Below are 71,278 nucleotides of genomic sequence, written 5' to 3'. Positions count from 1 at the left end.
TTTTTTATCATTTTATTTGCATATTATGGTGGAAAATAAGTATTTGGTCAGAAACAAAATTTCATCTCAATACTTTGTAATATATCCTTTGTTGGCAATGACAGAGGTCAAACGTTTTCTGTAAGTCTTCACAAGGTTGCCACACACTGTTGTTGGTATGTTGGCCCATTCCTCCATGCAGATCTCCTCTAGAGCAGTGATGTTTTTGGCTTTTCGCTTGGCAACACGGACTTTTAACTCCCTCCAAAGGTTTTCTATAGGGTTGAGATCTGGAGACTGGCTAGGCCACTCCAGGACCTTGAAATGCTTCTTACGAAGCCACTCCTTCGTTGCCCTGGCGGTGTGCTTTGGATCATTGTCATGTTGAAAGACCCAGCCACGTTTCATCTTCAATGCCCTTGCTGATGGAAGGAGGTTTGCACTCAAAATCTCACGATACATGGCCCCATTCATTCTTTCATGTACCCGGGGATCAGTCGTCCTGGCCCCTTTGCAGAGAAACAGCCCCAAAGCATCATGTTTCCACCACCATGCTTTACAGTAGGTATGGTGTTTGATGGATGCAACTCCGTATTCTTTTTCCTCCAAACACGACAAGTTGTGTTTCTACCAAACAGTTCCAGTTTGGTTTCATCAGACCATAGGACATTCTCCCAAAACTCCTCTGGATCATCCAAATGCTCTCTAGCAAACTTCAGACGGGCCCGGACATGTACTGGCTTAAGCAGTGGGACACGTCTGGCACTGCAGGATCTGAGTCCATGGTGGCGTAGTGTGTTACTTATGGTAGGCCTTGTTACATTGGTCCCAGCTCTCTGCAGTTCATTCACTAGGTCCCCCCGCGTGGTTCTGGGATTTTTGCTCACCGTTCTTGTGATCATTCTGACCCCACGGGGTGGGATTTTGCATGGAGCCCCAGATCGAGGAAGATTATCAGTGGTCTTGAATGTCTTCCATTTTCTAATTATTGCTCCCACTGTTGATTTCTTCACTCCAAGCTGGTTGGCTATTGCAGATTCAGCCTTCCCAGCCTGGTGCAGGGCTACAATTTTGTTTCTGGTGTCCTTTGACAGCTCTTTGGTCTTCACCATAGTGGAGTTTGGAGTCAGACTGTTTGAGGGTGTGCACAGGTGTCTTTTTATACTGATAACAAGTTTAAACAGGTGCCATTACTACAGGTAATGAGGGGAGGAAAGAGGAGACTCTTAAAGAAGAAGTTACAGGTCTGTGAGAGCCAGAAATCTTGATTTTGTTTCTGACCAAATACTTATTTTCCACCATAATATGCAAATAAAATGATAAAAAAACAGACAATGTGATTTTCTGGATTTTTTTTTCTCAGTTTGTCTCCCATAGTTGAGGTCTACCTATGATGTAAATTACAGACGCCTCTCATCTTTTTAAGTGGTGGAACTTGCACTATTGCTGACTGACTAAATACTTTTTTGCCCCACTGTATATAAATAAATAATAATAATACCAAGGTGATGCACTGTCCCCATGTAAGGATTCTGGACAATCCTGGTGCCTGTTCGCCCTGATCCAAGATGGAGTCTTGGAGCTCGCCCTGTCTTGGAACTTCCTGCCTGTCCTGATTATTTAAGTCCAGGTCATGTGTTCTCCTGTGCCTGAGTATTTTGTGCTGCTGGCTCCTGAGATTCTGCCTGTTTTCTGATAAACTCCCTGCTTCTGCTCACTACTCAGTGGTCTGCCTTTCTCCATTCTGCTACCTCTCGCCTCTGGAACTGCTGCGACGGGCTGCACACCAGTGGAAGGATCTTCTTTGTTTGCAAAACTTTTCCCAGTGTTGTGCCTCTTTGCACAACGACACCAGGTGAGCAAGATTCAAGTTGTGCTTTTCTCTCCAAGAAAGACTTACTTATCTGCTACGCTTAGATAGCGCTCTCCCTCTTTTCCCTCATCCTCTCTTTCCCATGACTGCATTCACACAACGCACCATCTGTGAATTATTGGACTCCCACTAACAAGTACTGTGCACACGTGTGATCAAGTTTTGCTGGACTTCCTCATTTAAAGTACTGTGTGCATTCGCACTATAACCTTATTGGACTTCCTTGTTTAAATATCTGTTCGCCTCTCAGTTTGCTGTGATTTACTTTATTGTTGAGGACCTTGTTACTACTGCAGGAATATCTGTATTATGCTCTGTTTGCTATTTACTATATAGAGCTGAAGACCTCGTTGCAATTGCAGAAATATCTGTGTCAATTCTGTTTACATTTCTGTTTCGAGTAAAAACATTCTTTGGTGCAACTTTGTTCTCGGACTGGCTTTATCCCATGCTATTAGATTCCGTAGTACCCATATAATTATTACACCCCATTGCTGTTCTGCATAGTGTAGGGGTTGTACTCGCTCAGGTGCGGCGGGTGACACTCAGAAGACACGTTCCATTAAAAGTTCACAGGTTTATTGCTCCATAAACCACATAGTAAAAACAGAAAACAAATAGCCTTTAGCTCAGGAAAGGAAAATACAAATGTCCAGTCCTTCAGGCTCAGTCCTGGAGCCTTAACACACTGTGGAGGCTTTCTCCTCCACACACACACCTCTTGTGTTAAGCATTAGCCTGTCTTTTATGGATCTAACCACACCCACGAGCCCATCACATGATTAGTAGACATGTGGTTATGACATCTGTTATGATCTGGTGGCCTAAGAGCAGCATGAGACGTACTCTGGAGAAGGTGGTACCTGTACTGACCGCAGACCCTGAACTTAACACAACTAGAAGTAGCCGAGGAATGTACCTATCACTCCCTAGACACCTCGACACAGCCGGAAGACTAATTACCCCTAGAGATAGAAAAGGGAAAACTATCTTGCCTCAGAGAAAATCCCAAAAGATATGCAGCTCCCCACAAATATTGACTGTGAGAGGAGAGGGAAAAAACATACACAGACGGAAATGAGAATTTAGCAAAGGAGGCCAATCTAGCTAAACAGAAAGGATAGGACAGAGTACTATGCGGTCAGTATTAAAACACTAGAAAAATATCCACCACAGAAAATACAAAATCTCCACAGCTAACTAAAGATATGGAGGGTATATCTGCATCTCCAGAGATTCCAGCTTGGCTAAACAAATCCTTATACTGACCAAGCTGGACAAAACAAAAACATGGAAAAGAACTGAATAAGTCCACAGCATGTGGGCAGCAAATAAAGGCCAGAACTTAGCTTTGTTGAAATGAACTGCAAAGCAGAAGAGACCAGGCAGGCATGTGAATCCTCCAGGAACAATGGACAACTGGCACTGACTAAAGGGTGAAGCAAGATTAAATAGCCCAGTCAAAATTGCACAAAGTGAACACACCTGATAACTGCTTTGATTCAGAGATTGAAGAAAACAACCGCACTCAATTTGTATATTTGCATCATGAATGTGAAGAGTCTTTTAATAGGAACACCACAGTGATACAGACAGTAGCTGAGGTTCAGAGACAGCAGCGCTACCACTTACAACCACCGGAGGGAACTCAAGAGCAGAATTCACAACAGACATCACCACAGGTCCTGAAACATACATAGATAGGCATGGTTATGCCCCTTACCCAGGGGTGAGGTATATGGGTAGCCAGACCCTCCCATCTCTCATAACTACCCGTAACCCGGACCCAAATATACTAAGAAATGCCTTATTGCTTTATGTGCAAAAGCACTCCGGGTTACATCGCAGGGAGCATCCATACCTGTGATACATGCCTCCCATTAACCACGTGACCACCAGTCACACCACATATTCCCCCCTCTGTTCAAACCTGTGGGGTTGAACACTTGTCCTAAACCGAGAGCCTCGAGACAGGGCACCCACATAATCTTGCTCAACCCTTCCCAATTGGTTTTGAGTGTCAGCTCCTGAGACATAGTCCGTCACTGTCACCACATCCCTGTCTGTGAACAATGTGCTATCAGACTTTGTTGCCTCACGTTTCAGCGTCAACAATCTACTAGGCCTTCCCCGCCTCCATCGGTCAGTACGTAGGCATAATCCCCTTGTACCCATACGTCCTGTCTGGTCTGACTCTTTGTCATTTCGTCCGCTACAGGGTCTCCCACTTAAGTCACTTAGCCCTGAGCTAGCTGAGGCATCACTGCTTCTACCTGTTTCATCAGGCCACCTTCTCCCATGGTCTTTATTGCCTGGAGAGCAATCCATCCATTTTTCTCTATGTCCTCTGTTAGCTTCAGCTTCAGGACTTCTGGTCTTACGCGAACTTTTTCGCCTCTCTGGCAGCTGTTTATTAACTTGCAGTCTCTCAAGTCTCAGCTGTTCTACCTCCCTTAGGTATGCCATGCGATATTCCAGGAGCATGCGGATATTCCTAAGACTCTCTCTGGATCCGACAACCAGGAACGGAACCATCCCATCTTCACCCATGACCTGGACCTCTCCATCAGCCGGTATCCTCAGTCTCTTCAGACCGGAGTTATCCACCATCTCCTGCATCACTCTCCCAAGTTTCCCAATGACTTTCGCCACCAGAACTTTGGGTACTTGGACTGTGTCTTCCACTAAGCCCAGCCGACTAAGAGCTTTCCTTTCACGCTCCAAACGTCGAACGCTTCATCATTCTTCAAAATGATCCTCTGTTTTGTACAGAGGCAGTGTAGGTGCATATCCCTCAGGACAGCCACCTGCTTCACTGTGACTTCCCTAGTCGACAGTATGACCAATTGCGGAGTCTCAGGCGCCCAGTGCACACTACACGCCTCTACTGCCTTTCTAAATGCCTCATGCACACCCTTCCTGGCGCACGCTTCTCGCATGTCTTCGGGTACTTCTATTATGCTCTTGAAAAGCGGGGTCTCATCTTCATGGACATCTGCCACGACCGGTTGACTGTCTTGTTCCGCTTTTAGCACGAACTCTTCCTCAGTCTTTTCTTCTGCTTGAGCCTTCGCCAAGATGGGCATTGGCAACTCCTCTGCCAGGCAGCGACGCTCCTCCTCTCTCTGGAGAAGCTCCTGCTGCTTTCCTTGAGCCATTCTGAGCACGTCCATATCTTTCAATATGGCCCTATTCATGGCCTGACACACCGACAGGTGACGTCTGAGTTCAAAGACCTCCTTCTCTAGGTCACCCACTTTGTGCTCAATTGCTTGCCTCAGGACTCTTTCTCGTTCGACTGTTTCTTTAAGCAGCTCTATGTTATGGTCCTGCTCTCTTTTGGCTAGCACATGTTGCACCACCAGTTCTTTAATTAAACTTTCAGACGGGGTCTCTTGCCCACCCACACTCCGCCTCTTCAGAGTTCTACCTGTTTCTGCATCCACCTCTATGGTCTCTCCTGGGCTCTCTGTCTGTTTACACTTAGGTACCTCTGGACTCTTGGTAACTTCAGAGTTCTCCATCTCTTCAGCATCAGGTACTTCATCATACTGAGCCACTTCACTCTTTCCGGGCATTGCAGATGTGGGTCTACTACAGGTCTGTTCTAACCCCAGCCCGTCACTAACTACCTCAGTGCTAGGGTTATTATTATTATTATTTATTGTTATAGCGCCATTTATTCCATGGCGCTTTACATGTGAGGAGGGGTGTACATAATAAAAACAAGTACAATATTCTTAAACAATACAAGTCATAACTGGTACAGGAGGAGAGAGGACCCTGCCTGCGAAGGCTCACAATCTACAAGGGATGGGTGAGAATACAGTAGGTGAGGATAGAGCTGGTCATGCAGCGGTTTGGTTGATCGGTGGTTACTGCAGGTTGTAGGCTTGTCGGAAGAGGTGGGTCTTCAGGCTCTTTTTGAAGGTTTCGATGGTAGGCGAGAGTCTGATATGTTGTGGTAGAGGGTTCCAGAGTAGGGGTGATACGCGAGAGAAATCTTGTATGTGATTGTGGGAAGAGGAGATAAGAGGGGAGTAGAGAAGGAGATCTTGTGAGGATCGGAGGTTGCGTGTAGTTAAGTACCGGGAGACGAGGTCACAGATGTATGGAGGAGACAGGTTGTGGATGGCTTTATATGTCATGGTTAGGGTTTTGTACTGGAGTCTCTGGGCAATGGGGAGCCAGTGAAGGGATTTACAGAGGGCAGAGGCCGGGGAATAGCGGGGGGACAGGTGGATTAGTCGGGCAGCAGAGTTTAGAATAGATTGGAGGGGTGCGAGAGTGTTAGAGGGGAGGCCACAGAGCAGGAGGTTGCAGTAGTCAAGGCGCGAGATGATGAGGGCATGGACTAGGGTTTTTGCAGATTCTTGGTTGAGGAATGTACGGATTCGTGAAATATTTTTGAGTTGAAGTCTGCAGAAAGTGGAAAGGGCTTGGATATGTGGTTTGAAGGAGAGATCAGCGTCAAGGATTACCCCGAGGCAGCGAGCTTGTGGGACTGGGGAGAGTGGGCAGCCATGCACTGTAATGGATAGGTTCTTTGGGGGGTCGCGTGAGATGGGGGTTTGTCAGAGATAAAGTGACCTCCTTATCAAGGACAATAACGTTATCTGCACCTGACCCTGTGGCCATGTGCACACGTTCAGTATTTTTCGCGTTTTTTTCGCGTTTTTTCGCTATAAAAACGTGATAAAATCGCGAAAAAAACGCTTACATATGCCTCCCATTATTTTCAGTGTATTCCGCATTTTTTGTGCAAATGTAGCCTTTTTTTCCGCGAAAAAATCGCATCGCGGAAAAAAAAGCAACATGTTCATTAAAATGCGGAATTGCAGGGGATTCCGCACACCTAGGGGTCCATTGATCTGCTTACTTCCCGCACGGGGCTGTGCCCACGATGCGGGAAGTAAGCAGATTATGTGCGGTTGGTACCCAGGGTGGAGGAGAGGAGACTCTCCTCCACGCACTGGGCACCATATAATTGGTAAAAAAATAAGAATTAAAATAAAAAATAGTCCTATACTCACCCTCGATGTCCCCCGAAGTGTTCCCGCCTCTGTGCTGCACGCTGGCTGGTTCCTGTAGCTGGTGTGCGGTGAAGGACCTTGCCGAATGACGTCACTGTCCTGTGATTGGTCGAGACCGCTCACGTGACCGTGACGTCATGGAAGGCCCTGCGCGCACACACCATCTATACGGAACGGACGCCGGTGAGGAGATCTGATGTCTGCGGGTGAGTATAAGCATTTTTTTTATTTTTTTTATTATTTTTAAACGTTCTATCTTTTACTATAGATGCTGCAAAAGCTGCATCTATAGTAACAAGTTGGTCACACTTGTCAAACGCTATGTTTGACAAGTGTGACCAACTTGTCAGTCAGTTTTCCAAGCGATGCTACAGATCGCTTGGAGCATTCTGCAAGCTAATTACGCTTGCAGAATGCTAAAAAAACGCAAAAAAAACGGGAAAAAAACGCAAAAAAAAAAATGCGGATTTCTTGCAGAGAATTTCCGGTTTTCTTCAGGAAATTTCTGCAAGAAATCCGCAACGTGTGCACATACCCTGTCTCTTCCTCATCATCTCTCTTCTCAGAGGGTGTAACTTGTCCCGCCTTTCTGCGGCACCCGCGACGAGATGAAGATCTGTGATTTTTACTTGGCTCCTCCTTACTGCACTCCTTTCCCCTTGCGCTCGAGTCACAGTCTGCATAGGAGTCACCCCCTCTCACTCTGTCATCCTGGAACAGCAATTTCCCATTTAAACACGTGTCAAACCCACACTTTCTTCCAGTCACCCGGAACTCTGGACTATCGACCTTAGGTGTCGCTATCTCCTTTTCACACATCACACGATCCGGAATCACTACAGCCGCCTGTTGTGGTGGGGCTCCCTTAGGGTCATTCTGGATCCTTTTTGAGCAATCAGACACTCCCCTTTCCTCCCACAAGTCCCAAAACCTTTCAAAGTCCTGGCCTATTACAACAGGAAATGGCAAGTCTGAGACTACAGGTACATCATGGCTGGCAATAATAGTGGGCGTCTCAATGATTACCCTGGACACCGGATAATCCCTAGCGACCCCATGAATGCAGTGGGCTTCCATCTTCCTTCTGGGAATCAGACAGGGAGTGTGGCGCTCACCAGCGTCACCAGGCTCCCTGAGTCCAGAAGTCCAGTCACGCACACTCCATTGACTTCTACAGCTCTGTGACATCTTGTCAGATGGAAAGTTAGTACAATATTCGGGACATGTGCTGTTCGAACACTGAACCCGGCAACAGTTCAACAGCGAATTCGCCGCCGCCCCTTTTTGGGCCACCACCCCTATTTGGATTGCCGCCTCCTTTTTGGACTCCACCCCCTTTGGGGTTACCGCCCCCTTGTGGAACATTTTCTCCTTTAGGGCCACCACCCCTTTTAGGGACTCCACCCCCTTTTGGGCAACTACTCCCTTTTGAGACGCAGACCCTTTTTGGCCAACCATAATTATTTGGGGTCACCGCTCCGTTTTGGGACTCCACCCCACTCTGGGTACACCCCGTGGACTCCCCCACGGCACTCACAGGCCCCAACAGTACCACAGTACACTTAGGTCTTTTCTAGGCCGTTGCTCTTTAAGAGTTTGTGTGACCTGGTTCACACTGTCCTTTTACAATACCTCACCAGCTCCTGCACAGCTCTTATTGTAGTCAAAACCCACCAGCACCTCCGGCTGCCGATCACAGGCCGCTGCTGCTGCAACTCTGGCTGCTGCAGAACCTCTTGCTGCAACTGCACTGCACGTAACCACCACAGACTTCGTGGACCCGCCGATCCACAGCAAACTTCGTAACCCCGCCGAGTTACCGCCAGATGCCTTCAGTCTTTGTGGCCCCGCCGAGCCACAGCAAGTTGATCAGAGAAGAAAAAAATAATAATTCATGGACTCGCTGGTCCACAGCAAGCACCTGCACACGTGCTTTAAAAAACACAGTCTCTCGGTCAATTGTGACATTCATCAGTTACAGGAGGTTATTAAATGAAAGCCGGTAACAGGAATTATAATCGCTGCACGATCATATATCAAAATTAGTTCAGCGTGATTGTTGTAGGCAAACCTGCTATGAGCAAATAGGAAGATTCCTGGAGCTGCAGTGCTCTCCGATGCGGCATCCAACGCTTGTCTGCAGACATGGAGAGTGGTTCAAAAATTTCTTCTGCTATCTCCTTCAGTACTCTGGGATGTAATTCATCATGACCTGGAGACTTGAATTCATTTATGTTAGCTAAGTGTTTCCTCACTATCTTTCTGTTTATAGATTTCCTGGATTCTTCTATTCCTTTAATAGGACAGCGAAGATCAGTTGATATTACTATTCCTACCTGAGGAAGGAGACAGACGTCTCCGAAACGCGTTGTTCTGTTCTTTTGGTCCATATCGCCATCCGTACTCGCACCCCTCGTCACGTGCGCGGTCACGTCACCACGGCTCACAGGTCCTGCGCAGGCGCCGTTTACACTGCTCGCACCGGAGGGGGATTCGAGTTGTCTCCACGAGATTGCTGTGCTGCATACGGGGGTTGCACGAATTGTTACCGGCCCGAGCAATCAAGCGGAATCTGGAGAACTTTCCTCAACAGCAGACTTTCATTCAGGATGACTTTTACTTCCCTTATGGCTTCACATTAAGGGTAAGAATCGATCATTCTTTTTAACCAGGCGTGCATGCTGGTTCACTGATTTTAAGTTTATTAATTCAGCCTTGGGCTTATATCATTCCCTTTTTCCTTTGTTTTACATTCTGTGGGGAAGTAGTACCGATAGGCAGCTATACCAGCGCAAGTACCGATGTGTACATTTTCATGTCCACATCTATTTAATAGCATTTGTATTATTTACAATCCTCTGTGGTGATTGTTGTACTCGCTGCAGGCAAACTGCCTTGTGACTCATAGCGCCACTCATAACCTTCTTTTTGAGTGATATTACTATTCCTCTCTGATCGAAAACATATGCAAAATAGGCATTTAAAAGTTTGGCCTTCTCAACATCCTTTCTTACCATTTCATCATTTTCATCCTGTAAAAATCCTATAGCATCTTTGATTTTTCTTTTACTTTTGATATATCCCCCAAATCCTTTTTTTATTGCTTTTGACGTCTCTTGCAAGCCTTAATTCATTGTCAGATTTAGATAATCTGATTCTTGCCCTGCAGGTTCAGCAGACAGCATTATCTTCTTCTTTAGATATGCCTCTATCTTTCAATTTGATAAACATTTCTTCTTTTTAGCATGTATTTAAGTTCTGTGTTCATCCATCCTGGTTTCCTTAAATACTTTCTATTCTTCCCTCTTTTTGGAATTGTTAACAACTGTGCTTTGAGAATCTAATTTTTCAAGATTTCCCAACCTTCCTGGACATTTTTTTCCTTAAGGATATCCAGCCATTGGATCCCTCCGATTCTCTTTCTGAGTCCCTTAAAATCTGCCTTTCTGATATCTAACCTTGAAGTCTGAGTCGTCCCAGGTCTTCCTCCTCTAGTTATCCAAAATTCTAAAATAGCATGGTCACTACCTCCTAGGGTCCCAGCCACTCTTACCTCCTCAACCATTTCCTCCCTGTTTATAAGGATTAGATCCAAGGTAGCAGATCCCCTTGTTTTCTCGCCTACCTTTTGGAAGATAAAGTTGTCAGCAAGAGAGGATAAGAATTTGCTTGACCTGTTAGTTTTGCCTGAGAGAGAGGAGTTTAGGGCCTGAGAATGACGTCACGGCTTGTGATTGGTCGCATGGCGGTCACATGAGCGGCACGCGACCAATCAGAAGCCGTGACGTCATGGAAGGCCCTAAACGCGCTCATTTTAAGCAAAGAAGGTTGCCGGTTACCAGCGGTGATGTCCAGGGGCCTCCGGAGAGGTGAGTATATCAATATTTTTTATTTTAATTCTTTATTTTACACAGTAATATGGATCCGATACCGATTCCCGATACCACAAAAGTATCGGATCTCGGTATCGGAATTCCGATACCGCAAGTATCGGCCGATACCCGATACTTGCGGTATCGGAATGCTCAACACTACCTTTTGCCTTTAATAGCTAGAATTGCTAGAATATATTCTTATGATGCTGTAGTCTGGTAGTCTCCTCTTCAAGTATTGTATACTTCTTATCTTATATGTTTTCAATAGTCAGCAAATAGCATGTTCTGGGTACGTTGGAAATAAAGGTCAGCATGACCCGGGGTAACAGGGGGGAGGGCTACATGAATTACATTGAGAATTACATTTGTTGTAAATGGTATAAAATACTGCCTCTTGCTTCATTAGATCAGATAAAGTGACTTTGCTCACAGCACGTCTGCGGTTTACTTTTTCTCCAAGCGCTCTTGTCAGTGAAGGGCGTAACCTCCTGATTTGGCCTCACTGGTGATCTGGCATGTCTGACTTTGGGTCAGAACGCAAACAGCTACAACAGTTTAGGCGCCCGAACGCAGGACCGTGGTAACCAGCCTATTCGGAATCCGTATGTGGGAGCTTCCTGGGAGATTGGACATGCAAAACTCAGCTGCAGCAGGGTGAGAAATTTTATTCTTACTCTTTGTTTTGCACTTGCAATCTTTTTGGATCTCTCCATATCTCTGGGTAAAGGCTGCAAATACGGTTCAAAGAACCTACATCACCAGTGAGTTTTGTCTGTTTATGTCTGTATGAGAGTTGAATGATAGAGTAATAAGATAATAATTGTCATCTGTAATATCTGTCAATATACTAACTGGTTGTGTACTGTGTAGTACAGTGCTGGGATAGGCTCTGTGCAGTGTTGTTATTTTGGTCATTTTGGATTGGCAGTACATCACATGAAGCTGTATTTTGTATAGGGCCGTGGTTTCTGTTGTTGGCCTTAAGTGCTCTCAGAGTGTCAGTGGACACTGCTGTAGTTACATAAGTTGTGTTAATTCCAAAGTGCAAAATAGGCAGGCTGTGTGAACCTTGTATGTATGTCTATGAGATCCTCTGAATGACATGCGAGGTAATTGAGATAAGGGATATAAATAAGTCCCTGATTGACGAGGGGTTCTGTTAGGTGTGGTCCTCTGTATGTGACAGAAGACATTATTCAACTCAATTTGAGTTGAATTAGGTGGAGTGATTGAGATAAGGGATTTTGATTCCAGTGAAACTTGTGTTATATATGGTTTGACATTGGATAGGTTTCTGTATATGTTTTGGCCGGACGCGGTCAGAATCAGATTATTCAAATTATGCAGTGATCTGTCCTTAAGGCTACACTGCTTTTGATTCCCAGAGGATGAAGGTTTTGTAGAAATTAAACCTGAGAACTGCTGCATTCTGTTTCTGTATGAAAGACACTACATTTCTAAAATTCTGATGGGAGGGGTAAATGAAGCCGCTGCGCGATTGCTTGTGAATTTCTCCTTTCTGTGTGGAGGGATGCTGTGAGTTCTTATCTCCGCTAAGTGCCTGATGGGAGGGGTAAATGTATTCTCTGTATATTCTGTCCTTGGTGTAGTATGCGCTGGGAGATTTGTGTTTAAAGCAATAGTACTGTATTGAAGTAGAAAGAAATATTGTAAGTTGGAAGCTGAAAGTAAAATATGGTGCCTATTTTTAGAGGAAATTTGTGAAAGATTGGTTATCAGTGTGATTGAAACATTGGTAAAAAGATTCACCTGCTTCAAGTTGAGTGATTGATATATAGCAAATTGAAGATCAACAAAGGAGGTAGCCAACTGCACTGCTGATTTAGCGTCTCTTAAATATTTTCCTAATGTTCAAAAGCCATTTTGCTATTCATATTTCATGTATTTCATATTAGACATGCTTTGGCACGATAGAGTGCAACCTTTTTTGTATATTTGTATATGGAGGTAGCTTCTCCTGGTATGCACCTATTCACACTAGTTTGGATGTGCCAGTCTTTTTTCTGTCACTAACTATAGACCTGTCTCAAACCTTCCCTTCACCTCTAAACTCCTGGAACGCCTGGTCCACTCCCTTCTAATCCGCTATCTCTCAGATAACTCTTCTCGACCCTCTTCAATCTGGCTTCCGCTCTTTACACTCTACTGAAACTGCTCTCACTAAAGTCTCTAATGACCTACTAACAGCTAAATCTAATGGTCACTACTCCATGCTAATTCTCCTGGATCTCTCCGCAGCATTCGACACTGTGGATCATCAGCTCCTCCTCACTATGCTCCGCTCCATCGGCATCAAGGACACCGTTCTCTCTTGGTTCTCCTCCTATCTCTCTGGCCGATCCTTCACTGTATGTTTTGCTGGTTCCTCCTCCTCTCACCTTCCCCTTACTGTTGGGGTTCCTCAAGGATCAGTCCTAGGCCCCCTCCTCTTCTCTTTGTATACTGCCCCTATTGGACAAACAATCAGTAGATTTGGGTTCCAGTACCATCTCTATGCTGACGACACCCAATTATACACCTCTTCTCCTGATATCACGCCTGCCTTTCTAGAAAACACCAGTGATTGTCTTACCGCTGTCTCCAACATCATGTCCTCCCTCTATCTGAAACTGAATCTGTCAAAAACTGAACTACTTGTGCTTCCTCCCTCTACTAACCTACCTATGGCAGACATTGCCATTTCCACATGTGGTTCCACCATTACTCCCCAGCAACACGCCCGCTGTCTTGGGGTCATACTCGAATCCGAGCTTTCATTCATCCCCCACATCCAATCACTGGCTCGCTCTTGTTATCTGCACCTCAAAAACATTTCTACAATTTGACCCTTTCTTACTTTCAACTCTGCAAAAACTGTTAGGGTGCGTGTCCACGTTCAGGATGGCCGGCGGAATCGCCGGAGCCGCTCGGCGCTAAGCCCCGCCCCCTTTCTGGGACGCGATGATGCCGGATGTGTTAACTGTACACATCCGGGATCATCGCACCCTCGCATAGCGCCCTGTGATATTACTTGCGGCGACGCAGCGTCGCCGCAGGTAGCACGGACATGCTGCGATCTGAAAAGACGCGCAGCATGTCCGGAGTCGCAGGGAAGTCGGATGCGGATTTCCACGCATAGTGGACACGGGATTTCATAAAATCCCCTCCACTATGCTGGAACATCTGGACGCTGCGTGTTTGACGCTGCAGCTCTGCGCAGCGTCAAACAAGCAGCGTTTACTGACCGTGGACACATACCCTTAGGGTATGTGTCCACGTTCAGGATTGCATCAGGATTTGGTCAGGATTTTTCATCAGTATTTGTAGCCAAAACCAGGAGTGGAACAATTAGAGGAAAAGTATAATAGAAACATATGCACCACTTCTGCATTTATCACCCACTCCTGGTTTTGGCTACAAATACTGATGAAAAATCCTGACCAAATCCTGATGCAATCCTGAATGTGGACACATACCCTAACTGTTTCTCTTACTCATTCTCGTCTAGACTATGTGTAAATCTCTACTAATCGGCCTCCCTCTTACCAAATTCTTCCCTCTCCAATCTGTCTTGAATGCTGCAGCCAGGATCAGATTCTTCACCAACCGTTACACCGATGACTCTACCTCGTGCCAGTCATTACACTGGTTACCCATCCACTCCAGAATCCAGTACAAACTTATTACCCTCATCCACAAAGCGCTCCATGGATCAGCACCACCCTACATCTCCTCCCTCGTCTCAGCCTACCCTTGCACTCTGTTCTGCTAATGACCTGAGGTTAACATCCTCAATAATCAGACCTCCCACTCCCATCTCCAAGACTTTTCACGTGCTGCGCCAATTCTTTGGAATGCACTACCCAGGTTAATACGCTTAATCCCCAAAGTTTTAAGCATGCCCGAAAAACCCATTTGTTCATACTGGCCTACCGCCTCAACGCATTAACCCAACTATCCCTGTGTGGCCCATTCATAATTTTTACCATAACCAGGTTCCTTTTATCATGTTCTCACATGCTCTATGCATTTAATAGCCCTCTGTGTCTGTACTATTACATACTTAGGCTGATAACTGGTTCATGCAGCTTTACATGAACACCCGATTCTTACACTATGGCTGGTCTGAACAACGAAAGCAATTGTTACCATCCACCTTTCGTGTCTCCCCTTTTTCCTCATTGTAAGCTTGTGAGCAGGGCCCTCATTCCTCTTGGTGTATATATTGGACTGTGATTATTGTTATGCTGTAATGTCTATTGTCTGTACAAATCCCCTCTATAATGTAAAGCGCTGCGGAATATGTTGGCGCTATAAATAAAATTATTATACACCACTACCCCCGGTTTGGTTACTGTGAACTCCACAAGAACAAAAAAGAGGAATGAATACTAGCTGCCACCACCAATTGTTTATACAGGCCAAATGGACGCCCGTTAGTAGAGTATGGCTTCAGTGTGTGGTTTACAGAGCAAAAGGAACAGAGCTATTACATTTTAGATATTTAATTCAGAAAGATAGGCAGTGTTTATGAAAGAAAATTTCAAGATGATACAAAATGGGAACAAACAATGCAATATATGCAACTAGAGAACATAAAAAGGAATAACGGAGAATGATTAAACCTGGTGTCACAGATATGGCTCAGTGCTTAGTGGAGGGAGGTACTCTGATTGGGAACTTGTGTCTTCAACTTTTAAGTTTTATTAGCTCAATGCTACGCACACACACCTCCCCTTGATAAGCTAATGCGGGGCTGGGTATTTCAGAATTTTATGAGATCTCCAACTTACAGGATATCTTTTCCCCTGAAGGTCCCAGGAGGTAGATTTTGTCATTATATTTCCTATTGTGATTTTATTTATTTTTTTTTTATGATACAGCATAACAGATATAGCACCATTCATTGGACCAATATTAAGTTGGAGAGGTAAGAATGGCCTTATGGTGATGTGAGCGAATGCGTCAGGTTCGTCCCATCACTACAATGCCAAAAGCATAAATATCGGATTGATGCAAAAAAAAAAAAAAAAAACACCCAATAATCATATCCAAACATAGGAGACAAAAAGACTCACAGTTTTTAATCAGAGGAAGCCCTATCCTTGGGACAGGTACTTCTCCTCCTCTGTAGAAACGAATCGGAGACTTCTTTTTTTTCTCAAAGCATTTCTCTGTTGTAATTAGCTTGACACTGCAGGAGGTCCCTCCTTCAATGGAAATTGAAGTGTTAGTGCTCACATCCTTGTTATAATTAGTTTCTCTCTTCCCAGGTATCCCACATGTTCAGTGTGAGGACATGTCCCCTTTATGGAGATCTCATATATTTTTAATTTTTCTCTTACACTGACCCATTTTAATCTGGTCCTGCACTTTACACTACAGAAATTGCCCTCACTGACGCCTCTGACTGCCTGCCAACAGTTCAGTCTAAGTTACGGAGTCTCCTGGATCTCGGCAGTGGCGGACACCATGGATCACCAGCTCCTCCACACTAGGCTCTGCCAGTCTTACAGAACCAGTTTTCTCCTAGTTTTAGGTCAACGCTTCCTACCGTTTGCAGAGTGGGGTCACCAGGTTTGGTTATGTCAGAGGTGCGCAGCAGCATGTTCCGGTTTTGGGTTAAGTTGTGGATAGCCAGTGGGGTCAGGAATGGACAGAGTGGTTTTCAATGTTGGTGGTGGACATTAGTAGTCAGAGTTTGATGTGCCCAAGTTGTAGCTGTATAGCCAGGTTGTCAGGTTTAGGGAGAGAGCAGCAGAACATGTACTACAGAAGAAGCTGGATGCTTCACACTACCTCACCAACCAATTGGCTGAAGACACAAGTCTTGTTTTCAAAGAATCTTTAATAATGTGGAGAAAATTACCAATTGCATAAAAAAACTTCTAAAAACACAAACATTCTGCAACCAATACTGTATGCAGAGGAACAGACAGTTCTCACGCAGAAGTAAGAAGTCCAAGGCCAGGCTGTGACGGGCGACTAGTAGTCCGAGGCCAGGCTGTGACGGGCGACTAGTAGTCCGAGGCCAGGCTGTGACGGGCGACGAGTAGTTCAAGGCCAGGCTGTGAAGGGCTCACTCTGTAGGAGAACGGAGTAGTCCATGGTCAGGCTGTGATGAGAAGACTAAAAGGTCATGACAGCCAGGACTGGCTTTGTAAAATGGCCTACATAAGGGGTAGGCTCTAACATCGCCGACCCCGATATGACCTTCTTTATCGAGTGCAGTGGCCAATCTGAATATATACAGGAAACACTCATTGCACATACAAGCCAATATCAGAAATGTTCACAGCCCAAAACTAAACAGAAGAGCAAAAAGCTGGATAGCCACAACGATACAGCACTCATCCTCTCATACGACTGTCCCAAAAGAGATTTACAAAAGACGAGTACGGATCCTCTATGTACAACAGTCAGCGTCTGCTCTCCGCGAAGAATGGGAAAGTCTTAATAGCAGAGTTCCAGGTATATAAGGAGCTATTCCATCAACGTCTCCAGGTCTCATCAGCAGCACAAGGAGAAGACCTCAGGCACCACAGGACAACACACGGAGATTGCAGTGCACAGGGGAGGATCAGACAAAGAGCACGAGATCCATAACATCCCGGGCTCACGCTGGACGGAAACCATCCACATTAGCTGCACATCATTGAAGGCCTGAAAGAAGAGAAATAGGATTAAAATGCAGAACATCCGACAGGCCGAGTGCTGGAGGACGTCACCGAAATATCTCCACAGTCTGCAGCTGCAGGACTCGCAGGAGATGGGCCCAGGTGACCCATCCAGGGCGCAAACATGATGAGGCATTACACGGCCAATCAAATCTGCAGACATTTCCCATTCCTTGCAGCCAAAGAATAAAAACATCCTGCTTGTTGACTGTTTCTAGACCACTAATGTTAGCAGAATGATAATTAGGAAAAGTCTGTGTCACGTACCGGCTTCTCAGCACGTGACTGGGGGTTGCGCCTGCAAGGGTTAATATCTCCTCTCACTAAGTCCAGCATTCAGCCTCTGTCCTATGCTGCAACGGGAGCATAAATCACACACCGACCCAGACCACACACCCGCTCATACACGCTGCCACCACTCAACGAACACACAGGCGATGAGTCCCGGAAATATTACTACTACTGACTGCCAATCAGCAGGATCACACACTCCAAGGCTGTGGATCCTTTAGAGCATACAAGGTTCAAACGTAAAGTTTTAAACTTTAATAGAAAAGGTACAATGCTTACAATAAAAGCTATAAAAAGTGACATGCAAAACAGTTATAAAAATAAAAGTGAGAAAACTTACAGAAATATCTAAACTTTGCAGTCTGGCATTTTGCTCCCTGAGGGGGGGGGATGAATATGGACTGGCTCACATCAGCTTGGCTGCCCCTCAATCTGTGAATGTGTATCTATGTGTAAAGGCCTAATTTATAGAGTCAACCTGGAGGTCAAATATCTAGACCAGCCTCTCTGGTCAATATTCTAATCCCTGGTTTGTGACTGGATCCTGGCTATTTCACCAATGAATACATTATTTTTATTTGAACCTATTTGTGAGATCTTTCTCATAGTAAATAGTGTGGGGCTGCAATTGGCCTGTCTGTTCAAAAGAGTCAAAAGGTGTGAAATGTTTCCACTTGTGTGTGTTCAGGAAATCCCCCCTGGGGTGACTGGAGACTTCCAGCTCAGGATAACATCGGTCATGACCTTTGTGAGAGCTGCAGTCTCAGGACAGATGTTAATTAAAGCTGGTCATACATCCATACACATTTCACTACAGTCTGTATTAAAATAGTCTTACCAATCACCTCCGATGTGACTGGCTTCATCTTCCATTTCCTCTTCAAGATCCATATCTAGTTCTGAGCCCACATCAGCCCGTTTATAGGTGTACCCGCTGAAAAACAAGGGGAACCGAGGTCAGATCTACTGAAGGCAATGAAGACATACAGGTGTCTAGGAGATGGGGGAGAGCCGACATGTCAACAGAATGCAGCCAGATCAACATGTACAGATGTGTACAGGTGAGGCACGCGGGGAAAACTGCCAAAGAAAGGAGGAGAGGCACACTCAGTAAAAAACAGCCAAAGAAAGGAGAGGCGTGCGGGGAAAACTGCCGGAGCAGAGGCGTGCGGGGAAAACTGCCGGAGAGGCGCTCACAGTGCAACTGCCAAAGAAAGGAGAGGCGCTTGCTGGTGAAACTGCCTAAGAAAGGGAGAGGCGCCTGGGGGAAAACTATCAAAGAAAGAGGAGAGGATTAAGCGAGAAAATTGACGAAGAAGGAGGAGAGGCCGAACGTGGAAAACTGCCGAAGAAAAAGGAGAAGCGCAGAAAACTGAAGACAGTTGAGGGTGTGTGGGGAAGCTGCCAAGAATAAGGGGGCACTCATGCATGAAAAGCTGCCAAAAGATGTGGTGGGTTGGGGGTGAAATACGGGACATGGCTCTGCCCATTACCTGATGGAGCGGCATGTGAAGAACACTATTCTTTTCAGCTTCTTATTGTAGAAAAAATAGTTGAAGGACCACAGGTTCCCATCTTCTCCAAAGGGATCGGAGTCCAGGTCGGGGTTGTAGCTATGAGGAGAGACAGACATGGTTGGCACTGACTTAATTCAGGCAGGTGTCCAGTGGAAGGATCTGGAGGAAGCCTCAGAATCAGCAGAAAAGCCGACACTTGGGTAATGTGAGACAGAGGATCCCTCACCGGGGGATCAGCAGGAACCCAGAGTCCAGTGTCATAGATGACACTTTTTGTCCATCTCTGGACCTTTGTCAAGGCCATCTGAACAAAAAAAAAACAAAAAAACCACCATATACAATACAAACCCTTACAAATAAAGATGAAGGACAAAAACCCTTCTACTCTTGCTGATATGGATATACAGTCTTGGCCAAAAGTGCTGGCACCCTTAATGTTTAAGAACATGAAGTATTTCTCCCAGAAAATTATTCCAATTCCACATGTTTATTTTCTCTGTGTGTATTGGAACAACACAAAAAAAAAACAAACAGAAGGAAAGGCAAACTACACATAATTTCACACAAAACCCCAAAAATGGGCCGGACAAAAATTGTTAGCACCTTTCCAAAATTGATAAACAACTTTGTTTTCAAACATGTGATGCTTGCTCAGACTTACCTGTGGCAAGTAACAGGTGTGAGCAATATCAAAATCACACCTGAAACCAAATAAAGTGGACTCAAGCGTGTGTGTGTGTGTGTGTGTGTGTGTGTGTGTGTGTGTGTGTGTGTGTGTGTGTGTGTGTGTCACAATAAGCATGGAGAACAGAAAGAGGATATGAGAACGGTCAGAGGACACAAAAAACAAAATTGTTGACCAATGTCAGCAATGTCAAGGTTACAAGTCCATCCCCAGAGATCTTAATGTTCCTGTGATTACAGTTTATTGGAGAAGGTAAAACTGATCATCCTGGAGCCGATCATTGGTAATGTGAGACTGTCTGTGATCATCCTGGAGCCGATCATTGGTAACGTGAGACTGTCTGTGATCATCCTGGAGCCGATCATTGGTAACGTGAGACTGTCTGTGATCATCCTGGAGCCGATCATTGGTAACATGAGACTGTGATCATCCTGGAGCCGATCATTGGTAATGTGAGACTGTCTGTGATCATCCTGGAGCCGATCATTGGTAACGTGAGACTGTCTGTGATCATCCTGGAACCGATCATTGGTAACGTGAGACTGTCTGTGATCATCCTGGAGCCGATCATTGGTAACATGAGACTGTGATCATCCTGGAGCCGATCATTGGTAATGTGAGACTGTCTGTGATCATCCTGGAGCCGATCATTGGTAACATGAGACTGTGATCATCCTGGAGCCGATCATTGGTAACGTGAGACTGTCTGTGATCATCCTGGAGCCGATCATTGGTAACGTGAGACTGTGATCATCCTGGAGCCGATCATTGGTAACGTGAGACTGTCTGTGATCATCCTGGAGCCGATCATTGGTAACGTGAGACTCTGTGATCATCCTGGAGCCGATCATTGGTAACATGAGACTGTGATCATCCTGGAGCCGATCACTGGTAATGTGAGACTGTGATCATCCTGGAGCCGATCATTGGTAACGTGAGACTCTGTGATCATCCTGGAGTTGATCATTGGTAATGTGAGACTGATCATCCTGGAGCCGATCATTGGTAACGTGAGACTGTCTGTGATCATCCTGGAGCCGATCATTGGTAACGTGAGACTGTGATCATCCTGGAGCCGATCATTGGTAACGTGAGACTGTCTGTGATCATCCTGGAGCCGATCATTGGTAACGTGAGACTGTCTGTGATCATCCTGGAGCCGATCATTGGTAACGTGAGACTGATCATCCTGGAGCCGATCATTGGTAACGTGACACTGTCTGTGATCATCCTGGAGCCGATCATTGGTAACGTGAAACTGTCTGATCATCCTGGAGCCGATCATTGGTAACGTGAGACTGTGATCATCCTGGAGCCGATCATTGGTAACTTGACACTGTCTGTGATCATCCTGGAGCCGATCATTGGTAACGTGACACTGTCTGTGATCATCCTGGAGCCGATCACTGGGAACGTGAGACTGTCTGTGATCATCCTGGAGCCGATCATTGGTAAGTGAGACTGTCTGCGATCATCCTGGAGCCGATCATTGGTAACATGAGACTGTGATCATCCTGGAGCCGATCATTGGTAACGTGAGACTGTCTGTGATCATCCTGGAGCCGATCATTGGTAACGTGAGACTGATCATCCTGGAGCCGATCATTGGTAACGTGACACTGTCTGTGATCATCCTGGAGCCGATCATTGGTAACGTGAAACTGTCTGATCATCCTGGAGCCGATCATTGGTAACGTGAGACTGTGATCATCCTGGAGCCGATCATTGGTAACTTGACACTGTCTGTGATCATCCTGGAGCCGATCATTGGTAACGTGACACTGTCTGATCATCCTGGAGCCGATCACTGGGAACGTGAGACTGTCTGATCATCCTGGAGCCGATCATTGGTAACGTGAGACTGTGATCATCCTGGAGCCGATCATTGGTAATGGCAGACTGTGATAATCCTGGAGCCGATCATTGGTAACGTGAGACTGTCTGTGATCATCCTGGAGCCGATCATTGGTAACATGAGACTGTGATCATCCTGAAGCCGATCATTGGTAACGTGAGACTGTCTGATCATCCTGGAGCCGATCATTGGTAACGTGAGACTGATCATCCTGGAGCCGATCATTGGTAACGTGAGACTGTCTGTGATCATCCTGGAGCCGATCATTGGTAACGTGAGACTGATCATCCTGGAGCCGATCATTGGTAACGTGAGACTGTCTGTGATCATCCTGGAGCCGATCATTGGTAACGTGAGACTGATCATCCTGGAGCCGATCACTGGTAATGTGAGACTGTGATCATCCTGGAGCCGATCACTGGTAATGTGAGACTGTGATCATCCTGGAGCCGATCATTGGTAACGTGAGACTCTGTGATCATCCTGGAGTTGATCATTGGTAATGTGAGACTGATACAGACGTGCAGACAATGATCGGCCGTTCGGCTACAATGATCTCCAATGCTTTATAATGGAAACCAAACCGGAGAGACGAGGAGAAAAACAGAAGACGACCATCAAATGGATGGAAGAATGGCCAGAATGGGAAACGCTCCGCCAACGATCAGCTCCAGGATGATCACAGTCTCACGTTACCAGTGATCGGCTCCAGGATGATCAAAGACAGTCTCACGTCACCAGTGATCGGCTCCAGGATGATCACAGTCTCATGTTACCAGTGATCGGCTCCAGGATGATCACAGACAGTCTCACGTTACCAATGATCGGCTCCAGGATGATCACAGACAGTCTCACGTTACCAATGATCGGCTCCAGGATGATCACAGACAGTCTCACGTTACCAATGATCGGCTCCAGGATTATCACAGTCTGCCATTACCAATGATCGGCTCCAGGATGATCACAGTCTCACGTTACCAATGATCGGCTCCAGGATGATCACAGACAGTCTCACGTTACCAATGATCGGCTCCAGGATGATCACAGTCTCATGTTACCAGTGATCGGCTCCAGGATGATCACAGACAGTCTCACGTTCCCAGTGATCGGCTCCAGGATGATCACAGAGTGTCACGTTACCAATGATCGGCTCCAGGATGATCACAGACAGTGTCATGTTACCAATGATCGGCTCCAGGATGATCACAGTCTCACGTTACCAATGATCGGCTCCAGGATGATCAGACAGTTTCACGTTACCAATGATCGGCTCCAAGATGATCACAGACAGTCTCACGTTACCAATGATCGGCTCCAGGATGATCACAGACAGTCTCACGTTACCAATGATCGGCTCCAGGATGATCACAGACAGTCTCACGTTACCAATGACAGTTCATCAGACGATCCCCCAAACTCTGCAGCCACAGTACACTCTGCACACAGTGAAGCATGGTGGTGAAGCATCATGATAGGAGCAGGCTTCTCTTACTATGGTGCCGGACCTATTTACCGCACATCAGGGAGCATGGACCAGTTTGCAGATATTACAATACTTGAAGAGGCCATGTTGCCTCACACTGAAATGGAGGTTTCACCAAGACAATGACCCTAAACACACCAGTAAATGAGCAAAATCTTGGTTCCAGCCCAACAAAATGGAGGTTATGGAGCAGCCGGCCCAATCCAGGGACCTTAGTCCAAAAGACACTTGGGGGGGGGGGGGGGGGGGGGGAAGACAACAAAAATGCCATTTCTGAGGCAAAGTCAACAAGTGCCAAAACATTGTGAGATGTCGTCCGAGCATCCTGGGCTGGAATAACAGGTGACCGGAGCAGAAGTTGGCGACTCCATGCTACATAGATGTGAAGCCATTCTAAAAAAAACTGCAGGTAACAACGAAATCTCAGGTCAGTGATTCACAGGAAGGATAAATCCTCAGAAAGAATAGAAGAGACATATGCAGACGCTGCTGATCATTAGAACAGAACACTGGTCATTAATTTATTATTTTCCGTAAAGTAGTTACGGTTAGATCAGGGGTGTCAAACTGCATTCCTCGAGGGCCTCAAACCATGCGTGTTTTCAAGATTTCCTTAGGATTGCACAAGGTGCTGGAATCATTATCTGTGCAGGTGGTTAAATTATCACCTGTGCAATACAAGGAAATCCTGAAAACATGACCAGTTTGCGGCCCTCGAGGAATGCAGTTTGACACCCCTGGGTTAGATGGTAGATACGTCTGTGGCGGGCGGGCGGGCGTGCATGCGCAGATATGTCAGTGTTGGCAGGCGTGAGAGCGTAGATACGACAGTGTTGGCAGGCGTGAGAGCGTAGTTACGACAGTGTTGGCAGGCGTGAGTGTAGATACGACAGTGTTGGCAGGCGTGAGAGCGTAGTTACGACAGTGTTGGCAGGCGTGAGAGCGTAGATACGACAGTGTTGGCAGGCGTGAGAGCGTAGATACGACAGTGTTGGCAGGCGTGAGAGCGTAGATACGACAGTGTTGGCAGGCGTGAGAGCGTAGATACGACAGTGTTGGCAGGCGTGAGAGCGTAGATACGACAGTGTTGGCAGGCGTGAGAGCGTAGATACGACAGTGTTGGCAGGCGTGAGTGTAGATACGACAGTGTTGGCAGGCATGAGAGCGTAGATACGACAGTGTTGGCAGGCGTGAGTGTAGATACGACAGTGTTGGCAGGCGTGAGTGTAGATACGACAGTGTTGGCAGGCGTGAGTGTAGATACGACAGTGTTGGCAGGCGTGAGAGCGTAGATACGACAGTGTTGGCAGGCGTGAGAGCGTAGATACGACAGTGTTGGCAGGCGTGAGAGCGTAGATACGACAGTGTTGGCAGGCGTGAGTGTAGATACGACAGTGTTGGCAGGCGTGAGTGTAGATACGACAGTGTTGGCAGGCGTGAGTGTAGATACGACAGTGTTGGCAGGCGTGAGTGTAGATACGACAGTGTTGGCAGGCGTGAGTGTAGATACGACAGTGTTGGCAGGCGTGAGAGCGTAGATACGACAGTGTTGGCAGGCGTGAGAGCGTAGATACGACAGTGTTGGCAGGCGTGAGTGTAGATACGACAGTGTTGGCAGGCGTGAGTGTAGATACGACAGTGTTGGCAGGCGTGAGTGTAGATACGACAGTGTTGGCAGGCGTGAGTGTAGATACGACAGTGTTGGCAGGCGTGAGTGTAGATACGACAGTGTTGGCAGGCGTGAGTGTAGATACGACAGTGTTGGCAGGCGTGAGTGTAGATACGACAGTGTTGGCAGGCGTGAGAGCGTAGATACGACAGTGTTTGTGTGCAGACATACAGTGGCTTTAAAATATATTCACCCCCACCCCTCTTGGCATTTTCCGTGCTTTACCACCTCAGAACCTGGAATTTCACTGTTTTGTCGCTTTACATCAGTTCATGGACAGAACATGCCGACAACTGTGAACATTTGGTTTTCTTTTTACTGTGAAGCAAACAACAAAACACAAATTAACTGAAAACTTCAATATGCAAAAATATTCACTTCCCTAAAGTCAGTACTTTGCAGAGATAATTGCAGCAAAAGGAAGGTCTCCAGTCACTTTGGATGAGTCTTCATGAGTTTCCACATTTGGCCACTGGGATTTTTGCCCATTCCTCAAGGTAAAACTGCTCCAGCTCCTTCACGTTAGATGTTTCCTCTGGTGAACAACGATCTTCACGTTTGACCACAGACTCTTCGTTGGATTAAGGTCTGGGCTGTGACACGGCCACTCCAGAACATTTACACTTCAACTCCTTGAGTGTTTCTATAGCAGAATGCTTTTACGTCATTGTCTTATTGGAAAATGAACATCCGACCCAGTCTTAAATCACTGACAAACAGGTTGTACTCAAGAATATCCCTGTATTTCGCACCACCCATCTTCTCCACGACTCAGACCATGTCCTTGCTGCCAAAAAACAACCCCACAAAATGATGATGCCACCACGTTTCACTGTGGGGATGGTGTTCTTGGGGTGATGAGCTGTGTCGATTTGACGCCAGACATAGTGCTTACCTTGGTGGCCGAAAAGTTCAATTTTGTTCTCATCGGACCACAGAATCATCATCCATACATTTGGGAAGTCTCCAACATGTCTTTTGGCAAACTCAAAATGAGCCTTACACAAATTGTAAGTAAAGGCTTTTTTCTGCCCACTCTTCCATAAAGGCCTCCTCTATGGAGTGTATGGCTCATTGTGGTCATATGGACAGATGCTCCAGTCTCTGCTTGGGAACTCTGCAGCTTCTTCAGGGTTACCTTTGGTCTCTGTGCTGCCTCCTTACCTGGTGTAGAGATACAGGGTTAGTGGGTGCTCTCGTCCGCTTGCCCGGCAGTCTTTAGAAGGACCACGTTGCTCAGGGCTCATACCACTGAACGCCCGCGCTCTCTCCCCGTGGGCAGAACACTATTCAGACAACACAGGGTGAGGGTAAAAAAGTTTGGCAATACTTTATTGAGCCACAAAACAGGCAAATAACACATAGAACAGTTCCAGCAAATACCAAAGATGGTGCAAATTATAGTCACCCTTTCACTGACCTGCCAGGATTAGTGTCGCATACTCCCACCAGTGGAACCCCGCCTTTTGACAGGTCCCCACAGTGAGGAGATAACGACAAGGAAGATGACAGTCCATTGAGCTACGAGGCCCGATTGTCCCAACCTGTATTTTCTAAACGTCTGAGGGTTCAGTGATGGTCAATGTGGCAGCTCTGTATTTCTTCAGTTGGAGCGATGATGCCATGACTTCTGTAGACTCTGAACACCGGCAGATCCTCCTTTTAATAGGTCACAGCTTCTCATTCAGTCATTCCACCACAGGCTTGGGAGAAGGCGGTAGGAGGCCACCGCTCACTGCAGGAGTGTGCAAACAACATGCAGAGATTGTCCTTCATGAGGGTATGTGCACACGTCCGGATTTCTTGCAGAAATTTCCTGAAGAAAACCGGAAATTTTCTGCAAGAGTTCCGCATTTTTTTTTTTTGCGTTTTTTTTCCGCTTTTTTCGCGTTTTTTTAGCATTCTGCAAGCGTAATTAGCTTGCAGAATGCTAAAGTTTTCCAAACGATCTGTAGCATCGCTTGGAAAACTGACTGACAGGTTGGTCACACTTGTCAAACATAGCGTTTGACAAGTGTGACCATCTTTTTACTATAGATGCAGCTTATGCAGCATCTATAGTAAAAGATAGAATGTTTAAAAATAATAAAAAAATAAAAAAAATGGTTATACTCACCTGCAGGCGTCCGTTCCTATAGATGCCGGTGTGGTTCAGGACCTTCCATGACGTCGCGGTCACATGACCGGTCTCGACCAATCACAAGACCGCGACGTCATCGCAGGTCCTTCACCGCACACCAGCTATAGAAACCGAAGCAGCAGCATGCAGCGGAGAGGCGGGAAGACTCCGGAGGCCATCGAAGGTGAGTATAGGACTATTTTTTATTTTAATTCTTTTTTTTTGACCAATTATATGGTGCCCAGTGCGTGGAGGAGAGTCTCCTCTCCTCCACCCTGGGTACCAACCGCACATAATCTGCTTACTTCCCGCATGGTGTGCACAGCCCCGTGCGGGAAGTAAGCAGATCAATGCAGATCAGTGCATTCCTAGGTGTGCGGAATCCCCGCAATTCCGCATTTTAATGAACAGGTTGCTTTTTTTTCGTGGAAAAAAAGGCTACATTTGCACAAAAAATGCGGAATACACTGAAAATAATGGGAGGCATATGTTAGCGTTTTTATCACGTTTTTATAGCGAAAAAACGCGAAAAAAACACGAAAAATACTGAACGTGTGCACATGGCCTCATAATGCAGAGCACCAATGGGTCATCAACATATTAAGAAACATTCAAACATTGTGCCTTTGTTTCCCAAAGATAGAACAGTACTAGGACTGCAATACAAGAACAGATACAACAGCTGATCAGCAGCCAGGCCACGATGGCAGCCAGTGATCAATAATCCAGTGACAACAAGGGTCACCAGCCATTCTCACATGAACTCCAGCTCATGTCCCTGGGCCTACTGAAATAATACGTCTGGATCATTCAGATTACAGGCAGTGTCGCCAGCCCTGGGCTTTGTCGTGGTGTGTGGCCCTCTCTTGGCAGCTCTGTTGTGGTACCACGTTCTCTCCATTTAACGATGATGGATTTGATGGTGCTCCGGGGTTCAGAGATTTTTATAATATATTCCAATTTTTTTTTTTGCTTTATAACAAAACTCTGACTTGTCTGGCGGTCCCCTTGGCCTTCATGGCGGCGTTTGGAGATGAAGATGAATACAAGCATACATGCCAATTTTTAGTTATTTTATCCCATAAATTTAATTTATGCCTATATTTTCTCACTTCAACCATTTAGTGCTGATGCATCACACACAAATCAGATTACACAGGTAGTAATGTAACAAAATAGGTAAAAAGCCAAGGGGGTGAATACTCTCCCAAGCCACTGTATATCCATCTCTCCACATAATCAGGAGTAGAAGGAGGTCTTGTTCCTTACTCTTTAGCTGTACGGCTATGCGGATTATTATTGAGAAGGCCTTGAAAAAGGTCCAGGGATGGATAAACGTCATCAGTCCTCGACACTGCTGATCTACCAGTAAGGTGATGCTGACCTGACTTTACCCCAGCTAGGGTGCAGAGAGACTGGAGCAGGCAGTACGCAGGCAATCAGACCACCCGCACATCGTCCCGGGCCGCGCCATTGTCAGCACCTCATACCTGTAGATGTCACACTCCGACAGGCAGATCTCCTCATCCACAGCGTCCCACAGATCAGGCTTCAGGGAAGTGAAGTCTTCACCCAGAGCAGACACCAGGCTGCTATTCACAGCATTCACCACCTGAGGGCGACAGGGCAGGGGTCTCTGAGAATCGGTGGCTGTGCCATTGCACCTGGCCTGTCCCTCACCGAGGACACGACAGCCGCCAACACCTCCAAGTGATCAGATACTTACCCAGTTCAGACTAGGCTCCCGACTAAACTCATGACTCCGTGCTGCACTGAAGTCATAGTCTGGGCGAAAAGACTCATTCAGTGTGGCGATCAGATAAAACAGGGTCTTCCTACTGCACTTGTCACTCAGCGGGCCCTCCTCATCTCCGCCGAGACTCTTCCCCAGCCTGCAAGACACAAAGCAGAGAAAACCTGAGAGCGGATCCCACCCATAAAGCTCGGACCACCCAAGAATGGCAGATACCGAGTCCCGAAATATCAGCACCTCCAAAACAAGTACCTGCTGGGACTGACGCCGCCCGTCTGCGGAGGAGACAAGGCCTCCAAAACATGTGGCTGCCCATCCTGGCAAAACTGCTTGAACAAGTGCTTGTCGTCCCCGGCCATCTTACACGAGTAGCTCTCAATCCTGCAATACATAAGAAAGCTGTCAAGAGGGAGCGGGAGCGAGGAAAGGCTGGCAAGAGGAAGACAAAGAGGGCGCGAGGCGAGCAGGCCGGAGGAAGGGAGGAAAGCAAAGAGGGCGCGAGGAGAGGCCGGCCGGAGGAAGGCAAAGAGGGCACAAGGCGAAGCCAGCTGGGAGGGAGGAAGGAAAGCAAAGAGGGCGCGAGGCGAGCCGGTCGGAGGAAAGCAAAGAGGACGCGAGGCGAGCAGGCCGGAGGGAGGAAAGCAAAGAGGGCATGAGGAAAGGCCGGCCAGAGGAAGGCAAAGAGGGCACAAGGCGAAGCCGGCTGGAGGAAGGAAGGAAAGCAAAGAGGGCGCGAGGCGAGCCGGTCGGAGGAAAGCAAAGAGGGCACAAGGAAAGGCCGGTCAGAGGAAGGCAAAGAGGGCACAAGGCGAAGCCGGCTGGAGGAAGGAAGGAAAGCAAAGAGGGCACAAGGCGAAGCCAGCTGCAGGAAGGAAGGCAAAGAGGGCGCAAGGAGAGCCGGCCGGAGGAAGGGAGGCAAAGAGGGAGCGAGGAAAGGCCGGCCGGAGGAAGGAAAAGAGGGCGCGAGGAAAGGCCGGCCGGAGGAAGGAAGGAAAGCAAAGAGGGCGTGAGGAAAGGCCGGCCGGAGGAAGGCAAAGAGGGCACAAGGCGAAGCCGGCTGCAGGAAGGAAGGCAAAGAGGGCGCGAGGCGAGCCGGCCGGAGGAAGGGAGGCAAAGAGGGCGCGAGGAAAGGCCGGCCAGAGAAAGCAAGGAAGGCAAAGAGGGCGCAAGGTGAGGCCGGCAGAAGGAAGGCAAAGAGGGCGCAAGGTGAGGCCGGCAGAAGGAAAGCAAAGAGGGCGCGAGGAAAGGCTGGCCGGAGGAAGGAAAGCAAAGAGGGCACAAGTCGAGGCCGGCCGGCGGAAGGAAAGCAAAGAGGGTGCGAGGCGAGGCCAGCGGAAATAAGGCAAAGAGGGCGTGAGGCGAGGCCAGCGGAAAGAAGGCAAAGAGGGCGTGAGGCGAGGAAGGAAGGAAAGCAAAGAGGGAGCGAGGCCAGGCCGACGGAAGGCAAAGAGGGCGTGAGGCGAGGCCGGCCAGAGGAAGGGAAGCAAAGAGGGCGCGAGGAAAGGCCGGCCCTAGGAAGGAAAGCAAAGAGGGAGCAAGGCGAGGCCGGCCAGAGGAAGGAAAGCAAAGAGGACGCAAGGCGAGGCCGGCCGGAGGAAGGAAGGCAAAGAGGGTGCGAGACGAGGTCGGCCGGCCGTAAGGGAGGCAAAGAGGGTGCGAGGAAAGGCCAGCCAGAGGAAGGAAGGAAAGCAAAGAGGGCGCGAGGCGAGGTTGGCTGGAGGAAGGAAAGCAAAGAGGGAGCGAGGAAAGGCCGGCCGGAGGAAGGAAAGCAAAGAGGGCGCAAGGCGAGGCAAGCCGGCAGAAGGAAGGCAAAGAGGGCGCGAGGAAAGGCCGGCAGAAGGAAGGCAAAAAGGGCGTGAGGCGAGGAAGGAAGCAAAGCAAAGAGGGCGCGAGGCGAGGCCGGCCGAAGGGAGGCAGAGAGGGCGCGAGGAAAGGTCGGCCGGAGGAAGGAAGGAAAGCAAAGAGGGCGTGAGGAAAGGCCGGCCTGAGGAAGGAAAGCAAAGAGGGAGCAAGGCGAGGCCGGCAGAAGGAAGGCAAAAAAGAGGGCGCGAGGAAAGGTCGGCCAGAGGAAGGAAAGCAAAGAGGACACAAGGCGAGGCCGGCCGGAGGAAGGAAGGCAAAGAGGGCGCGAGGAAAGGCCAGCCGGAGGAAGGAAGGAAAGCAAAGAGAGCGCAAGGCGAGCTGGCTGGAGGAAGGAAGGAAAGCAAAGAGGGCGCGAGGAAAGGCCGGCCCTAGGAAGGAAAGCAAAGAGGGAGCAAGGGGAGGCCGGCAGAAGGAAGGCAAAGAGGGCGTGAGGCGAGGAAGGAAGGAAAGCAAAGAGGGTGCGAGGCGAGGCCGGCCGGAGGAAAGAAGGCAAAGAGGGCGCAAGGTGAGGCCGGCGGAAGGAAGTCAAAGAGGGTGCGAGGCGAGGAAGGAAGGAAAGCAAAGAGGGTGCGAGGCGAGGCCGGCGGAAGGAAGGCAAAGAGGGAGTGAGGCGAGGAAAGAAAGCAAAGAGGGTGTGAGGCGAGGCAGGCGGAAAGAAGGCAAAGAGGGCGCAAGGAGAGACGGCCGGAGGAAGGAAGGAAAGCAAAGAGGGCGCAAGGCAAGGTCGGCAGAAGGAAGGCAAAGAGGGCGTGACGCGAAGTAGGCCAGAGGAAGGAAAGCAAAGAGGGTGCGAGGAGAGGCCAGCCAGAGAGCAAGGCTGGCCTTAGGAAGGAAGACACAGAGGGCGCAAAGCAAGGCCGGCCTCCGCAGGGAGCCGGATGAGGCCGCCAGGGCACCCATGGCTCCTCCCTCCCTGGCTGCGCCGATTATTCACCTGCCGATCACATGCGAGTCTCCGGTCTCAGCACACAATTGGGAATTGACAGCTTCAAAGTGAGAATTCTCCAGAAGCTTCATTCCCACGAGAGGTGGAACCTGCAGAGCACAGAACCATGAAGATAGTCGGGGAAAATAATAAACAGAGGGGACCACTGATGTAAGGAAGTTAGGGGGCTGGCGATAATATATGGAGGAGACCACTGTTGTATGGGGGGGGGGGATAATACACTGCTCAAAGAAAATAAAAGGGAACCCTAAAATCCCACATCCTAGACTTCACTGAATGAAATATTCCAGTTGTAAATCTTTATTCATTACATAGTAGAATGTGTTGAGAACAATAAAACCTAAAAATGATCAACGTAAATCACAACTAATATCCCACGGAGGTCTGGAGTTGGAATGATGTTCAAAATCAAAGTGGAAAATGAAGATACAGGCTGATCCAACTTCAGTGGAAATGCCTCAAGACAAGGAAATGATGCTTAGTAGTGTGTGTGGCCTCCACGTGCCTGAATGGTCTCCTGAGGGATCTCCTCCCAGACCTGGACTAAAGCATCCGCCATCTCCTGGACAGTCTGTGGTGCAACGTGACGTTGGTGGATGGTGCGAGACATGATGTCCCAGATGTGCTCAATCGGATTCAGGTCTGGGGAACGGGCGGGCCATTCCATAGCTTCAATGCCTTCATATTACAGTAACTGCTGACACACTCCAGCCACATGAGGTCTGGCATTGTCCTGCATTAGGAGGAACCCAGGGCCAACCGCACCAGCATATGGTCTCACAAGGGGTCTGAGGATCTCATCTCGGTACCTAATGGCAGTCAGGCTACCTCTGGCGAGCACATGTAGGGCTGTGCGGCCCGCCAAAGACATGCCACCCCACAGCATTACTGACCCACTGCCAAACCGGTCATGCTGAAGGATGTTGCAGGCAGCAGATCGCTCTCCACGGCGTCTCCAGACTGTCACATGTGCTCAGTGTGAACCTGCTTTCATCTGTGAAGAGCACAGGGCGCCAGGTGTGAATTTGCCATTCCTGGTGTTCTGTGGCAAATTCCAAGCTTCCTGCACGGTGTTGGGCTGTGAGTACAACCCCCATCTGTGGAGATCCGGTACCCAGACCATCCTCATAGAGTCGCTTTCTAACCGTTTGTGCAGACACATGCACATTTGTGGCCTGCTGGAGGTCATTTTGCAGGGCTCTGCCAGTGCTCCTCCTTGCACAAAGGCTGAGGTAGCGGTCCTGCTGCTGGGTTGTTGCCCTCCTACGGCCCCCTCCACGTCTCCTAGTGTACTGGCCTGTCTCCTGGTAGCACCTCTGGACACTACGCTGACAGACACAGCAAACCTTCTTGCCACAGCTCTCATTGATGTGCCATCCTGGATGAGCTGCACTACCTGAGCCACTTGTGTGGGTTGTAGAGTCTGTCTCATGCTACCACAAGTGTGAAATTACAACCAACATTCAAAAGTGACCAAACCATCAGCCAGAAAGCATTGGTGCTGAGATGTGGTCTGTGGTCCCCACCTGCAGAACCACTCCTTTATTGAGGGGGTCTTGAGAATTGCCAATAATTTCCATCTGTTGTCTATTCCATTTGCACAACAGCATGTGACATTGATTGTCAGGCAGTGTTGTTCCTAAGTGGACAGTTTGCTTTCACAGAAGTTTGATTTACTTGGAGTTAGATTCTGTTGTTTAAGTGTTCCCTTTATTGTTTTTGAGCAGTGTATATGGAGGAGACCACTGACGTATGGGGGGGATAATATATGGAGGAGACCACTGACGTATGGGGGGGAAAATATATGGAGGAGGCAACTGACGTATGGGGGGGGGGAAATATATGGAGGAGACCACTGACGTATGGGGGGGGGGGGGGAAAAATATATGGAGGAGACCACTGACGTATGGGGGGGGATAATATATGGAGGAGACCACTGACGTATGGGGGGGGATAATATATGGAGGAGACCACTGACGTATGGGGGGGAAAATATATGGAGGAGACCACTGACGTATGGGGGGGAAAATATATGGAGGAGACCACTGACGTATGGGGGGGGATAATATATGGAGGAGGCAACTGACGTATGGGGGGGAAAATATATGGAGGAGACCACTGACGTATGGGGGGGAAAATATATGGAGGAGACCACTGACGTATGGGGGGGGGATAATATATGGAGACCACTGACGTATGGGGGGGAAAATATATGGAGGAGACCACTGACGTATGGGGGGGAAAATATATGGAGGAGACCACTGACGTATGGGGGGGAAAATATATGGAGGAGACCACTGACGTATGGGGGGGGGATAATATATGGAGGAGACCACTGACGTATGGGGGGGAAAATATATGGAGGAGACCACTGACGTATGGGGGGGGGATAATATATGGAGGAGACCACTGACGTATGGGGGGGGGATAATATATGGAGGAGACCACTGACGTATGGGGGGGAAAATATATGGAGGAGACCACTGACGTATGGGGGGGAAAATATATGGAGGAGACCACTGACGTATGGGGGGGAAAATATATGGAGGAGACCACTGACGTATGGGGGGGGATAATATATGGAGGAGGCAACTGACGTATGGGGGGGAAAATATATGGAGGAGACCACTGACGTATGGGGGGGGAAAATATATGGAGGAGACCACTGACGTATGGGGGGGGGATAATATATGGAGGAGACCACTGACGTATGGGGGGGGGGGATAATATATGGAGGAGACCACTGACGTATGGGGGGGAAAATATATGGAGGAGACCACTGACGTATGGGGGGGGGGGATAATATATGGAGGAGACCACTGACGTATGGGGGGAAAATATATGGAGGAGACCACTGACGTATGGGGGGGAAAATATATGGAGGAGACCACTGACGTATGGGGGGGAAAATATATGGAGGAGACCACTGACGTATGGGGGGGGATAATATATGGAGGAGACCACTGACGTATGGGGGGGATAATATATGGAGGAGACCATTGATGTATGGGGGGGATAATATATGGAGGAGACCACTAACATATGGGGGAGATAATATATGGAGGAGACCACTGATGTATGGGGGGGGGGGGGGGATAATATATGAAGGAGACCACTGGACGTATGGGGGGGGGATAATATATGGAGGAGACCACTGATGTATGGGGGGGGGATAATATATGAAGGAGACCACTGACGTATGGGGGGGGGATAATATATGGAGGAGACCACTGATGTATGGGGGGGGGAAATAATATATGGAGGAGACCACTGATGTATGGGGGGGGATAATATATGAAGGAGACCACTGGACGTATGGGGGGGGATAATATATGGAGGAGACCACTGATGTATGGGGGGGGGGGGGAATAATATATGGAGGAGACCACTGATGTATGGGGGGGAAATAATATATGGAGGAGACCACTGACATATAGGGGGAGGGCCCCAGAAAGCTCTTGTAGAAGAATCTGGGCCCCAGAAGTGGTGTGTCTCCCACCCACGAGCAGCCACACACGTGGGCTCAGCAGACAGACTTGCTCTGGGGCAGATTCAGGCATTACACAGTATGACCAGCCTACAGATGTGCTCACATACTCTGTGCTGTGGGATCTTACCTGTGTGGGGGGAATAGGAGGGTCTTGTCAGCACTTGGACGTCGCTCAGTATCTTGGGGCTAATGTCAGTCTGTGGTGTATCGAGGATTCACGGAGACACGGAGCACGAAGAATGCAGAGCCACGGAGAAGACATCCTGCACCGACACCGAGGGACGAACACCACCGACACTGCGGAAACAAGGGAGAAGACAACTGCTGAAACACTCTGTGCTGCTGAGGGGCCGCTCCTCCTCCATGTCACACTGAGGTCAGTGCTGTAATCCTCTGTGCTGCTGAGGGGCCGCTCCTCCTCCATGTCACCGTCACACTGAGGTCTGTGCTGTAATCCTCTGTGCTGCTGAGGGGCCGCTCCTCCTCCATGTCACCGTCACACTGAGGTCAGTGCTGTAATCCTCTGTGCTGCTGAGGGGCCGCTCCTCCTCCATGTCACCGTCACACTGAGGTCTGTGCTGAAACACTCTGTGCTGCTGAGGGGCCGCTCCTCCTCCATGTCACCGTCACACTGAGGTCAGTGCTGAAACACTCTGTGCTGCTGAGGGGACGCTCCTCCCCCATGTCACCGTCACACTGAGGTCTGTGCTGTAATCCTCTGTGCTGCTGCTGAGGGGCCGCTCCTCCTCCATGTCACCGTCACACTGAGGTCAGTGCTGTAATCCTCTGTGCTGCTGAGGGGCCGCTCCTCCCCCATGTCACCGTCACACTGAGGTCTGTGCTGTAATCCTCTGTGCTGCTGAGGGGCCGCTCCTCCTCCATGTCACCGTCACACTGAGGTCTGTGCTGTAATCCTCTGTGCTGCTGAGGAGCCGCTTCTCCTCCATGTCACCGTCACACTGAGGTCAGTGCTGTAATCCTCTGTGCTGCTGAGGGGCCGCTCCTCCCCCATGTCACCGTCACACTGAGGTCAGTGCTGTAATCCTCTGTGCTGCTGCTGAGGGGCCGCTCCTCCCCCATGTCACCGTCACACTGAGGTCAGTGCTGTAATCCTCTGTGCTGCTGAGGGGCCGCTCCTCCCCCATGTCACCGTCACACTGAGGTCTGTGCTGTAATCCTCTGTGCTGCTGAGGAGCCGCTCCTCCTCCATGTCACCGTCACACTGAGGTCAGTGCTGTAATCCTCTGTGCTGCTGAGGGGCCGCTCCTCCTCCATGTCACCGTCACACTGAGGTCAGTGCTGTAATCCTCTGTGCTGCTGAGGGGCCGCTCCTCCTCCATGTCACCGTCACACTGAGGTCAGTGCTGTAATCCTCTGTGCTGCTGAGGGGCCGCTCCTCCTCCATGTCACCGTCACACTGAGGTCTGTGCTGTAATCCTCTGTGCTGCTGAGGAGCCGCTTCTCCTCCATGTCACCGTCACACTGAGGTCAGTGCTGTAATCCTCTGTGCTGCTGAGGGGCCGCTCCTCCCCCATGTCACACTGAGGTCAGTGCTGTAATCCTCTGTGCTGCTGAGGGGCCGCTCCTCCTCCATGTCACCGTCACACTGAGGTCTGTGCTGAAACACTCTGTGCTGCTGAGGGGCCGCTCCTCCTCCATGTCACCGTCACACTGAGGTCAGTGCTGAAACACTCTGTGCTGCTGAGGGGACGCTCCTCCCCCATGTCACCGTCACACTGAGGTCTGTGCTGTAATCCTCTGTGCTGCTGCTGAGGGGCCGCTCCTCCCCCATGTCACCGTCACACTGAGGTCAGTGCTGTAATCCTCTGTGCTGCTGAGGGGCCGCTCCTCCCCCATGTCACCGTCACACTGAGGTCTGTGCTGTAATCCTCTGTGCTGCTGAGGGGCCGCTCCTCCCCCATGTCACCGTCACACTGAGGTCAGTGCTGTAATCCTCTGTGCTGCTGAGGAGCCGCTCCTCCTCCATGTCACAGTCACACTGAGGTCAGTGCTGTAATCCTCTGTGCTGCTGAGGGGCCGCTCCTCCCCCATGTCACCGTCACACTGAGGTCAGTGCTGTAATCCTCTGTGCTGCTGAGGGGCCGCTCCTCCTCCATGTCACCGTCACACTGAGGTCAGTGCTGTAATCCTCTGTGCTGCTGAGGAGCCGCTCCTCCCCCATGTCACCGTCACACTGAGGTCAGTGCTGTAATCCTCTGTGCTGCTGAGGGGCCGCTCCTCCTCCATGTCACCGTCACACTGAGGTCAGTGCTGTAATCCTCTGTGCTGCTGAGGGGCCGCTCCTCCTCCATGTCACCGTCACACTGAGGTCTGTGCTGTAATCCTCTGTGCTGCTGAGGGGCCGCTCCCCCCCATGTCACCGTCACACTGAGGTCAGTGCTGTAATCCTCTGTGCTGCTGAGGAGCCGCTCCCCCCCATGTCACCGTCACACTGAGGTCAGTGCTGTAATCCTCTGTGCTGCTGCTGAGGGGCCGCTCCTCCCCCATGTCACCGTCACACTGAGGTCAGTGCTGTAATCCTCTGTGCTGCTGAGGAGCCGCTCCTCCTCCATGTCACCGTCACACTGAGGTCTGTGCTGTAATCCTCTGTGCTGCTGAGGGGCCGCTCCTCCTCCATGTCACCGTCACACTGAGGTCAGTGCTGTAATCCTCTGTGCTGCTGAGGAGCCGCTCCTCCTCCATGTCACCGTCACACTGAGGTCTGTGCTGTAATCCTCTGTGCTGCTGAGGGGCCGCTCCTCCTCCATGTCACCGTCACACTGAGGTCAGTGCTGTAATCCTCTGTGCTGCTGAGGAGCCGCTCCTCCTCCATGTCACCGTCACACTGAGGTCAGTGCTGTAATCCTCTGTGCTGCTGAGGGGCCGCTCCTCCTCCATGTCACCGTCACACTGAGGTCAGTGCTGTAATCCTCTGTGCTGCTGAGGAGCCGCTCCTCCTCCATGTCACCGTCACACTAAGGTCGGTGCTGTAATCCTCTGTGCTGCTGAGGGGCCGCTCCTCCCCCATGTCACCGTCACACTGAGGTCAGTGCTGTAATCCTCTGTGCTGCTGAGGGGCCGCTCCTCCCCCATGTCACCGTCACACTGAGGTCGGTGCTGTAATCCTCTGTGCTGCTGAGGGGCCGCTCCTCCCCCATGTCACCGTCACACTGAGGTCAGTGCTGTAATCCTCTGTGCTGCTGAGGAGCCGCTCCTCCTCCATGTCACCGTCACACTGAGGTCAGTGCTGTAATCCTCTGTGCTGCTGCTGAGGGGCCGCTCCTCCTCCATGTCACCGTCACACTGAGGTCAGTGCTGTAATCCTCTGTGCTGCTGAGGAGCCTCTCCTCCCCCATGTCACCGTCACACTGAGGTCAGTGCTGTAATCCTCTGTGCTGCTGAGGAGCCGCTCCTCCCCCATGTCACCGTCACACTGAGGTCAGTGCTGTAATCCTCTGTGCTGCTGAGGGGCCGCTCCTCCCCCATGTCACCGTCACACTGAGGTCTGTGCTGTAATCCTCTGTGCTGCTGAGGGGCCGCTCCTCCTCCATGTCACCGTCACACTGAGGTCGGTGCTGTAATCCTCTGTGCTGCTGAGGGGCCGCTCCTCCCCCATGTCACCGTCACACTGAGGTCAGTGCTGTAATCCTCTGTGCTGCTGAGGGGCCGCTCCTCCCCCATGTCACCGTCACACTGAGGTCAGTGCTGTAATCCTCTGTGCTGCTGAGGGGCCGCTCCTCCTCCATGTCACCGTCACACTGAGGTCGGTGCTGTAATCCTCTGTGCTGCTGAGGGGCCGCTCCTCCCCCATGTCACCGTCACACTGAGGTCTGTGCTGTAATCCTCTGTGCTGCTGAGGAGCCGCTCCTCCCCCATGTCACCGTCACACTGAGGTCAGTGCTGTAATCCTCTGTGCTGCTGAGGGGCCGCTCCTCCCCCATGTCACCGTCACACTGAGGTCTGTGCTGTAATCCTCTGTGCTGCTGAGGGGCCGCTCCTCCTCCATGTCACCGTCACACTGAGGTCGGTGCTGTAATCCTCTGTGCTGCTGAGGGGCCGCTCCTCCCCCATGTCACCGTCACACTGAGGTCAGTGCTGTAATCCTCTGTGCTGCTGAGGGGCCGCTCCTCCTCCATGTCACCGTCACACTGAGGTCAGTGCTGTAATCCTCTGTGCTGCTGAGGGGCCGCTCCTCCCCCATGTCACCGTCACACTGAGGTCAGTGCTGTAATCCTCTGTGCTGCTGAGGAGCCGATCCTCCTCCATGTCACCGTCACACTGAGGTCAGTGCTGTAATCCTCTGTGCTGCTGAGGAGCCGATCCTCCTCCATGTCACCGTCACACTGAGGTCAGTGCTGTAATCCTCTGTGCTGCTGAGGAGCCGCTCCTCCTCCATGTCACCGTCACACTGAGGTCGGTGCTGTAATCCTCTGTGCTGCTGAGGAGCCGCTCCTCCTCCATGTCACCGTCACACTGAGGTCAGTGCTGTAATCCTCTGTGCTGCTGAGGGGCCGCTCCTCCTCCATGTCACCGTCACACTGAGGTCAGTGCTGTAATCCTCTGTGCTGCTGAGGGGCCGCTCCTCCTCCATGTCACCGTCACACTGAGGTCAGTGCTGTAATCCTCTGTGCTGCTGAGGAGCCGCTCCCCCCCATGTCACCGTCACACTGAGGTCAGTGCTGTAATCCTCTGTGCTGCTGAGGGGCCGCTCCTCCTCCATGTCACCGTCACACTGAGGTCTGTGCTGTAATCCTCTGTGCTGCTGAGGGGCCGCTCCTCCTCCATGTCACCGTCACACTGAGGTCAGTGCTGTAATCCTCTGTGCTGCTGAGGAGCCGCTCCTCCTCCATGTCACCGTCACACTGAGGTCTGTGCTGTAATCCTCTGTGCTGCTGAGGAGCCGCTCCTCCTCCATGTCACCGTCACACTGAGGTCAGTGCTGTAATCCTCTGTGCTGCTGAGGAGCCGCTCCTCCTCCATGTCACCGTCACACTGAGGTCTGTGCTGTAATCCTCTGTGCTGCTGAGGAGCCGCTCCTCCCCCATGTCACCGTCACACTGAGGTCAGTGCTGTAATCCTCTGTGCTGCTGAGGGGCCGCTCCTCCTCCATGTCACCGTCACACTGAGGTCTGTGCTGTAATCCTCTGTGCTGCTGAGGGGCCGCTCCTCCCCCATGTCACCGTCACACTGAGGTCAGTGCTGTAATCCTCTGTGCTGCTGAGGAGCCGCTCCTCCCCCATGTCACCGTCACACTGAGGTCAGTGCTGTAATCCTCTGTGCTGCTGAGGGGCCGCTCCTCCCCCATGTCACCGTCACACTGAGGTCAGTGCTGTAATCCTCTGTGCTGCTGAGGGGCCGCTCCTCCTCCATGTCACAGTCACACTGAGGTCGGTGCTGTAATCCTCTGTGCTGCTGAGGGGCCGCTCCTCCCCCATGTCACCGTCACACTGAGGTCAGTGCTGTAATCCTCTGTGCTGCTGAGGGGCCGCTCCTCCCCCATGTCACACTGAGGTCAGTGCTGTAATCCTCTGTGCTGCTGAGGGGCCGCTCCTCCTCCATGTCACCGTCACACTGAGGTCAGTGCTGTAATCCTCTGTGCTGCTGAGGAGCCGCTCCTCCCCCATGTCACCGTCACACTGAGGTCTGTGCTGTAATCCTCTGTGCTGCTGAGGGGCCGCTCCTCCTCCATGTCACCGTCACACTGAGGTCAGTGCTGTAATCCTCTGTGCTGCTGAGGAGCCGCTCCTCCTCCATGTCACCGTCACACTGAGGTCAGTGCTGTAATCCTCTGTGCTGCTGAGGGGCCGCTCCTCCCCCATGTCACCGTCACACTGAGGTCAGTGCTGTAATCCTCTGTGCTGCTGAGGGGCCGCTCCTCCCCCATGTCACCGTCACACTGAGGTCAGTGCTGTAATCCTCTGTGCTGCTGAGGAGCCGCTCCTCCCCCATGTCACCGTCACACTGAGGTCAGTGCTGTAATCCTCTGTGCTGCTGAGGGGCCGCTCCTCCTCCATGTCACCGTCACACTGAGGTCGGTGCTGTAATCCTCTGTGCTGCTGAGGGGCCGCTCCTCCCCCATGTCACCGTCACACTGAGGTCAGTGCTGTAATCCTCTGTGCTGCTGAGGAGCCGCTCCTCCTCCATGTCACCGTCACACTGAGGTCAGCGCTGTAATCCTCTGTGCTGCTGAGGAGCCGCTCCTCCCCCATGTCACCGTCACACTGAGGTCAGTGCTGTAATCCTCTGTGCTGCTGAGGGGCCGCTCCTCCCCCATGTCACCGTCACACTGAGGTCAGTGCTGTAATCCTCTGTGCTGCTGAGGGGCCGCTCCTCCTCCATGTCACCGTCACACTGAGGTCAGTGCTGTAATCCTCTGTGCTGCTGAGGAGCCGCTCCTCCCCCATGTCACCGTCACACTGAGGTCAGTGCTGTAATCCTCTGTGCTGCTGAGGGGCCGCTCCTCCCCCATGTCACCGTCACACTGAGGTCAGTGCTGTAATCCTCTGTGCTGCTGAGGGGCCGCTCCTCCCCCATGTCACCGTCACACTGAGGTCTGTGCTGTAATCCTCTGTGCTGCTGAGGGGCCGCTCCTCCTCCATGTCACCGTCACACTGAGGTCAGTGCTGTAATCCTCTGTGCTGCTGAGGGGCCGCTCCCCCCCATGTCACCGTCACACTGGGGTCAGTGCTGTAATCCTCTGTGCTGCTGAGGGGCCGCTCCTCCCCCATGTCACCGTCACACTGAGGTCAGTGCTGTAATCCTCTGTGCTGCTGAGGAGCCGCTCCTCCCCCATGTCACCGTCACACTGAGGTCAGTGCTGTAATCCTCTGTGCTGCTGAGGGGCCGCTCCTCCCCCATGTCACCGTCACACTGAGGTCAGTGCTGTAATCCTCTGTGCTGCTGAGGGGCCGCTCCTCCCCCATGTCACCGTCACACTGAGGTCAGTGCTGTAATCCTCTGTGCTGCTGAGGGGCCGCTCCTCCTCCATGTCACCGTCACACTGAGGTCAGTGCTGTAATCCTCTGTGCTGCTGAGGGGCCGCTCCTCCTCCATGTCACCGTCACACTGAGGTCAGTGCTGTAATCCTCTGTGCTGCTGAGGGGCCGCTCCTCCTCCATGTCACCGTCACACTGAGGTCTGTGCTGTAATCCTCTGTGCTGCTGATGTCACCGTCACACTGAGGTCAGTGCTGTAATCCTCTGTGCTGCTGAGGGGCCGCTCCTCCCCCATGTCACCGTCACACTGAGGTCAGTGCTGTAATCCTCTGTGCTGCTGAGGGGCCGCTCCTCCCCCATGTCACCGTCACACTGAGGTCAGTGCTGTAATCCTCTGTGCTGCTGAGGGGCCGCTCCTCCTCCATGTCACCGTCACACTGAGGTCAGTGCTGTAATCCTCTGTGCTGCTGAGGGGCCGCTCCTCCTCCATGTCACCGTCACACTGAGGTCAGTGCTGTAATCCTCTGTGCTGCTGAGGGGCCGCTCCTCCCCCATGTCACCGTCACACTGAGGTCAGTGCTGTAATCCTCTGTGCTGCTGAGGAGCCGCTCCTCCCCCATGTCACCGTCACACTGAGGTCAGTGCTGTAATCCTCTGTGCTGCTGAGGAGCCGCTCCTCCCCCATGTCACCGTCACACTGAGGTCAGTGCTGTAATCCTCTGTGCTGCTGAGGAGCCGCTCCTCCTCCATGTCACCGTCACACTGAGGTCTGTGCTGTAATCCTCTGTGCTGCTGAGGGGCCGCTCCTCCTCCATGTCACCGTCACACTGAGGTCGGTGCTGTAATCCTCTGTGCTGCTGAGGAGCCGCTCCTCCTCCATGTCACCGCCACACTGACGTCAGTGCTGTAATCCTCTGTGCTGCTGAGGGGCCGCTCCTCCCCCATGTCACCGTCACACTGAGGTCAGTGCTGTAATCCTCTGTGCTGCTGAGGGGCCGCTCCTCCCCCATGTCACCGTCACACTGGGGTCTGTGCTGTAATCCTCTGTGCTGCTGAGGGGCCGCTCCTCCTCCATGTCACCGTCACACTGAGGTCAGTGCTGTAATCCTCTGTGCTGCTGAGGGGCCGCTCCCCCCCATGTCACCGTCACACTGAGGTCAGTGCTGTAATCCTCTGTGCTGCTGAGGGGCCGCTCCTCCTCCATGTCACCGTCACACTGAGGTCTGTGCTGTAATCCTCTGTGCTGCTGAGGGGCCGCTCCTCCCCCATGTCACCGTCACACTGAGGTCAGTGCTGTAATCCTCTGTGCTGCTGAGGAGCCGCTCCTCCTCCATGTCACCGTCACACTGAGGTCAGTGCTGTAATCCTCTGTGCTGCTGAGGGGCCGCTCCTCCCCCATGTCACCGTCACACTGAGGTCTGTGCTGTAATCCTCTGTGCTGCTGAGGGGCCGCTCCTCCTCCATGTCACCGCCACACTGACGTCAGTGCTGTAATCCTCTGTGCTGCTGAGGGGCCGCTCCTCCCCCATGTCACCGTCACACTGAGGTCAGTGCTGTAATCCTCTGTGCTGCTGAGGGGCCGCTCCTCCCCCATGTCACCGTCACACTGGGGTCTGTGCTGTAATCCTCTGTGCTGCTGAGGGGCCGCTCCTCCTCCATGTCACCGTCACACTGAGGTCAGTGCTGTAATCCTCTGTGCTGCTGAGGGGCCGCTCCCCCCCATGTCACCGTCACACTGAGGTCAGTGCTGTAATCCTCTGTGCTGCTGAGGGGCCGCTCCTCCTCCATGTCACCGTCACACTGAGGTCTGTGCTGTAATCCTCTGTGCTGCTGAGGGGCCGCTCCTCCCCCATGTCACCGTCACACTGAGGTCAGTGCTGTAATCCTCTGTGCTGCTGAGGGGCCGCTCCTCCTCCATGTCACCGTCACACTGAGGTCAGTGCTGTAATCCTCTGTGCTGCTGAGGGGCCGCTCCTCCCCCATGTCACCGTCACACTGAGGTCTGTGCTGTAATCCTCTGTGCTGCTGAGGGGCCGCTCCTCCTCCATGTCACCGTCACACTGAGGTCGGTGCTGTAATCCTCTGTGCTGCTGAGGAGCCGCTCCTCCTCCATGTCACCGCCACACTGACGTCAGTGCTGTAATCCTCTGTGCTGCTGAGGGGCCGCTCCTCCCCCATGTCACCGTCACACTGAGGTCAGTGCTGTAATCCTCTGTGCTGCTGAGGGGCCGCTCCTCCCCCATGTCACCGTCACACTGGGGTCTGTGCTGTAATCCTCTGTGCTGCTGAGGGGCCGCTCCTCCTCCATGTCACCGTCACACTGAGGTCAGTGCTGTAATCCTCTGTGCTGCTGAGGGGCCGCTCCCCCCCATGTCACCGTCACACTGAGGTCAGTGCTGTAATCCTCTGTGCTGCTGAGGGGCCGCTCCTCCTCCATGTCACCGTCACACTGAGGTCTGTGCTGTAATCCTCTGTGCTGCTGAGGGGCCGCTCCTCCCCCATGTCACCGTCACACTGAGGTCAGTGCTGTAATCCTCTGTGCTGCTGAGGGGCCGCTCCTCCCCCATGTCACCGTCACACTGAGGTCTGTGCTGTAATCCTCTGTGCTGCTGAGGAGCCGCTCCTCCTCCATGTCACCGTCACACTGAGGTCAGTGCTGTAATCCTCTGTGCTGCTGAGGGGCCGCTCCTCCTCCATGTCACCGTCACACTGAGGTCTGTGCTGTAATCCTCTGTGCTGCTGAGGGGCCGCTCCTCCTCCATGTCACCGTCACACTGAGGTCAGTGCTGTAATCCTCTATGCTGCTGAGGAGCCGCTCCTCCCCCATGTCACCGTCACACTGAGGTCAGTGCTGTAATCCTCTGTGCTGCTGAGGAGCCGCTCCTCCTCCATGTCACCGTCACACTGAGGTCAGTGCTGTAATCCTCTGTGCTGCTGAGGGGCCGCTCCTCCCCCATGTCACCGTCACACTGGGGTCTGTGCTGTAATCCTCTGTGCTGCTGAGGGGCCGCTCCTCCCCCATGTCACCGTCACACTGAGGTCAGTGCTGTAATCCTCTGTGCTGCTGCTGAGGGGCCGCTCCTCCCCCATGTCACCGTCACACTGAGGTCAGTGCTGTAATCCTCTGTGCTGCTGAGGGGCCGCTCCTCCCCCATGTCACCGTCACACTGAGGTCAGTGCTGTAATCCTCTGTGCTGCTGAGGAGCCGCTCCTCCCCCATGTCACCGTCACACTGAGGTCAGTGCTGTAATCCTCTGTGCTGCTGAGGGGCCGCTCCTCCCCCATGTCACCGTCACACTGAGGTCAGTGCTGTAATCCTCTGTGCTGCTGAGGGGCCGCTCCTCCCCCATGTCACCGTCACACTGAGGTCAGTGCTGTAATCCTCTGTGCTGCTGAGGGGCCGCTCCTCCTCCATGTCACCGTCACACTGAGGTCAGTGCTGTAATCCTCTGTGCTGCTGAGGGGCCGCTCCTCCTCCATGTCACCGTCACACTGAGGTCTCTGCTGTAATCCTCTGTGCTGCTGAGGGGCCGCTCCTCCCCCATGTCACCGTCACACTGAGGTCTGTGCTGTAATCCTCTGTGCTGCTGAGGAGCCGCTCCTCCCCCATGTCACCGTCACACTGAGGTCAGTGCTGTAATCCTCTGTGCTGCTGAGGGGCCGCTCCTCCCCCATGTCACCGTCACACTGAGGTCAGTGCTGTAATCCTCTGTGCTGCTGAGGGGCCGCTCCTCCCCCATGTCACCGTCACACTGAGGTCAGTGCTGTAATCCTCTGTGCTGCTGAGGGGCCGCTCCTCCCCCATGTCACCGTCACACTGAGGTCAGTGCTGTAATCCTCTGTGCTGCTGAGGAGCCGCTCCTCCCCCATGTCACCGTCACACTGAGGTCAGTGCTGTAATCCTCTGTGCTGCTGAGGGGCCGCTCCTCCCCCATGTCACCGTCACACTGAGGTCAGTGCTGTAATCCTCTGTGCTGCTGAGGAGCCGCTCCTCCTCCATGTCACCGTCACACTGAGGTCAGTGCTGTAATCCTCTGTGCTGCTGAGGAGCCGCTCCTCCCCCATGTCACCGTCACACTGAGGTCAGTGCTGTAATCCTCTGTGCTGCTGAGGGGCCGCTCCTCCCCCATGTCACCGTCACACTGAGGTCAGTGCTGTAATCCTCTGTGCTGCTGAGGGGCCGCTCCTCCTCCATGTCACCGTCACACTGAGGTCAGTGCTGTAATCCTCTGTGCTGCTGAGGAGCCGCTCCTCCCCCATGTCACCGTCACACTGAGGTCAGTGCTGTAATCCTCTGTGCTGCTGAGGGGCCGCTCCTCCCCCATGTCACCGTCACACTGAGGTCAGTGCTGTAATCCTCTGTGCTGCTGAGGGGCCGCTCCTCCCCCATGTCACCGTCACACTGAGGTCAGTGCTGTAATCCTCTGTGCTGCTGAGGGGCCGCTCCTCCTCCATGTCACCGTCATACTGAGGTCAGTGCTGTAATCCTCTGTGCTGCTGAGGAGCCGCTCCTCCTCCATGTCACCGTCACACTGAGGTCAGTGCTGTAATCCTCTGTGCTGCTGAGGGGCCGTTCCTCCTCCATGTCACCGTCACACTGGGGTCAGTGCTGTAATCCTCTGTGCTGCTGAGGGGCCGCTCCCCCCCATGTCACCGTCACACTGAGGTCAGTGCTGTAATCCTCTGTGCTGCTGAGGGGCCGCTCCTCCCCCATGTCACCGTCACACTGAGGTCAGTGCTGTAATCCTCTGTGCTGCTGAGGGGCCGCTCCTCCCCCATGTCACCGTCACACTGAGGTCGGTGCTGTAATCCTCTGTGCTGCTGAGGGGCCGCTCCTCCCCCATGTCACCGTCACACTGAGGTCAGCGCTGTAATCCTCTGTGCTGCTGAGGAGCCGCTCCTCCTCCATGTCACCGTCACACTGAGGTCAGTGCTGTAATCCTCTGTGCTGCTGCTGAGGGGCCGCTCCTCCTCCATGTCACCGTCACACTGAGGTCGGTGCTGTAATCCTCTGTGCTGCTGAGGGGCCGCTCCTCCCCCATGTCACCGTCACACTGAGGTCAGTGCTGTAATCCTCTGTGCTGCTGAGGGGCCGCTCCTCCTCCATGTCACCGTCACACTGAGGTCAGTGCTGTAATCCTCTGTGCTGCTGAGGGGCCGCTCCTCCTCCATGTCACCGTCACACTGAGGTCAGTGCTGTAATCCTCTGTGCTGCTGAGGGGCCGCTCCTCCTCCATGTCACCGTCACACTGAGGTCAGTGCTGTAATCCTCTGTGCTGCTGAGGGGCCGCTCCCCCCCATGTCACCGTCACACTGAGGTCAGTGCTGTAATCCTCTGTGCTGCTGAGGAGCCGCTCCTCCCCCATGTCACCGTCACACTGAGGTCAGTGCTGTAATCCTCTGTGCTGCTGAGGGGCCGCTCCTCCCCCATGTCACCGTCACACTGAGGTCAGTGCTGTAATCCTCTGTGCTGCTGAGGAGCCGATCCTCCTCCATGTCACCGTCACACTGAGGTCAGTGCTGTAATCCTCTGTGCTGCTGAGGAGCCGATCCTCCTCCATGTCACCGTCACACTGAGGTCAGTGCTGTAATCCTCTGTGCTGCTGAGGAGCCGCTCCTCCCCCATGTCACCGTCACACTGAGGTCAGTGCTGTAATCCTCTGTGCTGCTGAGGAGCCGCTCCTCCTCCATGTCACCGTCACACTGAGGTCAGTGCTGTAATCCTCTGTGCTGCTGAGGAGCCGCTCCCCCCCATGTCACCGTCACACTGAGGTCAGTGCTGTAATCCTCTGTGCTGCTGAGGGGCCGCTCCTCCCCCATGTCACCGTCACACTGAGGTCAGTGCTGTAATCCTCTGTGCTGCTGAGGGGCCGCTCCTCCTCCATGTCACCGTCACACTGAGGTCAGTGCTGTAATCCTCTGTGCTGCTGAGGGGCCGCTCCTCCTCCATGTCACCGTCACACTGAGGTCGGTGCTGTAATCCTCTGTGCTGCTGAGGGGCCGCTCCTCCCCCATGTCACCGTCACACTGAGGTCTGTGCTGTAATCCTCTGTGCTGCTGAGGGGCCGCTCCTCCCCCATGTCACCGTCACACTGAGGTCAGTGCTGTAATCCTCTGTGCTGCTGAGGGGCCGCTCCTCCTCCATGTCACCGTCACACTGAGGTCAGTGCTGTAATCCTCTGTGCTGCTGAGGGGCCGCTCCTCCTCCATGTCACCGTCACACTGAGGTCAGTGCTGTAATCCTCTGTGCTGCTGAGGGGCCGCTCCTCCTCCATGTCACCGTCACACTGAGGTCGGTGCTGTAATCCTCTGTGCTGCTGAGGGGCCGCTCCTCCCCCATGTCACCGTCACACTGAGGTCTGTGCTGTAATCCTCTGTGCTGCTGAGGGGCCGCTCCTCCCCCATGTCACCGTCACACTGAGGTCAGTGCTGTAATCCTCTGTGCTGCTGAGGGGCCGCTCCTCCCCCATGTCACCGTCACACTGAGGTCTGTGCTGTAATCCTCTGTGCTGCTGAGGGGCCGCTCCTCCCCCATGTCACCGTCACACTGAGGTCAGTGCTGTAATCCTCTGTGCTGCTGAGGGGCCGCTCCTCCCCCATGTCACCGTCACACTGAGGTCTGTGCTGTAATCCTCTGTGCTGCTGAGGAGCCGCTCCTCCCCCATGTCACCGTCACACTGAGGTCAGTGCTGTAATCCTCTGTGCTGCTGAGGGGCCGCTCCTCCTCCATGTCACCGTCACACTGAGGTCGGTGCTGTAATCCTCTGTGCTGCTGGGGGGCCGCTCCTCCCCCATGTCACCGTCACACTGAGGTCAGTGCTGTAATCCTCTGTGCTGCTGAGGGGCCGCTCCTCCTCCATGTCACCGTCACACTGAGGTCAGTGCTGTAATCCTCTGTGCTGCTGAGGAGCCGCTCCTCCTCCATGTCACCGTCACACTAAGGTCGGTGCTGTAATCCTCTGTGCTGCTGAGGGGCCGCTCCTCCCCCATGTCACCGTCACACTGAGGTCAGTGCTGTAATCCTCTGTGCTGCTGAGGGGCCGCTCCTCCCCCATGTCACCGTCACACTGAGGTCTGTGCTGTAATCCTCTGTGCTGCTGAGGAGCCGCTCCTCCCCCATGTCACCGTCACACTGAGGTCAGTGCTGTAATCCTCTGTGCTGCTGAGGGGCCGCTCCTCCTCCATGTCACCGTCACACTGAGGTCAGTGCTGTAATCCTCTGTGCTGCTGAGGGGCCGCTCCTCCCCCATGTCACCGTCACACTGAGGTCAGTGCTGTAATCCTCTGTGCTGCTGAGGAGCCGCTCCTCCCCCATGTCACCGTCACACTGAGGTCAGTGCTGTAATCCTCTGTGCTGCTGAGGGGCCGCTCCTCCTCCATGTCACCGTCACACTGAGGTCAGTGCTGTAATCCTCTGTGCTGCTGGGGGGCCGCTCCTCCCCCATGTCACCGTCACACTGAGGTCAGTGCTGTAATCCTCTGTGCTGCTGAGGGGCCGCTCCTCCTCCATGTCACCGTCACACTGAGGTCAGTGCTGTAATCCTCTGTGCTGCTGAGGAGCCGCTCCTCCCCCATGTCACCGTCACACTGAGGTCAGTGCTGTAATCCTCTGTGCTGCTGAGGGGCCGCTCCTCCCCCATGTCACCGTCACACTGAGGTCAGTGCTGTAATCCTCTGCTGCTGAGGGGCCGCTCCTCCTCCATGTCACCGTCACACTGAGGTCAATGCTGTAATCCTCTGTGCTGCTGAGGGGCCGCTCCTCCTCCATGTCACCGTCACACTGAGGTCAGTGCTGTAATCCTCTGTGCTGCTGAGGGGCCGCTCCTCCTCCATGTCACCGTCACACTGAGGTCAGTGCTGTAATCCTCTGTGCTGCTGAGGAGCCGCTCCTCCTCCATGTCACCGTCACACTGAGGTCGGTGCTGTAATCCTCTGTGCTGCTGAGGAGCCGCTCCTCCTCCATGTCACCGTCACACTGAGGTCAGTGCTGTAATCCTCTGTGCTGCTGAGGGGCCGCTCCACCCCATGTCACCGTCACACTGAGGTCGGTGCTGTAATCCTCTGTGCTGCTGAGGAGCCGCTCCTCCCCCATGTCACCGTCACACTGAGGTCAGTGCTGTAATCCTCTGTGCTGCTGAGGAGCCGCTCCTCCCCCATGTCACCGTCACACTGAGGTCAGTGCTGTAATCCTCTGTGCTGCTGAGGGGCCGCTCCTCCTCCATGTCACCGTCACACTGAGGTCTGTGCTGTAATCCTCTGTGCTGCTGAGGGGCCGCTCCTCCCCCATGTCACCGTCACACTGAGGTCGGTGCTGTAATCCTCTGTGCTGCTGAGGAGCCGCTCCTCCCCCATGTCACCGTCACACTGAGGTCTGTGCTGTAATCCTCTGTGCTGCTGAGGAGCCGCTCCCCCCCATGTCACCGTCACACTGAGGTCAGTGCTGTAATCCTCTGTGCTGCTGAGGGGCCGCTCCTCCCCCATGTCACCGTCACACTGAGGTCTGTGCTGTAATCCTCTGTGCTGCTGAGGGGCCGCTCCTCCTCCATGTCACCGTCACACTGAGGTCAGTGCTGTAATCCTCTGTGCTGCTGAGGGGCCGCTCCTCCCCCATGTCACCGTCACACTGAGGTCAGTGCTGTAATCCTCTGTGCTGCTGAGGAGCCGCTCCTCCCCCATGTCACCGTCACACTGAGGTCAGTGCTGTAATCCTCTGTGCTGCTGAGGGGCCGCTCCTCCCCCATGTCACCGTCACACTGAGGTCAGTGCTGTAATCCTCTGTGCTGCTGAGGGGCCGCTCCTCCCCCATGTCACCGTCACACTGAGGTCAGTGCTGTAATCCTCTGTGCTGCTGAGGGGCCGCTCCTCCCCCATGTCACCGTCACACTGAGGTCAGTGCTGTAATCCTCTGTGCTGCTGAGGGGCCGCTCCTCCTCCATGTCACACTGAGGTCAGTGCTGTAATCCTCTGTGCTGCTGAGGGGCCGCTCCTCCTCCATGTCACCGTCACACTGAGGTCAGTGCTGTAATCCTCTGTGCTGCTGAGGGGCCGCTCCTCCCCCATGTCACCGTCACACTGAGGTCTGTGCTGTAATCCTCTGTGCTGCTGAGGAGCCGCTCCTCCCCCATGTCACCGTCACACTGAGGTCAGTGCTGTAATCCTCTGTGCTGCTGAGGAGCCGCTCCTCCTCCATGTCACCGTCACACTGAGGTCAGTGCTGTAATCCTCTGTGCTGCTGAGGGGCCGCTCCTCCCCCATGTCACCGTCACACTGAGGTCTGTGCTGTAATCCTCTGTGCTGCTGAGGGGCCGCTCCTCCCCCATGTCACCGTCACACTGAGGTCTGTGCTGTAATCCTCTGTGCTGCTGAGGGGCCGCTCCTCCCCCATGTCACCGTCACACTGAGGTCAGTGCTGTAATCCTCTGTGCTGCTGAGGGGCCGCTCCTCCATGTCACCGTCACACTGAGGTCAGTGCTGTAATCCTCTGTGCTGCTGAGGGGCCGCTCCTCCTCCATGTCACCGTCACACTGAGGTCAGTGCTGTAATCCTCTGTGCTGCTGAGGAGCCGCTCCTCCTCCATGTCACCGTCACACTGAGGTCAGTGCTGTAATCCTCTGTGCTGCTGAGGAGCCGCTCCTCCTCCATGTCACCGTCACACTGAGGTCGGTGCTGTAATCCTCTGTGCTGCTGAGGGGCCGCTCCTCCTCCATGTCACCGTCACACTGAGGTCAGTGCTGTAATCCTCTGTGCTGCTGAGGAGCCGCTCCTCCTCCATGTCACCGTCACACTGAGGTCAGTGCTGTAATCCTCTGTGCTGCTGAGGAGCCGCTCCTCCTCCATGTCACCGTCACACTGAGGTCGGTGCTGTAATCCTCTGTGCTGCTGAGGGGCCGCTCCTCCCCCATGTCACCGTCACACTGAGGTCGGTGCTGTAATCCTCTGTGCTGCTGAGGGGCCGCTCCTCCTCCATGTCACCGCCACACTGAGGTCAGTGCTGTAATCCTCTGTGCTGCTGAGGAGCCGCTCCTCCTCCATGTCACCGTCACACTGAGGTCAGTGCTGTAATCCTCTGTGCTGCTGAGGGGCCGCTCCTCCCCCATGTCACCGTCACACTGAGGTCAGTGCTGTAATCCTCTGTGCTGCTGAGGGGCCGCTCCTCCTCCATGTCACCGTCACACTGAGGTCAGTGCTGTAATCCTCTGTGCTGCTGAGGAGCCGCTCCTCCTCCATGTCACCGTCACACTGAGGTCAGTGCTGTAATCCTCTGTGCTGCTGAGGAGCCGCTCCTCCTCCATGTCACCGTCACACTGAGGTCAGTGCTGTAATCCTCTGTGCTGCTGAGGAGCCGCTCCTCCTCCATGTCACCGTCACACTGAGGTCAGTGCTGTAATCCTCTGTGCTGCTGAGGGGCCGCTCCTCCTCCATGTCACCGTCACACTGAGGTCAGTGCTGTAATCCTCTGTGCTGCTGAGGGGCCGCTCCTCCCCCATGTCACCGTCACACTGAGGTCTGTGCTGTAATCCTCTGTGCTGCTGAGGAGCCGCTCCTCCTCCATGTCACCGTCACACTGAGGTCAGTGCTGTAATCCTCTGTGCTGCTGAGGGGCCGCTCCTCCTCCATGTCACCGTCACACTGAGGTCAGTGCTGTAATCCTCTGTGCTGCTGAGGGGCCGCTCCTCCCCCATGTCACCGTCACACTGAGGTCAGTGCTGTAATCCTCTGTGCTGCTGAGGGGCCGCTCCTCCTCCATGTCACCGTCACACTGAGGTCAGTGCTGTAATCCTCTGTGCTGCTGCTGAGGAGCCGCTCCTCCTCCATGTCACAGTCACACTGAGGTCAGTGCTGTAATCCTCTGTGCTGCTGAGGGGCCGCTCCTCCCCCATGTCACCGTCACACTGAGGTCAGTGCTGTAATCCTCTGTGCTGCTGAGGGGCCGCTCCTCCCCCATGTCACCGTCACACTGAGGTCAGTGCTGTAATCCTCTGTGCTGCTGAGGAGCCGCTCCTCCTCCATGTCACCGTCACACTGAGGTCAGTGCTGTAATCCTCTGTGCTGCTGAGGAGCCGCTCCTCCTCCATGTCACCGTCACACTGAGGTCAGTGCTGTAATCCTCTGTGCTGCTGAGGAGCCGCTCCTCCTCCATGTCACCGTCACACTGAGGTCAGTGCTGTAATCCTCTGTGCTGCTGAGGGGCCGCTCCTCCCCCATGTCACCGTCACACTGAGGTCAGTGCTGTAATCCTCTGTGCTGCTGAGGGGCCGCTCCTCCTCCATGTCACCGTCACACTGAGGTCAGTGCTGTAATCCTCTGTGCTGCTGAGGAGCCGCTCCTCCCCCATGTCACCGTCACACTGAGGTCAGTGCTGTAATCCTCTGTGCTGCTGAGGGGCCGCTCCTCCCCCATGTCACCGTCACACTGAGGTCTGTGCTGTAATCCTCTGTGCTGCTGAGGGGCCGCTCCTCCTCCATGTCACCGTCACACTGAGGTCAGTGCTGTAATCCTCTGTGCTGCTGAGGGGCCGCTCCTCCCCCATGTCACCGTCACACTGAGGTCAGTGCTGTAATCCTCTGTGCTGCTGAGGAGCCGCTCCTCCCCCATGTCACCGTCACACTGAGGTCAGTGCTGTAATCCTCTGTGCTGCTGAGGAGCCGCTCCTCCCCCATGTCACCGTCACACTGAGGTCTGTGCTGTAATCCTCTGTGCTGCTGAGGAGCCGCTCCTCCTCCATGTCACCGTCACACTGAGGTCAGTGCTGTAATCCTCTGTGCTGCTGAGGGGCCGCTCCTCCTCCATGTCACCGTCACACTGAGGTCAGTGCTGTAATCCTCTGTGCTGCTGAGGAGCCGCTCCTCCTCCATGTCACCGTCACACTGAGGTCAGTGCTGTAATCCTCTGTGCTGCTGAGGGGCCGCTCCTCCCCCATGTCACCGTCACACTGAGGTCAGTGCTGTAATCCTCTGTGCTGCTGAGGAGCCGCTCCTCCCCCATGTCACCGTCACACTGAGGTCAGTGCTGTAATCCTCTGTGCTGCTGAGGAGCCGCTCCTCCCCCATGTCACCGTCACACTGAGGTCAGTGCTGTAATCCTCTGTGCTGCTGAGGGGCCGCTCCTCCCCCATGTCACCGTCACACTGAGGTCTGTGCTGTAATCCTCTGTGCTGCTGAGGGGCCGCTCCTCCCCCATGTCACAGTCACACTGAGGTCAGTGCTGTAATCCTCTGTGCTGCTGAGGAGCCGCTCCTCCCCCATGTCACCGTCACACTGAGGTCAGTGCTGTAATCCTCTGTGCTGCTGAGGGGCCGCTCCTCCCCCATGTCACCGTCACACTGAGGTCTGTGCTGTAATCCTCTGTGCTGCTGAGGGGCCGCTCCTCCCCCATGTCACCGTCACACTGAGGTCAGTGCTGTAATCCTCTGTGCTGCTGAGGGGCCGCTCCTCCCCCATGTCACCGTCACACTGAGGTCAGTGCTGTAATCCTCTGTGCTGCTGAGGGGCCGCTCCTCCCCCATGTCACCGTCACACTGAGGTCAGTGCTGTAATCCTCTGTGCTGCTGAGGAGCCGCTCCTCCTCCATGTCACCGTCACACTGAGGTCAGTGCTGTAATCCTCTGTGCTGCTGAGGGGCCGCTCCTCCCCCATGTCACCGTCACACTGAGGTCTGTGCTGTAATCCTCTGTGCTGCTGAGGGGCCGCTCCTCCCCCATGTCACCGTCACACTGAGGTCAGTGCTGTAATCCTCTGTGCTGCTGCTGAGGAGCCGCTCCTCCTCCATGTCACAGTCACACTGAGGTCAGTGCTGTAATCCTCTGTGCTGCTGCTGAGGAGCCGCTCCTCCTCCATGTCACCGTCACACTGAGGTCAGTGCTGTAATCCTCTGTGCTGCTGAGGGGCCGCTCCTCCCCCATGTCACCGTCACACTGAGGTCAGTGCTGTAATCCTCTGTGCTGCTGAGGAGCCGCTCCTCCCCCATGTCACCGTCACACTGAGGTCTGTGCTGTAATCCTCTGTGCTGCTGAGGAGCCGCTCCTCCTCCATGTCACCGTCACACTGAGGTCTGTGCTGTAATCCTCTGTGCTGCTGAGGGGCCGCTCCTCCTCCATGTCACCGTCACACTGAGGTCAGTGCTGTAATCCTCTGTGCTGCTGAGGAGCCGCTCCTCCTCCATGTCACCGTCACACTGAGGTCAGTGCTGTAATCCTCTGTGCTGCTGAGGAGCCGCTCCTCCTCCATGTCACCGTCACACTGAGGTCTGTGCTGTAATCCTCTGTGCTGCTGAGGAGCCGCTCCTCCTCCATGTCACCGTCACACTGAGGTCAGTGCTGTAATCCTCTGTGCTGCTGAGGAGCCGCTCCTCCTCCATGTCACCGTCACACTGAGGTCAGTGCTGTAATCCTCTGTGCTGCTGAGGAGCCGCTCCTCCTCCATGTCACCGTCACACTGAGGTCAGTGCTGTAATCCTCTGTGCTGCTGAGGGGCCGCTCCTCCCCCATGTCACCGTCACACTGAGGTCAGTGCTGTAATCCTCTGTGCTGCTGAGGGGCCGCTCCTCCTCCATGTCACCGTCACACTGAGGTCTGTGCTGTAATCCTCTGTGCTGCTGAGGGGCCGATCCTCCTCCATGTCACCGTCACACTGAGGTCAGTGCTGTAATCCTCTGTGCTGCTGAGGGGCCGCTCCTCCCCCATGTCACCGTCACACTGAGGTCAGTGCTGTAATCCTCTGTGCTGCTGAGGGGCCGCTCCTCCTCCATGTCACCGTCACACTGAGGTCAGTGCTGTAATCCTCTGTGCTGCTGAGGAGCCGCTCCTCCCCCATGTCACCGTCACACTGAGGTCAGTGCTGTAATCCTCTGTGCTGCTGAGGGGCCGCTCCTCCTCCATGTCACCGTCACACTGAGGTCTGTGCTGTAATCCTCTGTGCTGCTGAGGGGCCGCTCCTCCTCCATGTCACCGTCACACTGAGGTCAGTGCTGTAATCCTCTGTGCTGCTGAGGAGCCGCTCCTCCTCCATGTCACCGTCACACTGAGGTCAGTGCTGTAATCCTCTGTGCTGCTGAGGAGCCGCTCCTCCCCCATGTCACCGTCACACTGAGGTCAGTGCTGTAATCCTCTGTGCTGCTGAGGGGCCGCTCCTCCCCCATGTCACCGTCACACTGAGGTCTGTGCTGTAATCCTCTGTGCTGCTGCTGAGGAGCCGCTCCTCCCCCATGTCACCGTCACACTGAGGTCAGTGCTGTAATCCTCTGTGCTGCTGAGGGGCCGCTCCTCCTCCATGTCACCGTCACACTGAGGTCTGTGCTGTAATCCTCTGTGCTGCTGAGGGGCCGCTCCTCCCCCATGTCACCGTCACACTGAGGTCTGTGCTGTAATCCTCTGTGCTGCTGCTGAGGAGCCGCTCCTCCCCCATGTCACCGTCACACTGAGGTCAGTGCTGTAATCCTCTGTGCTGCTGAGGGGCCGCTCCTCCTCCATGTCACCGTCACACTGAGGTCTGTGCTGTAATCCTCTGTGCTGCTGAGGGGCCGCTCCTCCCCCATGTCACCGTCACACTGAGGTCAGTGCTGTAATCCTCTGTGCTGCTGAGGAGCCGCTCCTCCCCCATGTCACCGTCACACTGAGGTCTGTGCTGTAATCCTCTGTGCTGCTGAGGGGCCGCTCCTCCCCCATGTCACCGTCACACTGAGGTCTGTGCTGTAATCCTCTGTGCTGCTGAGGGGCCGCTCCTCCTCCATGTCACCGTCACACTGAGGTCAGTGCTGTAATCCTCTGTGCTGCTGAGGAGCCGCTCCTCCTCCATGTCACCGTCACACTGAGGTCAGTGCTGTAATCCTCTGTGCTGCTGAGGAGCCGCTCCCCCCCATGTCACCGTCACACTGAGGTCTGTGCTGTAATCCTCTGTGCTGCTGAGGAGCCGCTCCTCCTCCATGTCACCGTCACACTGAGGTCAGTGCTGTAATCCTCTGTGCTGCTGAGGGGCCGCTCCTCCCCCATGTCACCGTCACACTGAGGTCAGTGCTGTAATCCTCTGTGCTGCTGAGGAGCCGCTCCTCCTCCATGTCACCGTCACACTGAGGTCTGTGCTGTAATCCTCTGTGCTGCTGAGGAGCCGCTCCTCCCCCATGTCACCGTCACACTGAGGTCAGTGCTGTAATCCTCTGTGCTGCTGAGGAGCCGCTCCTCCCCCATGTCACCGTCACACTGAGGTCAGTGCTGTAATCCTCTGTGCTGCTGAGGGGCCGCTCCTCCTCCATGTCACCGTCACACTGAGGTCAGTGCTGTAATCCTCTGTGCTGCTGAGGGGCCGCTCCCCCCCATGTCACCGTCACACTGAGGTCTGTGCTGTAATCCTCTGTGCTGCTGAGGAGCCGCTCCTCCTCCATGTCACCGTCACACTGAGGTCTGTGCTGTAATCCTCTGTGCTGCTGAGGGGCCGCTCCTCCCCCATGTCACCGTCACACTGAGGTCTGTGCTGTAATCCTCTGTGCTGCTGAGGGGCCGCTCCTCCTCCATGTCACCGTCACACTGAGGTCAGTGCTGTAATCCTCTGTGCTGCTGAGGAGCCGCTCCTCCTCCATGTCACCGTCACACTGAGGTCAGTGCTGTAATCCTCTGTGCTGCTGAGGAGCCGCTCCTCCTCCATGTCACCGTCACACTGAGGTCGGTGCTGTAATCCTCTGTGCTGCTGAGGAGCCGCTCCTCCTCCATGTCACCGTCACACTGAGGTCAGTGCTGTAATCCTCTGTGCTGCTGAGGGGCCGCTCCTCCCCCATGTCACCGTCACACTGAGGTCAGTGCTGTAATCCTCTGTGCTGCTGAGGGGCCGCTCCTCCTCCATGTCACCGTCACACTGAGGTCAGTGCTGTAATCCTCTGTGCTGCTGAGGGGCCGCTCCTCCTCCATGTCACCGTCACACTGAGGTCAGTGCTGTAATCCTCTGTGCTGCTGAGGAGCCGCTCCTCCTCCATGTCACCGTCACACTGAGGTCAGTGCTATAATCCTCTGTGCTGCTGAGGGGCCGCTCCTCCTCCATGTCACCGTCACACTGAGGTCTGTGCTGTAATCCTCTGTGCTGCTGAGGGGCCGCTCCTCCTCCATGTCACCGTCACACTGAGGTCAGTGCTGTAATCCTCTGTGCTGCTGAGGAGCCGCTCCTCCCCCATGTCACCGTCACACTGAGGTCAGTGCTGTAATCCTCTGTGCTGCTGAGGAGCCGCTCCTCCCCCATGTCACCGTCACACTGAGGTCAGTGCTGTAATCCTCTGTGCTGCTGAGGGGCCGCTCCTCCCCCATGTCACCGTCACACTGAGGTCAGTGCTGTAATCCTCTGTGCTGCTGAGGGGCCGCTCCTCCTCCATGTCACCGTCACACTGAGGTCAGTGCTGTAATCCTCTGTGCTGCTGAGGGGCCGCTCCTCCTCCATGTCACCGTCACACTGAGGTCAGTGCTGTAATCCTCTGTGCTGCTGAGGGGCCGCTCCTCCCCCATGTCACCGTCACACTGAGGTCAGTGCTGTAATCCTCTGTGCTGCTGAGGGGCCGCTCCTCCCCCATGTCACCGTCACACTGAGGTCAGTGCTGTAATCCTCTGTGCTGCTGAGGGGCCGCTCCTCCTCCATGTCACCGTCACACTGAGGTCAGTGCTGTAATCCTCTGTGCTGCTGAGGAGCCGCTCCTCCTCCATGTCACCGTCACACTGAGGTCTGTGCTGTAATCCTCTGTGCTGCTGAGGAGCCGCTCCTCCTCCATGTCACCGTCACACTGAGGTCAGTGCTGTAATCCTCTGTGCTGCTGAGGAGCCGCTCCTCCTCCATGTCACCGTCACACTGAGGTCTGTGCTGTAATCCTCTGTGCTGCTGAGGGGCCGCTCCTCCCCCATGTCACCGTCACACTGAGGTCAGTGCTGTAATCCTCTGTGCTGCTGAGGAGCCGCTCCTCCCCCATGTCACCGTCACACTGAGGTCTGTGCTGTAATCCTCTGTGCTGCTGAGGAGCCGCTCCTCCCCCATGTCACCGTCACACTGAGGTCTGTGCTGTAATCCTCTGTGCTGCTGAGGGGCCGCTCCTCCCCCATGTCACCGTCACACTGAGGTCAGTGCTGTAATCCTCTGTGCTGCTGAGGAGCCGCTCCTCCCCCATGTCACCGTCACACTGAGGTCTGTGCTGTAATCCTCTGTGCTGCTGAGGAGCCGCTCCTCCCCCATGTCACCGTCACACTGAGGTCAGTGCTGTAATCCTCTGTGCTGCTGAGGAGCCGCTCCTCCCCCATGTCACCGTCACACTGAGGTCAGTGCTGTAATCCTCTGTGCTGCTGAGGGGCCGCTCCTCCCCCATGTCACCGTCACACTGAGGTCAGTGCTGTAATCCTCTGTGCTGCTGAGGGGCCGCTCCTCCCCCATGTCACCGTCACACTGAGGTCAGTGCTGTAATCCTCTGTGCTGCTGAGGGGCCGCTCCTCCTCCATGTCACCGTCACACTGAGGTCTGTGCTGTAATCCTCTGTGCTGCTGAGGAGCCGCTCCTCCTCCATGTCACCGTCACACTGAGGTCAGTGCTGTAATCCTCTGTGCTGCTGAGGAGCCGCTCCTCCCCCATGTCACCGTCACACTGAGGTCAGTGCTGTAATCCTCTGTGCTGCTGAGGGGCCGCTCCTCCCCCATGTCACCGTCACACTGAGGTCAGTGCTGTAATCCTCTGTGCTGCTGAGGGGCCGCTCCTCCTCCATGTCACCGTCACACTGAGGTCTGTGCTGTAATCCTCTGTGCTGCTGAGGAGCCGCTCCTCCTCCATGTCACCGTCACACTGAGGTCAGTGCTGTAATCCTCTGTGCTGCTGAGGGGCCGCTCCTCCTCCATGTCACCGTCACACTGAGGTCAGTGCTGTAATCCTCTGTGCTGCTGAGGAGCCGCTCCTCCCCCATGTCACCGTCACACTGAGGTCAGTGCTGTAATCCTCTGTGCTGCTGAGGAGCCGCTCCTCCTCCATGTCACCGTCACACTGAGGTCTGTGCTGTAATCCTCTGTGCTGCTGAGGAGCCGCTCCTCCCCCATGTCACCGTCACACTGAGGTCAGTGCTGTAATCCTCTGTGCTGCTGAGGAGCCGCTCCTCCTCCATGTCACCGTCACACTGAGGTCAGTGCTGTAATCCTCTGTGCTGCTGAGGAGCCGCTCCTCCCCCATGTCACCGTCACACTGAGGTCAGTGCTGTAATCCTCTGTGCTGCTGAGGAGCCGCTCCTCCCCCATGTCACCGTCACACTGAGGTCAGTGCTGTAATCCTCTGTGCTGCTGAGGAGCCGCTCCTCCTCCATGTCACCGTCACACTGAGGTCAGTGCTGTAATCCTCTGTGCTGCTGAGGAGCCGCTCCTCCTCCATGTCACCGTCACACTGAGGTCAGTGCTGTAATCCTCTGTGCTGCTGAGGAGCCGCTCCTCCTCCATGTCACCGTCACACTGAGGTCAGTGCTGTAATCCTCTGTGCTGCTGAGGAGCCGCTCCTCCTCCATGTCACCGTCACACTGAGGTCAGTGCTGTAATCCTCTGTGCTGCTGAGGGGCCGCTCCTCCCCCATGTCACCGTCACACTGAGGTCAGTGCTGTAATCCTCTGTGCTGCTGAGGGGCCGCTCCTCCTCCATGTCACCGTCACACTGAGGTCAGTGCTGTAATCCTCTGTGCTGCTGAGGGGCCGCTCCCCCCCATGTCACCGTCACACTGAGGTCGGTGCTGTAATCCTCTGTGCTGCTGAGGAGCCGCTTCTCCTCCATGTCACCGTCACACTGAGGTCAGTGCTGTAATCCTCTGTGCTGCTGAGGGGCCGCTCCTCCCCCATGTCACCGTCACACTGAGGTCTGTGCTGTAATCCTCTGTGCTGCTGAGGAGCCGCTCCTCCCCCATGTCACCGTCACACTGAGGTCAGTGCTGTAATCCTCTGTGCTGCTGAGGGGCCGCTCCTCCCCCATGTCACCGTCACACTGAGGTCAGTGCTGTAATCCTCTGTGCTGCTGAGGGGCCGCTCCTCCTCCATGTCACCGTCACACTGAGGTCTGTGCTGTAATCCTCTGTGCTGCTGAGGGGCCGCTCCTCCTCCATGTCACCGTCACACTGAGGTCAGTGCTGTAATCCTCTGTGCTGCTGAGGAGCCGCTCCTCCCCCATGTCACCGTCACACTGAGGTCAGTGCTGTAATCCTCTGTGCTGCTGAGGGGCCGCTCCTCCCCCATGTCACCGTCACACTGAGGTCAGTGCTGTAATCCTCTGTGCTGCTGAGGGGCCGCTCCTCCTCCATGTCACCGTCACACTGAGGTCTGTGCTGTAATCCTCTGTGCTGCTGAGGGGCCGCTCCTCCTCCATGTCACCGTCACACTGAGGTCTGTGCTGTAATCCTCTGTGCTGCTGAGGGGCCGCTCCTCCTCCATGTCACCGTCACACTGAGGTCAGTGCTGTAATCCTCTGTGCTGCTGAGGGGCCGCTCCTCCCCCATGTCACCGTCACACTGAGGTCAGTGCTGTAATCCTCTGTGCTGCTGAGGGGCCGCTCCTCCCCCATGTCACCGTCACACTGAGGTCAGTGCTGTAATCCTCTGTGCTGCTGAGGAGCCGCTCCTCCTCCATGTCACCGTCACACTGAGGTCAGTGCTGTAATCCTCTGTGCTGCTGAGGGGCCGCTCCTCCCCCATGTCACCGTCACACTGAGGTCAGTGCTGTAATCCTCTGTGCTGCTGAGGGGCCGCTCCTCCCCCATGTCACCGTCACACTGAGGTCAGTGCTGTAATCCTCTGTGCTGCTGAGGAGCCGCTCCTCCCCCATGTCACCGTCACACTGAGGTCAGTGCTGTAATCCTCTGTGCTGCTGAGGGGCCGCTCCTCCTCCATGTCACCGTCACACTGAGGTCAGTGCTGTAATCCTCTGTGCTGCTGAGGAGCCGCTCCTCCTCCATGTCACCGTCACACTGAGGTCAGTGCTGTAATCCTCTGTGCTGCTGAGGGGCCGCTCCTCCCCCATGTCACCGTCACACTGAGGTCAGTGCTGTAATCCTCTGTGCTGCTGAGGAGCCGCTCCTCCCCCATGTCACCGTCACACTGAGGTCAGTGCTGTAATCCTCTGTGCTGCTGAGGAGCCGCTCCTCCTCCATGTCACCGTCACGCTGAGGTCTGTGCTGTAATCCTCTGTGCTGCTGAGGGGCCGCTCCTCCCCCATGTCACCGTCACACTGAGGTCAGTGCTGTAATCCTCTGTGCTGCTGAGGGGCCGCTCCTCCTCCATGTCACCGTCACACTGAGGTCAGTGCTGTAATCCTCTGTGCTGCTGAGGGGCCGCTCCTCCCCCATGTCACCGTCACACTGAGGTCAGTGCTGTAATCCTCTGTGCTGCTGAGGGGCCGCTCCTCCTCCATGTCACCGTCACACTGAGGTCAGTGCTGTAATCCTCTGTGCTGCTGAGGGGCCGCTCCTCCTCCATGTCACCGTCACACTGAGGTCTGTGCTGTAATCCTCTGTGCTGCTGAGGGGCCGCTCCTCCTCCATGTCACCGTCACACTGAGGTCTGTGCTGTAATCCTCTGTGCTGCTGAGGGGCCGCTCCTCCCCCATGTCACCGTCACACTGAGGTCTGTGCTGTAATCCTCTGTGCTGCTGAGGGGCCGCTCCTCCTCCATGTCACCGTCACACTGAGGTCAGTGCTGTAATCCTCTGTGCTGCTGAGGGGCCGCTCCTCCTCCATGTCACCGTCACACTGAGGTCTGTGCTGTAATCCTCTGTGCTGCTGAGGGGCCGCTCCTCCTCCATGTCACCGTCACACTGAGGTCAGTGCTGTAATCCTCTGTGCTGCTGAGGGGCCGCTCCTCCTCCATGTCACCGTCACACTGAGGTCTGTGCTGTAATCCTCTGTGCTGCTGAGGAGCCGCTCCTCCTCCATGTCACCGTCACACTGAGGTCAGTGCTGTAATCCTCTGTGCTGCTGAGGGGCCGCTCCTCCCCCATGTCACCGTCACACTGAGGTCAGTGCTGTAATCCTCTGTGCTGCTGAGGAGCCGCTCCTCCCCCATGTCACCGTCACACTGAGGTCAGTGCTGTAATCCTCTGTGCTGCTGAGGGGCCGCTCCTCCCCCATGTCACCGTCACACTGAGGTCAGTGCTGTAATCCTCTGTGCTGCTGAGGGGCCGCTCCTCCCCCATGTCACCGTCACACTGAGGTCAGTGCTGTAATCCTCTGTGCTGCTGAGGGGCCGCTCCTCCTCCATGTCACCGTCACACTGAGGTCAGTGCTGTAATCCTCTGTGCTGCTGAGGAGCCGCTCCTCCCCCATGTCACCGTCACACTGAGGTCAGTGCTGTAATCCTCTGTGCTGCTGAGGGGCCGCTCCTCCTCCATGTCACCGTCACACTGAGGTCAGTGCTGTAATCCTCTGTGCTGCTGAGGAGCCTCTCCTCCCCCATGTCACCGTCACACTGAGGTCAGTGCTGTAATCCTCTGTGCTGCTGAGGAGCCGCTCCTCCCCCATGTCACCGTCACACTGAGGTCAGTGCTGTAATCCTCTGTGCTGCTGAGGGGCCGCTCCTCCTCCATGTCACCGTTACACTGAGGTCGGTGCTGTAATCCTCTGTGCTGCTGCTGAGGAGCCGCTCCTCCCCCATGTCACCGTCACACTGAGGTCAGTGCTGTAATCCTCTGTGCTGCTGAGGAGCCGCTCCTCCCCCATGTCACCGTCACACTGAGGTCAGTGCTGTAATCCTCTGTGCTGCTGAGGAGCCGCTCCTCCCCCATGTCACCGTCACACTGAGGTCAGTGCTGTAATCCTCTGTGCTGCTGAGGGGCCGCTCCTCCCCCATGTCACCGTCACACTGAGGTCAGTGCTGTAATCCTCTGTGCTGCTGAGGAGCCTCTCCTCCCCCATGTCACCGTCACACTGAGGTCAGTGCTGTAATCCTCTGTGCTGCTGAGGGGCCGCTCCTCCCCCATGTCACCGTCACACTGAGGTCAGTGCTGTAATCCTCTGTGCTGCTGAGGAGCCGCTCCTCCCCCATGTCACCGTCACACTGAGGTCAGTGCTGTAATCCTCTGTGCTGCTGAGGGGCCGCTCCTCCTCCATGTCACCGTTACACTGAGGTCGGTGCTGTAATCCTCTGTGCTGCTGCTGAGGAGCCGCTCCTCCCCCATGTCACCGTCACACTGAGGTCAGTGCTGTAATCCTCTGTGCTGCTGAGGAGCCGCTCCTCCCCCATGTCACCGTCACACTGAGGTCAGTGCTGTAATCCTCTGTGCTGCCGGTTCCCCCTCACACTCCCGCCGCCCCCCGGCCGCCCCCGGCTCCGTTATCTCCGCTCCGTACATTTCCTACCTCCGTCCTTCCTGGATTCCGGATAACAGCTCCCTGTGACGTCACTTCCGTCACTCCCGTTAGAAACAGAACAGGTCTGTCACAGCACGCACGGAGCGTCATGACGTCATCCCGCAGCGCTCACTGATTGGTTGCTGACAGTTCTGAACGCGGGAAATCCTGAAATTACCGAAAGAGAAAGGTAAGAAGAACGGTCACACCCGCTCCATCCGGTCCACACCTCCCCGATCGTGACACCGGCTCCATCTGGTCCACACCTCCCCGATCGTGACACCGGCTCCATCCGGTCCACACCTCCCCGATCATGTGACACCTCCTCCATCAGGTCCACACCTCCCCGATCATGTGACACCCGCTCCATCCGGTCCACACCTCCCCGATCATGTGACACCTCCTCCATCAGGTCCACACCTCCCCGATCATGTGACACCCGCTCCATCCGGTCCACACCTCCCCGATCGTGACACCGGCTCCATCTGGTCCACACCTCCCCGATCATGTGACACCTCCTCCATCAGGTCCACACCTCCCCGATCATGTGACACCGGCTCCATCTGGTCCACACCTCCCCGATCGTGACACCGGCTCCATCTGGTCCACACCTCCCCGATCATGTGACACCTGCTCCATCTGGTCCACACCTCCCCGATCATGTGACACCTCCTCCATCTGGTCCACACCTCCCCGATCATGTGACACCGGCTCCATCTGGTCCACACCTCCCCGATCATGTGACACCTGCTCCATCTGGTCCACACCTCCCCGATCATGTGACACCTCCTCCATCAGGTCCACACCTCCCCGATCATGTGACACCGGCTCCATCTGGTCCACACCTCCCCGATCATGTGACACCTCCTCCATCTGGTCCACACCTCCCCGATCATGTGACACCTCCTCCATCTGGTCCACACCTCCCCGATCATGTGACACCTCCTCCATCTGGTCCACACCTCCCCGATCATGTGACACCGGCTCCATCTGGTCCACACCTCCCCGATCATGTGACACCTCCTCCATCTGGTCCACACCTCCCCGATCATGTGACACCTCCTCCATCTGGTCCACACCTCCCCGATCATGTGACACCTCCTCCATCTGGTCCACACCTCCCCGATCATGTGACACCTGCTCCATCTGGTCCACACCTCCCCGATCATGTGACACCGGCTCCATCTGGTCCACACCTCCCCGATCATGTGACACCTCCTCCATCAAGTCCACACCTCCCCGATCATGTGACACCTCCTCCATCTGGTCCACACCTCCCCGATCATGTGACACCTCCTCCATCTGGTCCACACCTCCCCGATCATGTGACACCTGCTCCATCTGGTCCACACCTCCCCGATCATGTGACACCTGCTCCATCTGGTCCACACCTCCCCGATCATGTGACACCTCCTCCATCTGGTCCACACCTCCCCGATCATGTGACACCTCCTCCATCTGGTCCACACCTCCCCGATCATGTGACACCTGCTCCATCTGGTCCACACCTCCCCGATCATGTGACACCGGCTCCATCTGGTCCACACCTCCCCGATCATGTGACACCTCCTCCATCAGGTCCACACCTCCCCGATCATGTGACACCTCCTCCATCTGGTCCACACCTCCCCGATCATGTGACACCTCCTCCATCTGGTCCACACCTCCCCGATCATGTGACACCTGCTCCATCTGGTCCACACCTCCCCGATCATGTGACACCTGCTCCATCTGGTCCACACCTCCCCGATCATGTGACACCTCCTCCATCTGGTCCACACCTCCCCGATCATGTGACACCTCCTCCATCTGGTCCACACCTCCCCGATCATGTGACACCTCCTCCATCTGGTCCACACCTCCCCGATCATGTGACACCGGCTCCATCTGGTCCACACCTCCCCGATTATGTGACACCTCCTCCATCTGGTCCACACATCCCCGATCATGTGACACCGGCTCCATCTGGTCCACACCTCCCCGATCATGTGACACCTCCTCCATCTGGTCCACACCTCCCCGATCATGTGACACCTGCTCCATCTGGTCCACACCTCCCCGATCATGTGACACCTGCTCCATCTGGTCCACACCTCCCCGATCATGTGACACCGGCTCCATCTGGTCCACACATCCCCGATCATGTGACACCGGCTCCATCTGGTCCACACCTCCCCGATCATGTGACACCTCCTCCATCTGGTCCACACCTCCCCGATCATGTGACACCTGCTCCATCTGGTCCACACCTCCCCGATCATGTGACACCTGCTCCATCTGGTCCACACCTCCCCGATCATGTGACACCTGCTCCATCTGGTCCACACCTCCCCGATCATGTGACACCTCCTCCATCTGGTCCACACCTCCCCGATCATGTGACACCCGCTCCATCTGGTCCACACCTCCCCGATCATGTGACACGCTCCAACTGGTCCACACCTCCCCGATCATGTGACACCCACTCCATCTGGTCCACACCTCCCCCGATCACGTGACACCCGCTCCATCTGGTCCACACACCCCCCCCCCCCCCGATCATGTGACACTGGCTCCTGTTATGATCTGGTGGCCTAAGAGCAGCATGAGACGTACTCTGGAGAAGGTGGTACCTGTACTGACCGCAGACCCTGAACCTAACACCGCAACTAGAAGTAGCCGTGGAATGTACCTAACACTCCCTAGACATCTCGACACAGTCGGAGGACTAATTACCCCTAGAGATAGAAAAGGGAAAACTATCTTGCCTCAGAGAAAATCCCCAAAGGATAAACAGCCCCCCACAAATATTGACTGTGAGAGGAGAGGGAAAAAACATACACAGACGGAAATCAGAATTTAGCAAAGGAGGCCAATCTAGCTAAATAGAAAAGATAGGACAGAGTACTATGCGGTCAGTATTAACACACTAAAAATATCCACCACAGAAAATACAAAATCTCCACAGCTAACTAAAGATATGGAGGGTATATCTGTATCTCCAGAGATACCAGCTTGGCTAAACAAATCCTTATACAGACCAAGCTGGACAAGAAAAAAACATGGAAAAGAACTGAACAATAAGGCCACAGCATGTGGACAGCAAAAATCAAGGCCAGAACTTATCTTTGTTGAGTTGAAAGGAACAGCAAAGCAGGAGAGAGCAGGCAGGGATGTGAATCCTCCAGGAACAATGGACAACTGGCACTGACTAAAGGGTCAAGCAAGGCTAAATAGCCCAGTCAGGATTGCAAAAAGTGAACACACCTGATAAATGCTGCGATTCAGAGACAGCAGCGCTACCACTTACAGCCACCGAAGGGAGCCCAAGAGCAGAATTCACAACAGTACCCCCTTGAGGAGGGGTCATCGAACCCTCACCAGAGCCCCCAGGCCGATCCGGACGAGCCAAATGAAAGGCACGAACCAAATCATCAGCATGAACATCGGAGGCAACAACCCAAGAATTATCCTCCTGGCCATAACCCTTCCATTTGACAAGATACTGAAGCCTCCGCCTCGAAAAGCGAGAATCCAAAATCTTCTCAACCACGTACTCCAACTCCCCATCAATCAACACCGGGGCAGGAGGATCAACAGAGGGAACAACAGGTACCACATATTTCCGCAACAAAGATCTATGAAAAACATTATGGATGGAAAAAGAGGCTGGAAGGGCCAAACGAAAAGACACTGGATTGATAATCTCAGAAATCCTATAAGGACCAATAAACCGAGGCTTGAACTTCGGGGAAGAAACCTTCATAGGAACATGACGAGAAGACAACCAGACCAAATCCCCACCCCTAAGCCGGGAACCCACACACCGACGGCGGTTAGCAAAACGCTGAGCCTCCTCCTGAGACAACACCAAATTGTCCACAACATGAGCCCAAATTTGCTGCAACCTGTCAACCACAGAGTCCACCCCAGGACAATCAGAAGGCTCTACCTGCCCTGAAGAAAAATGAGGATGAAAACCAGAGTTACAAAAGAAGGGTGAAACCAAGGTAGCAGAACTAGCCCGATTATTAAGGGCAAACTCGGCCAATGGCAAGAAAGCCACCCAATCATCCTGATCAGCAGACACAAAGCATCTCAAATAAGTCTCCAAGGTCTGATTAGTTCGCTCGGTCTGGCCATTTGTCTGAGGATGAAATGCGGAAGAAAAAGACAAATCAATGCCCATCCTAGCACAAAAGGCCCGCCAAAACCTAGAAACAAACTGGGAACCTCTATCGGACACAATATTCTCCGGAATGCCATGCAAACGAACCACATGCTGAAAAAACAACGGAACGAAATCAGAAGAGGAAGGCAACTTAGGCAAAGGTACCAAATGAACCATCTTAGAAAACCGGTCACAAACCACCCAGATAACTGACATCCTCTGGGAAACTGGAAGATCCGAAATAAAATCCATAGAAATATGCGTCCAAGGCCTCTCAGGGACCGGCAAAGGCAAAAGCAACCCACTAGCACAGGAACAACAAGGCTTGGCCCAGGCACAAGTCCCATAGGACTGCACAAAAGAACGCACATCCCGTGACAAAGAAGGCCACCAAAAGGACCTACCAACCAAATCTCTGGTACCAAAAATACCAGGATGACCAGCCAACACAGAACAATGAACCTCAGAAATCACTCTACTAGTCCATCTATCAGGAACAAAGAGTTTCCCCACTGGACAGCGGTCAGGTTTGTCTGCCTGAAATTCCTGAAGAACCCGTCGTAAATCAGGGGAGATGGCAGAAAGAACCACCCCCTCCTTCAGAATGCCGACCGGCTCAAGGACCCCAGGGGAATCAGGCAAAAAGCTCCTAGAGAGGGCATCAGCCTTAACATTCTTAGAACCCGGAAGATACGAGACCACAAAATCAAAACGGGAGAAAAACAGGGACCATCGAGCCTGTCTAGGACTCAGCCGTTTAGCAGACTCGAGGTAAATCAGATTCTTATGATCGGTCAGGACCACAATACGGTGCTTAGCTCCCTCAAGCCAATGTCGCCACTCCTCAAACGCCCACTTCATAGCCAACAACTACCGATTGCCGACATCATAATTGCGCTCCGCAGGCGAAAACTTTCGAGAAAAGAAGGCACACGGTTTCATCAAGGAACCATCAGAATTCCTCTGAGACAAAACGGCCCCTGCCCCAATCTCAGAAGCGTCAACCTCAACCTGAAAAGGAAGAGAAACATCCGGCTGACGCAACACAGGGGCAGAAGTAAATCGGCGCTTAATCTCCTGAAAGGCAGAAACAGCCGCAGAGGACCAATTCGTCACATCAGCGCCTTTCTTCGTCAAATCGTTCAGGGGTTTAACCACACTGGAGAAGTTGGCAATAAAGCGGCGATAAAAATTAGCAAAGCCCAAAAATTTCTGAAGGCTCTTCACGGACGTGGGCTGAATCCAATCATGAACGGCCTGAACCTTAACCGGATCCATCTCTATAGATGAGGGAGAAAAAATAAAGCCCCAAAAAGAAACCTTCTGCACTCCAAAGAGACACTTAGACCCCTTCACAAACAAGGCATTATCACGAAGGATCTGAGATACCATCCTGACCTGTTTCACGAGACTCCCAATCATCGGAAAAAATCAAAATATCATCCAAATATACAATCATGAATTTATCAAGATAATTCCGAAATATATCATGCATGAAGGACTGAAACACAGATGGAGCATTAGAGAGTCCGAATGGCATCACAAGGTACTCAAAATGGCCTTCGGGCGTATTAAACGCAGTTTTCCATTCGTCACCCTGCTTAATACGAACAAGATTATATGCCCCTCGAAGGTCAATCTTAGTAAACCAACTAGCCCCCTTAATCCTAGCAAACAGATCAGAAAGCAAAGGTAAAGGGTATTGAAACTTGACCGTGATCTTATTCAAGAGGCGATAATCAATACAGGGTCTCAAGGAACCATCCTTCTTAGCAACAAAAAAAAATCCCGCTCCCAATGGTGAAGAAGATGGCTGAATATGGCCTTTCTCCAAAGACTCCTTAATATAACTCCGCATGGCGGTATGTTCTGGCACAGACAGGTTGAAAAGTCGGCCCTTAGGAAACTTACAGCCTGGAACCAAGTCAATCGCACAATCACAGTCCCTATGCGGTGGAAGGGAACTGGACTTGGGCTCATTGAACACATCCTGGAAATCTGACAAAAACTCAGGAATTTCAGAAGAGGGGGAGGAGGCAATTGACATCAAAGGAACATCATTATAAACCCCCTGACAACCCCAACTAGTCACAGACATAGACTTCCAATCCAACACCGGATTATGCACCTGTAACCATGGGAAACCCAGCACAATAGCATCATGCAAATTATGCAACACCAGGAAACGACAATCTTCCTGATGGGCTGGCGCCATGCACATGGTCACCTGTGTCCAGAACTGAGGTTTATTTTTAGCCAACGGTGTAGCATCAATGCCCCTCAAAGGAATAGGACTCTGCAAAGGCTGCAAGGGGAAACCACAACGTCTGGCAAATTCTAAGTCCATTAAATTTAAAGCAGCGCCTGAATCCACAAATGCCATGACAGAAAATGACGATAATGAGATCAGGGTCACAGATAACAGAAATTTAGGTTGTACAGTACTGATGGTAACGGAACTAGCGATTCTCTTGGTACGCTTAGGGCAATCAGAAATAACATGAGCAGAATCGCCGCAGTAAAAACACAACCTATTCTGACGTCTGAATCCTTGTCATTCCGCTCTAGACACAATCCTATCACACTGCATAGGCTCAGGACTCCGCTCGGAAGACAACGCCATAGTGTGCACAACTCTGCGCTCGCGCAAGCGCCGATCAATCTGAATGGCCAGAGACATAGAATCACTCAGACCAGCAGGCGTGGGGAACCCCACCATAACATCTTTAACGGATTCAGAAAGACCCTTTCTGAAAATTGCCGCTAAAGCATC

At 53.3% G+C, this 71,278-nt stretch overlaps 1 protein-coding gene across 2 annotated transcripts; it reads right to left on the bottom strand.

The window, feature by feature from the left end:
• Nucleotides 1-16,588: 16,588 nt before the first annotated feature.
• MAF1 (MAF1 negative regulator of RNA polymerase III) lies at nt 16,589-64,645 on the bottom strand. 2 transcript variants are annotated; one of them, XM_077271606.1, is made up of 9 exons: nt 64,365-64,645; nt 35,236-35,405; nt 31,607-31,707; nt 29,062-29,190; nt 28,783-28,948; nt 28,547-28,668; nt 19,222-19,341; nt 18,567-18,662; nt 16,589-17,423 (listed from the first exon to the last, which is right to left on the bottom strand). In XM_077271606.1, exons 3-9 carry the CDS (start codon nt 31,687-31,689, stop codon nt 17,402-17,404), a joined length of 738 nt encoding a protein of 245 aa, XP_077127721.1. In that variant the 5' UTR covers nt 31,690-31,707; nt 35,236-35,405; nt 64,365-64,645; the 3' UTR covers nt 16,589-17,401. The 2 variants fall into 2 exon arrangements, with proteins under 2 accessions (XP_077127721.1, XP_077127722.1); XM_077271607.1 differs by having other exon boundaries at nt 18,574-18,662; nt 64,365-64,496.
• Nucleotides 64,646-71,278: the final 6,633 nt, after the last annotated feature.

Source organism: Ranitomeya variabilis, chromosome 6, assembly GCF_051348905.1.
Source record: "Ranitomeya variabilis isolate aRanVar5 chromosome 6, aRanVar5.hap1, whole genome shotgun sequence".
Taxonomy (NCBI): Eukaryota; Metazoa; Chordata; class Amphibia; order Anura; family Dendrobatidae; genus Ranitomeya; species Ranitomeya variabilis.
This window is presented reverse-complemented; position numbering and strand designations above follow the sequence as displayed.

Coding starts and splice junctions, on each gene's coding strand:
- MAF1 (XM_077271606.1), bottom strand. CDS start 31,689: ATGAAGCTTCTGGAGAATTCTCACTTTGAAGCTGTCAATTCCCAATTG. Junction 28,949..29,061: donor GGCGGCGTCAGTCCCAGCAG/GTACTTGTTTTG, acceptor TGTGTCTTGCAG/GCTGGGGAAGAGTCTCGGCG. Junction 28,669..28,782: donor GGGAGCCTAGTCTGAACTGG/GTAAGTATCTGA, acceptor TGTCGCCCTCAG/GTGGTGAATGCTGTGAATAG.